Source organism: Carcharodon carcharias (genome assembly GCF_017639515.1).
Source record: "Carcharodon carcharias isolate sCarCar2 chromosome 35 unlocalized genomic scaffold, sCarCar2.pri SUPER_35_unloc_9, whole genome shotgun sequence".
Lineage (NCBI taxonomy): Eukaryota > Metazoa > Chordata > Chondrichthyes > Lamniformes > Lamnidae > Carcharodon > Carcharodon carcharias.
The window spans coordinates 75206-145772 of NW_024470725.1; the positions used below are offsets into that span (position 1 = coordinate 75206).

At 49.2% G+C, this 70567-nt stretch overlaps 3 protein-coding genes and 1 non-coding gene across 4 annotated transcripts; 2 read left to right on the top strand and 2 right to left on the bottom strand.

The window, feature by feature from the left end:
- Positions 1 to 9484: 9484 nt before the first annotated feature.
- LOC121274284 (tubulin alpha-3 chain-like) lies at positions 9485 to 12288 on the bottom strand. The gene is made up of 4 exons (XM_041181512.1): positions 12153 to 12288; positions 11892 to 12040; positions 10276 to 10956; positions 9485 to 9781 (listed from the first exon to the last, which is right to left on the bottom strand). The coding sequence occupies exons 1-4, from the start codon at positions 12271 to 12273 to the stop codon at positions 9485 to 9487; spliced, it is 1248 nt and encodes a 415-aa protein (XP_041037446.1). The 5' UTR covers positions 12274 to 12288.
- Positions 12289 to 24082: 11794 nt separating this feature from the next.
- Positions 24083 to 47885, bottom strand: LOC121274286 (tubulin alpha-1A chain-like). The gene is made up of 4 exons (XM_041181514.1): positions 47750 to 47885; positions 42449 to 42597; positions 40931 to 41611; positions 24083 to 24379 (listed from the first exon to the last, which is right to left on the bottom strand). Exons 1-4 carry the CDS (start codon positions 47868 to 47870, stop codon positions 24083 to 24085), a joined length of 1248 nt encoding a protein of 415 aa, XP_041037448.1. The 5' UTR covers positions 47871 to 47885.
- LOC121274291 lies at positions 39463 to 39619 on the top strand. The gene has a single exon (XR_005942245.1). It is a non-coding gene; the product is annotated as a U1 spliceosomal RNA (small nuclear RNA).
- A 15249-nt stretch (positions 47886 to 63134) lies between the features above and the next one.
- Positions 63135 to 65957, top strand: LOC121274285 (tubulin alpha-3 chain-like). Its single transcript, XM_041181513.1, has 4 exons — positions 63135 to 63270; positions 63382 to 63530; positions 64466 to 65146; positions 65661 to 65957. Exons 1-4 carry the CDS (start codon positions 63150 to 63152, stop codon positions 65955 to 65957), a joined length of 1248 nt encoding a protein of 415 aa, XP_041037447.1. The 5' UTR covers positions 63135 to 63149.
- Positions 65958 to 70567: the final 4610 nt, after the last annotated feature.

A 70567-nucleotide genomic window follows, 5' to 3' on the forward strand; every position in this document is an offset into this window, starting at 1 on the left:
GGGGAGGAGAGAGTGTTGATTATTGTGTGTATGGGCAGGGTGGGTGGGTGAAGAGGGGCTGATTACACTGTCTGTAGGGGAGGAGAGAGTGTTGATTATTGTGTGTATGGGGCAGGGTGGGGGTGGGTGAAGAGGGGCTGATTACAGTGTCTGTAGGGGAGGAGAGAGTGTTGATTATTGTGTGTATGGGGCAGGGTGGGGGTGGGTGAAGAGGGGCTGATTACAGTGTCTGTAGGGGAGGAGAGAGTGTTGATTATTGTGTGTATGGGGCAGGGTGGGGTGGGTGAAGAGGGGCTGATTACAGTGTCTGTAGGGGAGGAGAGAGTGTTGATTATTGTGTGTATGGGGCAGGGTGGGTGGGTGAAGAGGGGCTGATTACAGTGTCTGTAGGGGAGGAGAGAGTGTTGATTATTGTGTGTTGGGGCAGGGTGGGTGGGTGAAGAGGGGCTGATTACAGTGTCTGTAGGGGAGGAGAGAGTGTTGATTATTGTGTGTGTGGTGGCAGGGTGGGGTGGGTGAAGAGGGGCTGATTACAGTGTCTGTAGGGGAGGAGAGAGTGTTGATTATTGTGTGTGTGGTGGCAGGTGGGGGTGGGTGAAGAGGGGCTGATTACAGTGTCTGTAGGGGAGGAGAGAGTGTTGATTATTTGTGTATGTGGAGGTGGGGGGTGGGTGAAGAGGGGCTGATTACAGTGTCTGTAGGGGAGGAGAGAGTGTTGATTATTGTGTGTAGTGGGGCAGGGTGGGGTGGGTGAAGAGGGGCTGATTACCAGTGTCTGTAGGGGAGGAGAGAGTGTTGATTATTGTGTGTATGGGGCAGGGTGGGTGGGTGAAGAGGGGCTGATTACAGTGTCTGTAGGGGAGGAGAGAGTGTTGATTATTGTGTGTATGGGCAGGGTGGGTGGGTGAAGAGGGGCTGATTACAGTGTCTGTAGGGGAGGAGAGAGTGTTGATTATTGTGTGTATGGGGCAGGGTGGGGTGGGTGAAGAGGGGCTGATTACAGTGTCTGTAGGGGAGGAGAGAGTGTTGATTATTGTGTGTATGGGGCAGGGTGGGGGTGGGTGAAGAGGGGCTGATTACAGTGTCTGTAGGGGAGGAGAGAGTGTTGATTATTGTGTGTATGGGGCAGGGTGGGTGGGTGTGAAGAGGGGCTGATTTACAGTGTCTGTAGGGGAGGAGAGAGTGTTGATTATTGTGTGTATGGGGCAGGGTGGGTGGGTGAAGAGGGGCTGATTACAGTGTCTGTAGGGGAGGAGAGAGTGTTGATTATTGTGTGTATGGGGCAGGGTGGGTGGGTGAAGAGGGGCTGATTACAGTGTCTGTAGGGGAGGAGAGAGTGTTGATTATTGTGTGTATGGGGCAGGGTGGGTGGGTGAAGAGGGGCTGATTACAGTGTCTGTAGGGAGGAGAGAGTGTTGATTATATGTGTGATTGGGCAGGGTGGAGGTGGGTGAAGAGGGGCTGATTACAGTGTCCTGTAGGGGAGGAGAGAGTGTTGATTATTGTGTGTGATGGGGCAGGGGGGTGGGTGAAGAGGGGCTGATTACAGTGTCTGTAGGGGAGGAGAGAGTGTTGATTATTGTGTGTGTGGTGGAGGTGGGGGGTGGGTTGAAGAGGGGCTGATTACAGTGTCTGTAGGGGAGGAGAGAGTGTTGATTATTGTGTGTATGGGGCAGGGTGGGGTGGGTGAAGAGGGGCTGATTACAGTGTCTGTAGGGGAGGAGAGAGTGTTGATTATTGTGTGTATGGGGCAGGGTGGGGGTGGGTGAAGAGGGGCTGATTCAAGTGTCTGTAGGGGAGGAGAGAGTGTTGATTATTGTGTGTATGGGGCAGGGTGGGGTGGGTGAAGAGGGGCTGATTACAGTGTCTGTAGGGGAGGAGAGAGTGTTGATTATTGTGTGTATGGGGCAGGGTGGGGTGGGTGAAGAGGGGCTGATTACAGTGTCTGTAGGGGAGGAGAGAGTGTTGATTATTGTGTGTGTGGTGGGGGTGGGGGTGGGTGAAGAGGGGCTGATTACAGTGTCTGTAGGGGAGGAGAGACTCTTGATTATTGTGTGTGTGGGGCAGGGTGGGTGGGGTGAAGAGTGATTACAGTGTGTGTAGGGGAGGAGAGAGTGTTGATTATTGTGTGTGTGGGGCAGGGTGGGTGGGTGAAGAGGGGCTGATTACAGTGTCTGTAGGGGAGGAGAGAGTGTTGATTATTGTGTGTGTGGTGGGGGTGGGTTGGGTGAAGAGGGGCTGATTACAGTGTCTGTAGGGGAGGAGAGAGTGTTGATTATTGTGTGTATGGGGCAGGGTGGGGGTGGGTGAAGATGGGCTGATTACAGTGTCTGTAGGGGAGGAGAGAGTGTTGATTATTGTGTGTATGGGGCAGTGTGGGGGTGGGGGTGGGTGAAGAGGGGCTGATTACAGTGTCGGTAGGGGAGGAGAGAGTGTTGATTATTGTGTGTATGGTGGAGGTGGGGGTGGGTGAAGAGGGGCTGATTACAGTGTCTGTAGGGGAGGAGAGAGTGTTGATTATTGTGTGTATGGGGCAGGGTGGGGGTGGGGGTTGGTGAAGAGGTGCTGATTACAGTGTCTGTAGGGGAGGAGAGAGTGTTGATTATTGTGTGTATGGTGGGGGTGGGGGTGGGTGAAGAGGGGCTGATTACAGTGTCCGTAGGGGAGGAGAGAGAGTTGATTATTGTGTGTATGGGGCAGGGTGGGTGGGTGAAGAGGGGCTGATTACAGTGTGTGTAGGGGAGGAGAGAGTGATGATTATTGTGTGTATGGGGCAGGGTGGGTGGGTGAAGAGGGGCTGATTACAGTGTGTGTAGGGGAGGAGAGAGTGTTGATTATTGTGTGTATGGGGCAGGGTGGGTGAAGAGGGGCTGATTACAGTGTCTGTAGGGGAGGAGAGAGTGTTGATTATTGTGTGTCTGGGGCAGGGTGGGGGTGGCGGTGGGTGAAGAGGGGCTGATTACAGTGTCTGTAGGGGAGGAGAGACTGTTGATTATTGTGTGTGTGGTGGAGGTAGGGGTGGGTGAAGAGGGGCTGATTACAGTGTCTGTAGGGGAGGAGAGAGTGTTGATTATTGTGTGTATGGGGCAGGGTGGGGGTGGGTGAAGAGGGGCTGATTACAGTGTCTGCAGGGGAGGAGAGAGTGTTGATTATTGTGTGTATGGGGCAGGGTGGGGGTGGGTGAAGAGGGGCTGATTACAGTGTCTGTAGGGGAGGAGAGAGTGTTGATTATTGTGTGTATGGGGCAGGGTGGGTAGGTGAAGAGGGGCTGATTACAGTGTCTGTAGGGGAGGTGAGAGTGTTGATTATTGTGTGTATGGGGCAGGGTGGGTAGGTGAAGAGGGGCTGATTACAGTGTCTGTAGTGGAGGAGAGAGTGTTGATTATTGTGTGTGTGGTGGGGGTGGGGGTGGGTGAAGAGGGGCTGATTACAGTGTCTGTAGGGGAGGAGAGAGTGTTGATTATTGTGTGTATGGTGGAGGTGGGGGTGGGTGAAGACGGGCTGATTACAGTGTCTGTACGGGAGGAGAGAGTGTTGATTATTCTGTGTATGGGGCAGGGTGGGTGGGTGAAGAGGGGCTGATTACAGTGTCTGTAGGGGAGGAGAGAGTGTTGATTATTGTGTGTATGGGGCAGGGTGGGTGGGTGAAGAGGGGCTGATTACAGTGTCTGTAGGGGAGGAGAGAGTGTTGATTATTGTGTGTATGGGGCAGGGTGGGTGGGTGAAGAGGGCTGATTACAGTGTCTGTAGGGGAGGAGAGAGTGTTGATTATTTTGTGTGTGGTGGGGGTGGGGGTGGGTGAAGAGGGGCTGATTACAGTGTCTGTAGGGGAGGAGAGAGTGTTGATTATTGTGTGTATGGTGTAGGTGGGGGTGGGTGAAGAGGGGCTGATTACAGTGTCTGTAGGGGAGGAGAGAGTGTTGATTATTATGTGTATGGGGCAGGGTGGGGGTGGGTGAAGAGGGGCTGATTACAGTGTCTGTAGGGGAGGAGAGAGTGTTGATTATTGTGTGTATGGGGCAGGGTGGGGGTGGGGGTGGGTGAAGCGGGGCTGATTACAGTGTCTGTAGGGGAGGAGAGAGTGTTGATTATTGTGTGTATGGGGCAGGGTGGGTGGGTGAAGAGGGGCTGATTACAGTGTCTGTAGGGGAGGAGAGAGTGTTGATTATTGTGTGTATGGGGCAGGGTGGGTTGGTGAAGAGGGGCTGATTACAGTGTCTGTTGGGGAGGAGAGAGTGTTGATTATTGTGTGTATGGGGCAGGGTGGGTGGGTGAAGAGGGGCTGATTACAGTGTCTGTAGGGGAGGAGAGAGTGTTGATTATTGTGTGTATGGGGCAGGGTGGAGGTGGGTGAAGAGGGGCTGATTACAGTGTCTGTAGGGGAGGAGAGAGTGTTGATTATTGTGTGTATGGGGCAGGGTGGGGTTGGGTGAAGAGGGGCTGATTACAGTGTCTGTAGGGGAGGAGAGAGTGTTGATTATTGTGTGTATGGGGCAGGGTGGGTGGGTGAAGAGGGCTGATTACAGTGTCTGTAGGGGAGGAGAGAGTGTTGATTATTGTGTGTATGGGGCAGGGTGGGTGGGTGAAGAGGGGCTGATTACAGTGTCTGTAGGGGAGGAGAGAGTGTTGATTATTGTGTCTGTGGGGCAGGGTGGGTGGGTGAAGAGGGGCTGATTACAGTGTCTAGGGGAGGAGAGAGTGTTGATTATTGTGTTTATGGTGGGGGTGGGGTTGGGTGAAGAGGGGCTGATTACAGTGTCTGTAGGGGAGGAGAGAGTGTTGATTATTGTGTGTGTGGTGGAGGTGGGGGTGGGTGAAGAGGGGCTGATTACAGTGTCTGTAGGGGAGGAGAGAGTGTTGATTATTGTGTGTGTGGTGGAGGTGGGGGTGGGTGTAGAGTGGCTGATTACAGTGTCTGTAGGGTAGGAGAGAGTGTTGATTATTGTGTGTATGGGGCAGGGTGGGGGTGGGGGTGGATGAAGACGGGCTGATTACAGTGTCTGTAGGGGAGGGGTGAGTGTTGATTATTGTGTCTGTGGGGCAGGGTGGGTGGGTGAAGAGGGGCTGATTACACTGTCTAGGGGAGGAGAGAGTGTTGATTATTGTGTGTGTGGTGGGGGTGGGGGTGGGTGAAGAGGGGCTGATTACAGTGTCTGTAGGGGAGGAGAGAGTGTTGATTATTGTGTGTATGGGGCAGTTGGGGGTCGGTGAAGAGGGGCTGATTACAGTGTCTGTAGGGGAGGAGAGAGTGTTGATTATTGTGTGTATGGGGCAGGGTGGGTGGGTGAAGAGGGGCTGATTACAGTGTCTGTAGGGGAGGAGAGAGTGTTGATTATTGTGTGTGTGGTGGGGGTGGGGGTGGGTGAAGAGGGGCTGATTACAGTGTCTGTAGGGGAGGAGAGACTGTTGATTATTGTGTGTATGGGGCAGGGTGGGTGGGTGAAGAGTGATTACAGTGTGTGTAGGGGAGGAGAGAGTGTTGATTATTGTGTGTGTGGGGCAGGGTGGGTGGGGTGAAGAGGGGCTGATTACAGTGTCTGTAGGGGAGGAGAGAGTGTTGATTATTGTGTGTGTGGTGGGGGTGGGGTTGGGTGAAGAGGGGCTGATTACAGTGTCTGTAGGGGATGAGAGAGTGTTGATTATTGTGTGTATGGGGCAGGGTGGGGGTGGGTGAAGATGGGCTGATTACAGTGTCTGTAGGGGAGGAGAGAGTGTTGATTATTGTGTGTATGGGGCAGGGTGGGTGGGTGAAGAGGGGCTGATTACATTGTCTGTAGGGGAGGAGCGAGTGTTGATTATTGTGTGTATGGGGCAGGGTGGGTTGGTGAAGAGGGGCTGATTACAGTGTCTGTAGGGGAGGAGAGAGTGTTGATTATTGTGTGTATGGGGCAGGGTGGGTGGGTGAAGAGGGGCTGATTACAGTGTCTGTAGGGGAGGAGAGAGTGTTGATTATTGTGTGTATGGGGCAGGGTGGAGGTGGGTGAAGAGGGGCTGATTACAGTGTCTGTAGGGGAGGAGAGAGTGTTGATTATTGTGTGTATGGGGCAGGGTGGGGGTGGGTGAAGAGGGGCTGATTACAGTGTCTGTAGGGGAGGAGAGAGTGTTGATTATTGTGTGTATGGGGCAGGGTGGGTGGGTGAAGAGGGGCTGATTACAGTGTCTGTAGGGGAGGAGAGAGTGTTGATTATTGTGTGTATGGGGCAGGGTGGGTGGGTGAAGAGGGGCTGATTACAGTGTCTGTAGGGGAGGAGAGAGTGTTGATTATTGTGTCTGTGGGGCAGGGTGGGTGGGTGAAGAGGGGCTGATTACAGTGTCTAGGGGAGGAGAGAGTGTTGATTTTTGTGTTTATGGTGGGGGTGGGGTTGGGTGAAGAGGGGCTGATTACAGTGTCTGTAGGGGAGGAGAGAGTGTTGATTATTGTGTGTGTGGTGGAGGTGGGGGTGGGTGAAGAGGGGCTGATTACAGTGTCTGTAGGGGTGGAGAGAGTGTTGATTATTGTGTGTGTGGTGGAGGTGGGGGTGGGTGTAGAGTGGCTGATTACAGTGTCTGTAGGGTAGGAGAGAGTGTTGATTATTGTGTGTATGGGGCAGGGTGGGGGTGGGGGTGGATGAAGACGGGCTGATTACAGTGTCTGTAGGGGAGGGGTGAGTGTTGATTATTGTGTCTGTGGGGCAGGGTGGGTGGGTGAAGAGGGGCTGATTACACTGTCTAGGGGAGGAGAGAGTGTTGATTATTGTGTGTGTGGTGGGGGTGGGGGTGGGTGAAGAGGGGCTGATTACAGTGTCTGTAGGGGAGGAGAGAGTGTTGATTATTGTGTGTATGGGGCAGTTGGGGGTCGGTGAAGAGGGGCTGATTACAGTGTCTGTAGGGGAGGAGAGAGTGTTGATTATTGTGTGTATGGGGCAGGGTGGGTGGGTGAAGAGGGGCTGATTACAGTGTCTGTAGGGGAGGAGAGAGTGTTGATTATTGTGTGTGTGGTGGGGGTGGGGGTGGGTGAAGAGGGGCTGATTACAGTGTCTGTAGGGGAGGAGAGACTGTTGATTATTGTGTGTATGGGGCAGGGTGGGTGGGTGAAGAGTGATTACAGTGTGTGTAGGGGAGGAGAGAGTGTTGATTATTGTGTGTGTGGGGCAGGGTGGGTGGGTGAAGAGGGGCTGATTACAGTGTCTGTAGGGGAGGAGAGAGTGTTGATTATTGTGTGTGTGGTGGGGGTGGGGTTGGGTGAAGAGGGGCTGATTACAGTGTCTGTAGGGGATGAGAGAGTGTTGATTATTGTGTGTATGGGGCAGGGTGGGGGTGGGTGAAGATGGGCTGATTACAGTGTCTGTAGGGGAGGAGAGAGTGTTGATTATTGTGTGTATGGGGCAGGGTGGGTGGGTGAAGAGGGGCTGATTACATTGTCTGTAGGGGAGGAGCGAGTGTTGATTATTGTATGTATGGGGCAGGGTGGGTGGGTGAAGAGGGGCTGATTACAGTGTCCGTAGGGGAGGAGAGAGTGTTGATTATTGTGTGTATGGGGCAGGGTGGGGGTGGGTGAAGATGGGCTGATTACAGTGTCTGTAGGGGAGGAGAGAGTGTTGATTATTGTGTGTGTGGTGGGGGTGGGGGTGGGTGAAGAGGGGCTGATTACAGTGTCTGTAGGGGAGGAGAGAGTGTTGATTATTGTGTGTGTGGGGCAGGGTGGGTGGGTGAAGAGGGGCTGATTACAGTGTCTGTAGGGGAGGAGAGAGTGTTGATTATTGTGTGTATGGGGCAGGTTGGGGGTGGGCGTCGTTGACGAGGGGCTGATTACAGTGTCTGTTGGGGAGGAGAGAGTGTTGATTATTGTGTGTGTGGTGGAGGTGGGGGTGGGTGAAGCGGGGCTGATTACAGTGTCTGTCGGGGAGGAGAGAGTGTTGATTATTGTGTGTGTGGTGGAGGTGGGGGTGGGTGAAGAGGGGCTGATTACAGTGTCTGTAGGGGAGGAGAGAGTGTTGATTATTGTGTGTGTGGTGGAGTTGGGGGTGGGTGAAGAGGGGCTGATTACAGTGTCTGTCTGGGAGGAGAGAGTGTTGATTATTGTGTGTGTGGTGGAGGTGGGGGTGGGTGAAGAGGGGCTGATTACAGTGTCTGTAGGGGAGGAGAGAGTGTTGATTATTGTGTGTGTTTGGTGGGGGTGGGGGTGGGTGAAGAGGGGCTGATTACAGTGTCTGTAGGGGAGGAGAGAGTGTTGATTATTGTGTGTATGGTGGGGGTGTGGGGTGGGTGAAGAGGGGCTGATTACAGTGTATGTGTGCGATTACAGTGGGAAGAGAGGAGCTGATTACAGTGTGTGTAGACGGTAGCGGAGCTTCACTGAGTCTTCTGCCACCCAGCAACATGGAGAGCTTGGCTGTAACCTGAGTGGCCAGTAGCCGTCGCACAGCATGATGTCCGCCTGTTCAGAGGAACTCCACCTTCCTCATTAAACTGGGCCCCAGATTGGGAGGATCATGATGCAGGTAGGTTGCTAACATTGTGATTTAACTCCGTTTTGTTTTAAAGCTACAATGTGTGTAGCCGAATTCAAAGTGAAACTGCAACCCCTGGGACCATTTATCATATTTTGGGCCATTTGAAATCCTCAGTAGCTAATTAAACGTTCATTTCATGTTAAAATCAATAACGCCAAGATGGCCTATAGGGAAAGTGGGTGTGATGATGCCATAAATCAGTAATGCTGAAAGCAAACGTCGAATGTCAATTGTATCTGTTGCTGGCGTGGCTCAGTTGTCGTCATGGATGGGTGAGTACATAAAATAATATTTTTACAAAGTACTCTAAAATACAGATTTTCATAATTATATGATGTGTGTTATACACATTGAGTGTCACTCAGCTTCTTTAGATCTGTTTTGTTTCTGTTGATATCTGGGGTCACGATCATATAACCTATTTAAAATGGGTTCACATTGGAAAATATAAAATATTGGAAGTATAGCACCAGAGTGAAAGAGCCGGAAGGATATGTTGGAAATATATGAAGATCCAGTTGCACTGTGGCCACAGTACTACGCGGGGTTCCAGTCACCACATGTTAGGAATGAGAAGATCACACTGGAAAGGGTAACAATGAATTTACAAGATTTTTTCAAGGAATGCAGCGTTTTAACCATGAGAAATGATTGAAATATTGGGTATGAACTTGAGATGTCATAAACTGCAGAGTTACCGACCAAGAGCTGCAAGGTGGGTTTAGACTTAGCTCTTGGTTCGGTTTCTAGATTCTCAACTCCTATTCTGCTCCCCGAATTTCAGCCTTCTTACGTCGCGTTTCCAAATCTCTTGCGTATTCTGAGCTTTCAAAAAGGACAATTCCCAAATGATTTTCCAATACATTTAGTCTTAAACATTAACACAAGAAATATGAAATTAAGTCAAAGCATTTGACTTTTGAATTAATAAGACGCTTTGTGACATATTTGAAATTTAGCTAAATATTTAAACATTGGAAATGAATCAATCTTTATTCCTCCTCAGCCGCCTTTCTGTCCAGATAGGAAGAATCGATGCCCACCTCTTCATAATCCTTCTCGAGTGAGGCCAGGTCTTCCCGTGCATCCTGGAACTCCCCTTCCTCCAGCCCCTCCCCCACGTACCAGTGGACAAAGGCCCGCTTGGCGTACATCTTATCGAATTTGATGTTGAGGCGGGTCCAAGCGAAAGCAATGGCGGTGGTGTTGCTCAGCATACAGAGGGCCCTCTGCACCTTGGCCAGGTCACCCCCTGGGACCACCGTCGGGGGCTGGTAGTTGATGCCAACCTGTTGGGGAGAAGGGTTTCCGTTAATTAAACAATAACTTCACTATCAGGGCGCCCATTCTTTCACAGCAGGTGACACTTTTGAGCGAACGAAAAAAAAACTGGGCTCCAGTCATTCACTGAGATCTTCACCCAGGTTGAAAACCTCAGTTTCTGACAGAAGGCGACTTTGGATAGAGACTGAATTCAGGAACCAGTTCAGTCGCTGTTTTCCTGGACACCAGCGTCTGGAATCCTTTTCCTTATTTGGAGACAGGAAGTCACCTGGGACATTCAAGGCTGCAACTGACAAGTTGACGTGAGGGGATTTCACCTGAAGCATCAGGGGAGCTCCTCATTGGACCAGTAATGGGGAGGGTCTGTTCCACTCCTGTGCCTGATTGGAGGAACACAGTTTGACCCGGATTGAACAGAATGTTCTTCACATGGGAGCCCAGATTGTCACAATCCAGGTTTCCCCAGGGCCCTTGGATTGAGCACAAACCCCACACTTACCTTGAAACCAGTCGGGCACCAGTCAACAAACTGGATCGAGCGCTTGCTCTTGATGGTGGCGATGGCAGCGTTCACATCCTTGGGCACCACATCTCCTCGGTACAACATGCAGCAAGCCATGTACTTGCCCTGGCGAGGGTCACACTTCACCATCTGGTTGGCCGGTTCAAAGCAGGCGTTGGTGATCTCCGGCACCGAGAGTTGTTCGTGGTAAGCCTTCTCGGCTGAAATAAGGGGCGCGAAGGTTGCCAGAGGGAAGTGGATGCGGGGATATGGGACCAGGTTGGTTTGGAACTCAGTCAGGTCCACATTGAGGGCACCGTCGAACCGGAGCGAGGCCGTGATGGACGACACTACCTGTCCAATAAGACGGTTGAGGTTGGTGTAGGTTGGTCTCTCAATGTCCAGGTTACGCCGACAGACGTCGTAAATGGCCTCATTGTCCACCATGAAGGCGCAGTCAGAGTGCTCGAGGGTGCAGTGGGTGACCAGCACAGAATTGTATGGCTCGACCACCGCAGTGGAGATCTGGGGAGCAGGGTAAACGGAAAACTCCAGCTTGGATTTCTTGCCATAGTCGACGGAGAGTCTTTCCATCAGGAGGGAAGTAAAGCCGGAGCCGGTCCCACCCCCAAAACTGTGGAAGACGAGGAACCCCTGCAGTCCTGTGCACAGATCAGCCTGTGGGGAAAAGCACACCCAACGCATCAAACAGGCAACAGGGTGTGGAATCTCTCCGCGAGTCTTTGGATAGAAAGACTGGGCAGGAGGAAACTGGCTGAAGTGTCGGTGCTGGGATGCTGCAGTGAGCCCCGAGATTGGTCACTTTGGTGCTGAGGCGAGGAGGGACATTTGGAGAGGAGACCTGCACAAAGGCCGGGGTCCCGAGGAACAGCAAATTCACAGAGTGTTCCCGCGCCTCTGAACCGTGTCCCCTGGTGAGAATGGGAATCAGTGCCAGATAATGGGGCAGAGGAGCAGGATAGAAGGTCAGATCCGAGACTTCACATGACATAAGAGGGGAGGTGGTGGCGTCGCGGTCATGTCACTGGACTGGTCACCCAGAAGGCCAGGCTAACGTTCTGGGGACACGGCTTCAAATCCCACCAGGGAAATTTCAATTCAGTCAATACCTCTGGAATTGGGAATGTAGCCTCGCTAGTGGTGACCAGGACAACGATCACGGGTTGTTATTGAAATCCCATCTGGGTCACCAATGCCATTTAGGGGAGGAAATTGCCGTCTTTACCCAGTCTGACCTACGCGTGACTCCAGACCCACAGCAATGGGGTTGACGCTTAACTGTTCTCAAGGGGCAATGAGGGATGGCTAATAAATGCTGGTCTTGGTCGCGACTCCCACATCCCACTGAAATAATAACCAAAAGGACGGGGTGGGGGGTGGGGGTGGAGAATGTAAAAGCCGACAATGGGAGCCGCTGGGTGGGGACATTGGGGAGCAGCGAGTGAAACATCAGCGACTCTTTGATGCGCGATTCCTGAGGGTGTGACTCCTCCTGATGCTCAGGATGACGGAATCACTGTCACTTCCTCTACCAGGAATTGTGAGCGGGAACATGGGACAGGAATGCAGCACAGCGAACCCAGAGGACCTACCACCTTGCGGACGCGGTCCAAGACCAGATCCACGATCTCCTTGCCCACAGAGCAGTGACCCCGGGCGTAGTTATTAGCCGCATCCTCCTTGCCAGTGATGAGCTGCTCGGGGTGAAAGAGCTGTCGGTAGGTGCCTGTGCGGACCTCATCTGGAGACAGGGAACAGAGATTTAACAACAGGAACAGAGAACTCAGGCCACATTTCACTGAGTCTAGTGAGAACACGGACTGAGCAACCCCATCAACAATCTCTCCTCTTACCAATCACAGTGGGCTCCAGGTCTATAAACACGGCTCGGGGAACGTGTTTCCCTGCCCCCGTCTCACTGAAGAAGGTGTTGAAGGAGTCGTCACCACCTCCGATGGTCTTGTCACTGGGCATCTGCCCATCCGGCTGGATCCCATGCTCCAGGCAATACAGCTCCCAGCAAGCGTTCCCGATCTGTACACCGGCCTGGCCAACATGAACTGAAATACACTCACGCTGAAGAGGGTACAAGAGGTGGTTATTGACACAGGATGGAGAGGGATACTTTATACATTCAGTCTGGTGATGGATGGAGAAGGGTCTGGGGAAGCAGCAAACATTCCGCTCCTGTATCCTGTGGATCCCATCCAATCCCCATTGATTCTCCTTTCCCCAGGATATTATCCCAGGTCTGGGAAATTCCCGGTCTCTCTGACCCTCAGCGCTGTGTGGACCTCCCTTTCCTTTTATCCCCCCTGTGGGTGTCACCCACCCCAGCTCCAACCCCCTTCAATCAGACCCCATCAATCAGCGTCCACCAATCAGAGCCCACTAACCAGAGCCCACCAATCGGAGCCCTGGTCATCGCTCTGTCTCTGTGGAACCCCGCCTCTCTCCACATTCTCCCGCGTGTTCTTACCATAATGTCCTTCTATTCTCGCAGCTCCTGCCCATGTGCTGCGCCTCTGGCCGCCCGCGCTATTTATACCGCACCATATTTTGTCAGTTCGAGGTCTGATTGGTCTGCGAGAACAATGGACTCTGGTTGCTTGGAGAAACATCAACAAAGAGGACAAGAGTGTGCAGAGCCCTGATTGGTTGCTTTGTGAAAAAGGCGGGGCTGAGTCTCCGCCACAATGGGGATTATGGGAGGAGCACAAGGCAATAAGGGAGGGGAGATTTGTCTGTCAGTCTCCAGTCTCAAGCGAGCATCAGTCAGACTCTCAGCTCCAAGCGACATTGTCAGGGCCCCATCTGAGGAACCCAGGAGTCAGGCCCCATTAATCAGACCTCCATCAATTAGACCTCTATCGATTCGAGCCAGATATTTTGGAACCATGGTTCAGACCCCATCCAACAGACCAACATCATCCAATCCATCAGGCCAACACCTATCAGATCTCAGGCCTTTGCAATCACACAGTCACTTTTCTTGTAGACCCATCTTGCCATCAGAACCCAATCTTTAGACCAAATTTGCCGGTCTCCTATCTCTCAGGCGCCCACACACTGTTCCATCATTAAACAAAGCTATCATCTGTCAGATCCCCATCTGTCTGCGCCCTCTCAAGGACCCTCACATCTGTCCTAAGCAGCGCATGGCACAATATTCTAGCTCCGCATAATCATTTTTATAGTGGTTTTGCATAACATCCCTGCGTTTTTCCTCAATGTCTCTATCTATGAATGCCCCAATGCCATTTTTTAAAAAAATATTCTTTCACAGTATGTGGGTTTCGCTGCCCACACCAACATGTTTATTGCTCCCCTCCCCCACAATTGCCCTTGGGAAGCTGCTGGTGAGCTGCCTTCTTGAACCGCTGCAGTCCATGTGGTGTCAGTACACCCACAGTGCTGTTAGGGAGGGAGTTCCAGGATTTTGACCCAGCGACAGTGAAGGAATGGTGATATATTTCCAAGTCAGGATGGTGAGCGACTTGGAGGGGAACGTCCAGGTGGTGGTGTTCCCATGTGTCTGCTGCGCTTGTCCATGTAGGCAGTGGAGGTCTGAGGTTTGGAAGGTGCTGTCCAAGGAGGCTTGGTGAATTCCTGCAGTGCATCTTGTAGATGGTACACACACTGCTGTTACTGTGCGTAGGGAGTGAATGTTTGTGGATGTGGTGCCAATCAAACCGGCTGCTTTGTCCTGGATGGTGTCAAGCTTCTTGTTGGAGCTGCACTCATCCAGGCAAGGGAAGAGTATTCCATCACACTCCTGACTTGTGCCTTGTGGATGGTGGATAAGCTTTGGGGAGTAAAGAGGTGAGTTAATCTCCTCCAAGGTCCCTGCCTCTGACCTGCGCTTGTAGCCACAGTATTTATATAGCTGGTCCAGTTCAGTTTCTTCTCAATGGTAACCCTTAGGATGTTGATAGTGGGGGATTCAATAACAACTGCAGCTTGTGACTGAGTGGGTACCCGGGATATTAGAAAGTCAGGGAGTTTAAAGTGTTAATCTGGTTCCTGAAAACACCTAGTCTTTTCTGTAGTTTGTAGTAATTGGAAAGTACTAAGTAAGTACAGTAAGTCTTTTCCAGCCTGAGGCAGGATAATGACTCTCCACTCAGAGTAGCTGAGTAGTTATTAACTAACTGGTTTAATCTGGTTCCTGTAGCTATAGTTCAGTTAGCATATTTACAAAGCTCTTCAGCGCAGTTTGCAAAAGGAGCAATCTGTGACTGAGTGGCCCACTGAGTTTGGTGAGTGGGGGAGTTAGGTGTGGAGAAGGAGGTGCTCCTTTGCTTTTGCTTTTCTAAATAGGAATTGGCTCTAACTCTACTCCAGGGAAAGAAGCTAGCTGCTGGTGAGTATCTTGTAAGTGGTTAAGGTCTCTTATATTCCTAAGGTTTAAAATAGTACAGGAACTGTTGGTCAGGTCAAAATACATAAAAGGCAATAAATAAGTGAATAAAATAATTATGTAGTTAATTAAAACACATTCTGAATGGCAGGGCAGGTGAAGTGTCATGGCTGCATCACTTGGGGAGCTCCTGGATAACACTGATCCAGGGCAAACACGTCTGCAGTAAGTGTTTGTGGCTCGAGGAGCTTTGGCTCAGAGTCATTGAGCTGGAGGCCAAGCTGCAGACACTGTGACACATCAGGGAAGGGGAAGTTAACTGCAAGCTTTGTACCAGGAGGCAGTCACATCTGTTAGGATGAGGTCTTTTGAGTTGGTCAGAGGTTAGGGACTGGGGAGTGTGACTTTAAGTGAGGCAGGTAAGGGGACCCAAGGGCAGGAGTGCAGGAGCAGTAGCCTTCACAATTGTCCAACAGGTTTGAGGCTCTCTCAGCTTGTCTGGATGGGAGTGGTGGTTGCAGAGTGGATGAGCTGACTGACCATGGTGCCATGGATGGCATTCAAGTAGGGGGAGCAAAAAGGAATGTAGTCATCAGCACGCAGAGCTAGGCACCAAATTAAGAAGCAGAACCCCAAAGGTAATAATCTCATGAGCCACGTGCAATTGGCATAGGGAAAATAAGATTAGTGGGATTTGTGCCACTGGGATGGTCCACGCCTGAACTGTGCTGGGACTGGGGTTCTAGCGAGTCACATGCCTAGGGAAGTAAAGGGGACTTTAAACTAAATAGTGGGGCAAAGGGGGTCACATTTTGGAAGATATGGTAAATCAAAGAGTAGAAACAAGGCAAGAGAGAAAGGCACTAATATGGGAAATGATAAACAGACTGTGACAGGAAGGGAGAGTGATTAAAATTCTCAGGGTAAATCAGTAGGTAAGGCTGGCAGTTAGAAAAAATAATAAAAAGGACAAATCTTAAAGGCTCTCTATCTGAATGCTCAGATGGACTGATAGTGTATATAGAAATAAATAAGTGGAATCTGACAGCCATTACAGAGACATGGCTGTAGGATGACATAGATTGAAATCTGAATATTGATGGGTACATGACATTTAGGAAGGACAGGAAGCGAGGAAAAGGTGGGGGTCGGGGGAGGGGTGGGTGGCTCTGGAAATTACTGATGTTATTAGCACAACAGCACAATTTCAACTTTCCCAGCATTAATTGGGATGGACATAGTGTTAAGGGATTGGATGGAGTGGATTTCTTGAAATGTGTACAGGAGAACCTTTTAGGTCAATATGTAGAGGGTCCAACAAGGGACGGCGCATTGCTGGACCCAATTCTGGGGAATGAAGTCAGACAGGTGGTGGTGGGGGAGCATTTTAGCAATAGCGATCACAACATAGTACAATCTAAGTTTGTTATGGACAAATAAATCAACAAGTTGCAAAAAAATGTTTTAGCTTGGGGGAGAGTGGATTTTAGTAAAATAAGGCAGGATCTGGCCAAGGTAGACTGGGAACAGTTATTTGTGGGGAAATCAACAGAGGAACTGTGGGGGTGTTCAAAAAGGAAATGGGGAGGGTACAGGCTCAACATGTTCTCTCTAGGGTGATTGGAAGGAGTAACAAGCCCAGAGAACCATGGATGACCAGAGATAGTCAGGTTACGATGAGAATGAAAAGAGAGGCTTTTAGCAGGTACAAGGGAAACAAATCAGTGGAGGCATTAGTGGAGTACAGAAAGTACAGGGTGGACCTTAAGAAAGCAATTAGGAGAGCAAAGAAGGGATATGAGAAAGCTCTGGCTGGTCAAAGTAGGAAAAATCCCAAGATATTCTAAAAGTATATCAATGTGAAGAGGATAACCAGGGAAAGAGCAGGGCCCATAAGGGACCAAGGGGAAAATCTATGGGTGGAGCCAGAGGATATCGCTAGAGTGTTGAATGACTACTTCACATCCGTCTTCACCCAAGAGAATGGGGATGAAGGTATCGAACTCGGGGAGAGAGACAGCAAGGTTCTTAAACAAATTGCTATAGGAGTTGACAAGGTATTGAAGGTGTTGGCTTAAAAGTGGACAAACCTCCAAATGATTTGTGTCCCAGGCTGCTGAGGGAAGCAAGGGAAGATATCGCAGGGGCTCTGACCCAAATTTTTAATTCCTCTATGGCCATGGCGGAGTTGCCAGAGGACTGGAGAACAGCTAATCTGGTTCTGTTATTTAAGAAGGGTTGTAGAGATAAGCCAGGGAACTACAGGCCAGTGAGTCTCAGGTAAGTGGTAGGGAAACTATTAGAGAAATTTCTGAAGGAGAGAATCTACCTCCACTTGGAGATGCAAGGTTTGATCAACGATAGTCAGCATGGCTTTGTCAGAGGGAGGTCATGCCTAACACATTTGATTGAATTTGTGAGGAGGCCAGATATGTAGATGAGGTAGTGCAGTTGATGTAGTTTATATGGATTTCAGCAAAGCCTTTGACAAGGTCCCACATGGGAGACTTATAAAGAAGGTAAATGCACATGGGATAGAGGGAAATTTGATAAGGTGGATTCAAAATTGGTTTAGTTGTAGGAGACAGAGGTTGATGACAGAAGGATGCTTTAGTGACTGGAAGCCAGTGTCCAGTGGCATATCACAGGGATCTGTGCTGGGTCCCCTATTATTCGTCATTTATATAAACAACATAGATGACTATGTAGGGGGTAGGATTAGTAAGTTTGTGGATGACACAAAGATTGGCCGAGTGGTTAACAGTGAGCTTGAGTGTTTTGGGCTACAGGAAGATATAGACGGGATGGTCAAATGGGCAGATAAGTGGCAGATGGAATTTAACCCTGAAAAGTGTGAGGTGATACACTTTGGAAGGAGTAATTTGACAAGGAAGTATTCAATGAACAGCATGGCACTAGGAAGTCCTGAGGAACAAAGGGACCTTGGCGTGTGTGTCCATAGATCTCTGAAGGCAGAGGGGCATGTTAGTGGGGTGGTGAAAAAGACATATGGGACACTTGCCTTTATCAATCGAGGCATAGATTACAAAAGTAGGGAGATCATGTTGGAGTTGTATAGAACCTTGGTGAGGCCACAGCTGGAGTACTGTGTGCACTTCTGGTCGCCACATTATAGGAAGGATGTGATTGCACGTGAGGGGGTGCAGAGGAGATTCACCAGGATGTTGCCTGGGATGAAACATTTGAGTTATGAAGAGAGGTTGGATAGACTTGGGTTGTTTTCGTTGGAGCAGAGAAGACTGAGGGACGACCTGATCGAGGTGTACAAGATTATGAGAGGCATGGACAGGGTGGATAGGGAGCAGCTGTTCCCCTTAGTTGAAGGGTCAGTCACGAGGGGGCATAAGTTCAAGGTGAGTGACAGGAAGTTTAGGGGGGATGTGAGGAAAAACCTGTTTACCCAGAGGGTGGTGAGGGTCTGGAATGTACTGCCTGGGAGGGTGGTGGAGGCGGGTTGCCTCACATCCTTTAAAAAGTACCTGGATGAGCACTTGGCATTTCATAACATTCAAGGCTATGGGCCAAGAGCTGGTAAATGGGATTAGGTAGGTAGGTCAGGTGTTTCTCACGTGTCAGTGCAGACTCGATGGGCCAAAGGGCCTCTTCTGCATCGTGTGATTCTGTGATTCTGAAGAAGGTGTTGAAGAAGTCGTCACCACCTCCGATGGTCTTGTCACTGGGCATCTGCCCATCCGGCTGGATCCCATGCTCCAGGCAATACAGCTCCCAGCAAGCGTTCCCGATCTGTAACAAAACAGAATTACCTGGAAAAGCTTAGCAGGTCTGGCAGCATCGGTGGAGAAGAAAAGAGTTGACGTTTCGAGTCCTCATGACCCTTTCACAGAACTTGAGTGAGTCCAAGAAAGAGTTGAAATATAAGCTGGATTAAGGTGTGTGGGGGGGGCGGAGAGAGAGAGAGAGAGAAGTGGAGGGGGTTGGTGTGGTTGTAGGGACAAACAAGCAGTGATAGAAGCAGATCATCAAAAGATGTCACAAACAAGAGAACAAAAGAACACATAGGTGTTAAAGTTGGTGATATTATCTAAACGAATGTGCTAATTAAGAATGGATGGCAGGGCACTCAAGGTATAGCTCTAGTGGGGGTGGGGGGAGCATAAAAGATTTAAAAATATTTAAAAATAATGGAAATAGGTGGGAAAAGAAAAATCTATATAATTTATTGGAAAAAAAACAAAAGGAAGGGGGAAACAGAAAGGGGGAGGGGATGGGGGAGGGAGCTCAAGATCTAAAGTTGTTGAATTCAGTATTCAGTCCGGAAGGCTGTAAAGTGCCTAGTCGGAAGATGAGGTGCTGTTCCTCCAGTTTGCGTTGGGCTTCACTGGAACAATGCAGCAAGCCAAGGACAGACATGTGGGCAAGAGAGCAGGGTGGAGTGTTAAAATGGCAAGCGATAGGGAGGTTTGGGTCATTCTTGCGGACAGACCGCAGGTATTCTGCAAAGCGGTCGCCCAGTTTACGTTTGGTCTCTCCAATGTAGAGGAGACCGCATTGGGAGCAACGAATGCAGTAGACTAAGTTGGGGGAAATGCAAGTGAAATGCTGCTTCACTTGAAAGGAGTGTTTGGGCCCTTGGACAGTGAGGAGAGAGGAAGTAAAGGGGCAGGTGTTGCATCTCTTGCGTGGGCATGGGGAGGTGCCATAGGAGGGGGTTGAGGAGTAGAGGGTGATGGAGGAGTGGACCAGGGTGTCCTGGAGGGAATGATCACGACGGAATGCCGACAGGGGGGGCGTGAAGGGAAGATGTGTTTGGTGGTGGCATCATGCTGGAGTTGGCGGAAATGGCGGAGGATGATCCTTTGAATGCGGAGGCTGGTGGGGTGATAAGTGAGGACAAGGGCGACCCTATCATGTTTCTGGGAGGGAGGAGAAGGCGTGAGGGCTTCATGCTCTTGTCGGGACTTGGAAAAATTTATTAATTTTGCTTCCAATCTCCACCCCTCCATCATTTTCACGTGGTCCATCTCTGACACTTCCCTTCCCTTCCTTGACCTCTCTGTCTCAATCTCTGGTGATAGACTGTCCACCAATATCCATTACAAGCATACCGAGTCCCACAGCTACCTCGACTACAGCTCGTCACACCCCGCTTCCTGTAAGGGCTCCATCCCATTCTCTCAGTTCCTTCGCCTCCGTCGCATCTGTTCCGATGATGTCACCTTCAAAAACAGTTCCTCTGACATGTCCTCCTTCTTCCTTAACCGAGGTTTTCCACCCACAGTCGTTGACAGGGCCCTCAACCGTGTCCAGCCCATCTCCCATGCATCCACCCTCACGCCTTCTCCTCCCTCCCAGAAACATGATAGGGTCCCCCTTGTCCTCACTTATCACACCACCAGTCTCCACATTCAAAGGTTCATCCTCCACTATTTCTGCCAACTCCAGCATGATGCCACCACCAAACACATCTTCCCTTCACCCCCCCGGCGGCATTCCGTAGGGATCATTCCCTCTGGGACACCCTGGTCCACTCCTCCATCATCCCCTACTCCTCAACCCCCTCCTATGGCACCTCCCCATGCCTATGCAAAAGATGCAACACCTGCCCCTTCACTTCCTCTCTCCTCACCATCCAAGGGCCCAAACACTCCTTTCAAGTGAAGCAGCATTTCACTTGCACTTCCCCCAACTTAGTCTACTGCATTCGTTGCTCCCAATGTTGTCTCCTCTACGTTGGAGAGACCAAACGTAAACTGGGCGATCGCTTTGCAGACCACCTGCGGTCTGTCCGCAAGAATGACCCAAACCTCCCTGTCGCTTGCCATTTTAACACTCCATCCTGCTCTCTTGCCCACATGTCTGTCCTTGGCCTGCTGCATTGTTCCAGTGAAGCCCAACGCAGACTGGAGGAACAGCACCTCATCTTCCGACTAGGCACTTTACAGCCTTCCAGACTGAATATTGAATTCAACAACTTTAGGTCTTGAGCTCCCTCCTCCATCCCCACCCCCTTTCTGTTTCCCCCTTCTTTTGTTTTTTTTCCAATAAATTATATAGATTTTTCTTTTCCCACCTATTTCCATTATTTTTAAATATTTTTAAATCTTTTATGCTCCCCCCACCCCCACTAGAGCTATACCTTGAGTGCCCTGCCATCCATTCTTAATTAGCACATTCGTTTAGATAATATCACCACCTTCAACACCTCTGTGTTCTTTTGTTCTCTTGTTTGTGACATCTTTTGATGATCTGCTTCTATCACTGCTTGTTTGTCCCTACAACCACACCAACCCCCTCCACTTCTCTCTCTCTCTCTCTCCACCACCGCACCCCGCTCCCCCCCCCCCCCCCCCCCCCCCCCCCACCCCACACACACACCTTAAACCAGCTTATATTTCAACTCTTTCTTGGACTCACTCAAGTTCTGTCGAAGGTTCATGAGGACTCGAAACGTCAACTCTTTTCTTCTCCACCGATGCTGCCAGACCTGCTGAGTTTTTCCGGGTAATTCTGCTTTTGTTTTGGATTTCCAGCATCTGCAGTTTTTTTGTTTTTATTTTTGTTCCTGATCTGTACACCGGCCTGGCCAATGTGGATTGACAGACACTCACGCTAAAGAACGGAGAACACAGGATTGTCCACACACAGCGGGGCAATGCTTCACTGTTAGTGCATATGGTTACATACACTGTCCTGCAAGATGGAAACTATAGCGAAATAATATTGAAGTCACACTACCGATGTAGTTTCATAGACCAGCTCCCCATTTATAAATCTCTCCACTGCCCTAAATTGCAGCACTGAAACTCTGCAACCACCTTCCTATTGACCCGATTTCTATGAATTAGACCTGATCTGTCAAAGACCCATCCATCAGAACAACTTTGAGTGGACTCACTTCAAAGAGACCCTCATCATTTAGAACCACTCAATCAAATCTTCAGCAATCAAACCCCAGCCACCAGTCTCCACAAATCAGTAGCCATGAGTTCCCTCCAATCAGATCCTCATTGGTCAGGCAGTCCTTCAATGAGATTTCTAATTATCAGATGCCCATCAAATAAAGCCCCATCTATCAATGCTTCTTATCAGGTTCATCAATCCGGCCCACTGCAGCCAGAGAGCCAGCTATCAGAGACCTCACCAATCAGGAAACACATGAACAGGCACTTGTAAGACTTCAGTTCATTGAGGAGAGGCAGCATGGAGCTATAAAAGGCAGATGGAATTGGGCTGAGCTTTTTGATGAAGTAGCAGAGAGGGTTGATGAAGGGAATGCAGTGGGTGTTGTGTATAAGAAAAAATACAATGTAAAAGGTTGATTAACAAAACTGAGGTTCGAAGAATAGGAAATAACAAAGTGGCTTAAGTAGGGCACAGACAGAGGACTTGCAGCAGGTTGAGAACCTCAGCAAGATGGCTGCGATCAACGTGGAATCTGATAGGCTGAAAATTGACATCACTTGATAATTATAGAATGTTTACAGCACAGAAAGAGGCCACTTAGACCATTGTGCCTGCACCAACCTAAAATTGATCAAGCCACCTGGCCTGACCCCACTTTCCAGCATTTGTTCTGCAGATTATGGCACTTGAGGTGAATATCCAGGCACCGTTTAAATCAGTTGAGGATTTCTGCCTCTACCACCCTTTCAGGCCGTGAGGTCCAGACCCCTACAACCCTCTGGGTGAAAACATTTCTCGTCATCTCCCCTCTAATCTTTCTACCAGCCACTTTAAATCTATGCCCCCTAGTCTGGCCTACATGTGACTCCAGACCCACAGCAATGTGGTTGACTCTTATTTGTTCTCAAGGTCAATTAGGGATGTGCAAAGGCATACCAACAATGCCCACATCCCAGGAATGAATAACAGACAAGAGCCGGATGCAATACTCCACTTGAGGCCAAACTAGTTTTATACAAGCTTGCCATAACTTCCTTGCCCTTGTGTTCTCTGCCTCTTTTTATAAAGCCTAGGATACTGTATGCTTGAGTAACCTCTCCCTCAACCTGTCCTGGAGCCTTCAATGATTTATGCACATATACAGCCAGGTCCCTCTACTTGTGCACCCCAGATAGAACTCTACCCTTTTTTGGATATTGTCTCTCCACGTTCTTCCTGCCAAAATGAATCACTTCATACTTCTCTGCATTGAATGTCATCCGCCACTTGTCCACCCGTTCCACAAGCCTGCCTATGAAGTTCTACCCTATCCTCCTCGGTTCATGTTTCCAAGTTTCAGACTGTCCCCAAAGTTTGAAATTGTGCCCTGTTCACCAAGGTCTGGGGTCATCAATGTACACCAGGGACTACAAGGGTCCTAACACTAACCCCTGGGGAGCTTCACTATAACCTTCCTCCAGTCCAAAAAACAACCATTAACTTCTACTCTGTTTTCCATCACTTGGACAATTTCATATCCATGTTGCCACTGTCCCTTTTATTCCATTAGAGCTAATTTTGCTCAGCACTTTACCAATGTATTTTGGAAGTTCATGTACACCACATGAACAGCATTAGCCTCGTCATATAACCATCAATCAAACTTCCAATCAGATCACCAGAATCCCATCATTTAGACCCATTTATTAAACCCCAATCTATTTGACCCACAGCTATTAGACCGCATCAAACAGACCTGCAGTCAAATCTCGCCTATTAAGATTTACATCAGATTGGTCTGATTGATCAGGGTTTAATCAGACAACCATCTATTAGATTTCCATTGAACTGACCCCATCAATTGGATGCCGTCCATCACATTCCCATGTGTAAGATTCTCATCCACCAAACCATCAATTAGACACCTATCAAACACAACCACCATCAAGTACACTACACCTGAATTAGGGGCTGTGCCTGATTTATCCCAATTTTGTTGATTTGGTTTTCATTTTAAAAGATTATCAAGTACACTACGAACAGACACCAGTCAATTAGTCCTCATCACACCCCAATAAATCAGATCCCCATGTATTAAACACCCATTTATCACAGTCCTGTTGAAAATACCCGTCAATCACACATATATCAGACCCCTAAATTGCTAGGTTTCTATCATGCAGGCTTCATTCATCAGACAGGCAGGAGAAGAGATGGTTTGTTGGCAAAGGGCAGAATAAGCCAAGAGCTGAACTAAAAGGCACCAGTCCAACTGTCTCCAAGGGTATAACTACTTGGATAATTTTATCATTTCTGATCCAATTGTATTTCCTTCAAGTTCAAAATGAATGCAGCCTGTGAGGGAGCTTACTTTCTTTACCTAGCATTTCCCAATCCCACTCAATTTGCAGCTTTTAATAAACACAATCCAAAAATCAAGAAAATATAAATTTATTATTTGAAACACATCTGGAATATACATATGAATTACAAACATGAATAACTTCTGGAATATAAACAGGAAAAGTTAACAAATAATTTTATAAAAATTAATAAATCTTATTCTTCCTCCTCTGCCCTTCTGTCCAGTGAGGAAGAATCGATCGCTACCTCTTCGTAATCCTTCTCGAGTGAGGCCATGTCTTCCCGTGCATCCTGGAACTCCCCTTCCTCCAGCCCCTCCCCCACGTACCAGTGGACAAAGGCCCGCTTGGCGTACATCTTATCGAATTTGAGGTTCAGGCGGGTCCAAGCCAAGGAAATGGCGGTGGTGTTGCTCAGCATACAGAGGGCCCGCTGCACCTTGGCCAGGTCACCCCCTGGTACCACCGTCGGGGGCTGGTAGTTGATGCCAACCTGTCAAAACAAGAAAGAAAATGTTATCCAGTTAGATTGGTTCAATTAATTTGAGAAATGGGCGTTGCTGCCAAAGATGGCATTTGTTGCTCATTCCCACTTTCTATCCAGTGGTGAACCTTCTTGAGTTGCCTCAGTCCTTGTGATGATGGAGCCACTCCCACATTGCTGCAAGGTAAGGGGGAGTTGCAGGGTTCTGAATGAATGATTATGAAAGAACAGTGACACACATTCAAGTCAGGCAATTAGGTGACTTGGGAGGTGGCCTGAGCGTCAGCGAAAGAAGCTGGACACTGCAGTCACCAATGTACATCCCCGGTCAGTCTCCAGGCATCAGTTCCATTAACCCCACTGCTTTAAATTTTCAAGCTGATGCAGCGATTTAGTACAAAAACAAAAATAGCTGGGAAAAACTCAGCAGGTCTGACAGCATCTGCGGAGAGGAACACAGTTAACATTTTGCGTCCGTATGACTCTTCATCAGAACTAAGGAAAAACAGAAATGTGGTGAAATATAAGCTGGTTGACGGGGGTGGGACAGGTAGAGCTGGATAGAGGGCCAGTGATAGGTGGAGGCAAAGAAGAGATTGCCAAAGATGTCATAGACGAAAGGATAAAGGGGTGTTGACGATGGTGATATTAGCTAATAAATGTGCTAATGGGGACATTAAGGGTAGAAAGCAGGACGAGCAAGGTACAGATAGCCCTAGTGGGGGTGGGGAGGGGGGAAGGGATCGAAATGGGCTAAAAGGTGGAGATAAAACAATGAATGGAAATACATTTAAAGATAATAGAAATAGATGGGAAAAGAAAAATATACATATATAAAAAATATATACATAAAAAATGTATAAATTATTGGAAAAAGGGGGATTGGAAAGGTGGTGGGGATGGAGGAGAGAGTTCATGATCTGAAGTTGTTGAACTCAGTGTTAAGTCTGGAAGGCTGCAAAGTCCCTAGTCGGAAGATGAGGTGCTGTTCCTCCAGTTTGCGTTGAGCTTCACTGGAACAATGCAGCAGGCCAAGGACAGACATGTGGGCATGAGATTTAGAAGATGTGTTGAACTGTTGCTCACATTCTACTCTCTAGCTGTGCTCATTTCAAAGGATAGGAATCTGACCTGATGGTTCAGGTCACCCGGGGGTTCAGTGCCTCAGTGACAGTTCCAGCTGTTAAAAAGCCGATGTTGAAAAGCACAGCTCATCAGGCAGCACATTGATTTCAGCTGGGTTGGCAGTAAGGACACAAGTTGAGCTATTCCAGGGTAGCGAGGGGAAAAGCACCTTGGTGTCGATCACCACTCCATGAAGGCTGCTTGCATGAGCAGTTGGGCAGAGAGAGGGACATGGAGGACCAGCTGGGTGGGATCTGAGGAAAGTTCTGATCCATCGTTTGCCAGGTGCTGATCAAATCAAAGCTACCAATACTGAGACATGCTTATATAATGGAGAGCAAATGGTGAACCTGATCAGGAAACTGGATGAACAGAAGGGGCTCTAGAGGAGGGATAACGGGCAGGTACTCTAATTGGCAGGGTGTGAACAATGGCGTCCCACAAGAATCGAAATGGGGGCCTCAACTACTTATTGTGTTTGTTAACAAGTTAGATGATGGGACAGAAAGACACATGCCCACACTTTCTGATGATACAAATGTTGATGGTGTGTTAATAATATTGTTAGCTTCCACGGGTGAAGGACATTGTCAAATTAAGTACTTGGAGCCTTTTATTTGTTCATTTTATCTTTGTTAATTTGTCCCCTTTAATTGATGTGCCCCATCAGCTCAACTGCCTGCCCCTCTACTGTGGCTACATTTACAGCCAGTTGGCCCTGGAGAGGGAGCACACAGTGTCCACTGGTACACGGCTGGCCCCGGAAATGATAACTCGGTTTAGTTAATTAAGTTTACTTCTGAAATTGATTTTTTGTTACAGTGCCCCACTCGGGGTTGTCACTCCCTCTCATTAGACTATTTTTTATGATTGGTTTTATTTAAAAGAGACTATAAGTTGGGGATTTGAGGCGGCTGCTCCTCATGTTTTGGTTGCACTTCAGCCCCACGCTCCTAATCTTTGGCCACCGAGTGCAGAGCAGGCTGGGCAGATTGGTGGACCTCCTCGTGGGTCTGCTCCCAGGTCCAGGCAGTGGGCTATGGAGTGGATAATTAATATGCGGTGTATGCAGGCACACTTCTGCAGCCAGGAACACTATTTTAATTCAATTTGATAAGTTTCCTTTAAAGTTTTGTCTTTTTTGTAAGAGTGCCCCTTTAATTAGTTAATTTTGTTATCTGGTTTACAAAAGAACACCTAAATAGGGGATAGCTGGGACACTGGGTATGGGAGGAAAGCTGTAAGACTGAACAAAGTCAATCAACTCTCTGGATTAAGAAAAACTATCTTAGTTTCTGATTCACCAACTGGCTTGGATCCTCTTAAAGATAAGTGGTATGGTAAGTCATGTAGATGGAAGCATAATCCTTGTAATTTTAAGTGAATAGAGAAAACTGGTAAATGCATTCCACTCGGGACCAACAAATGGTGGAAAGTGTGAAACATTAAAATGTCATGAACAGATATAGAAATAGTCAAGGCTAGTGGAATACTGATCTTTATGTCTTGAGCATTCGGATTCAAGGAAGGTAGATGTCATGCTTTACCTATACATTCAGAAGGTGAACGGCTAATTTAATTGAAGTTTTCAAGAGGACAAAGAGAGTAAATGGAAACAAACTATTTCTGCTGGATGGGGATTCTAGGACTAGCAGGCAAAAAAATTCGAGCTGCACCTCTCAGGAGGGTTAAGAAAGACTTCTACACACAACGGGTGGTAGAGGTTTGGAACTCTCTCCACAAACCGCAATTGACACTAAGTCAATTGTTAATTTTAACTTCGATAGACTATTGTTCACCAAAGTTATTAAGGAATATGGGGCAAAGGCAGGTATGTGGAGTTAGATCATCACAGATCATCTACCTTCTTACTTAATGGTTGCCCAGGATTGAGGGGCTGAATTGCACACTGAATGCAAAGATAAATCATGGGAAATCAGGGCCGCAATGTGCTCGTAGATTAACTCCATCCTCTGTACACAGCCTCAGCTACTCCAGTGAGGTCTAGCAGACATGACAAAGTTTGATCTGGCACAGAGTTCATTGATTTCAGCTGCATTGACAGGAAAGACACAGCAATCGGAGCTATCCCAGGGTGGGGAGGGGAAAACCGCCCTGGTGATGATCATTATTCAATAAAGACTGCTTGGATGGGTGGAGTTGAAATGGAGAGAGAGAAAATTCACGGACTAGCTTGCTGGTATCAGAGGCAGGTTCTGATCAGCTGTTGGCCAACTGGTCAAGCTGTCAGTGGTTAATGTGCAGGGAACTGCTGTTCTATATTACTAACCTACATGTCAAAAATATGCCAAAAAGCTTTCAACCTTCAGACACAGTTGTTGTCATTTTCCAAAGTTCTGCAGATTAGGAAATTCCATCTTGGATTGACACCACAGCTACCCATTCATATTTGAGGATAAAAGGGAGAAGCAAGGACAGGACAGAGTTGTTGGCTGTGGGGAAATTACTGGAACACGTTACTGGGGCAGAGTGACTTAGCACCTGGACAATTATAAGTTGATCAAAGAGAGTGAACATAGCTTTGTGCTGGATCATCCGCTGACTGACCCAGAAGTAAGTCAGTTCTGATGAAGGGTCATTCGGACCGGAAACGTTAACTGTGTTCCTCTCCGCAGAGGCTGTCAGAACTGCGGAGTTTTTCCAGCTATGTTTGTTTTTGCTGCAGCAGAAAGTCAACATGCTTTGCTGTGTCGATAGATGCTGTCTGTGTGGAACTCCAACTGAAATTCTGGCAAAACGTGGAACTGAAGATACACATGTGAAATATGCTGCCAGTTAGATGGGTGATAGAGAGATAAAGGGAATATCCTCTGATTGGTGAGATATGATTTGTGATGTTCCCCAGGAATCTGCACTGAATCATTGTTTTAACGATAGGTAACAACATGGAGAGATGATATATCCAACCTTATAGCTGAGGCTAAATTACTAAGCCATGGGAACAGGGAGTTACAATGGGACATAAACAGATTAAAATGAGTGGGAAAATGTATGAAGTTCTGGGTTTTAAGAATATTAATGGAATGTTGACCTTCATCTCAAAAAGGGACTGAAATGAAATGCAGGGAAGTTAAGGTTCAGCTGTACAGAGCCTTGGTCAGACTCTATCTGAAATAACTGTGTTCAGTTTTGGGGACAACATCTCAGGATATACTGGCTCTGAAGTGGGTACAGTGCAGATTCCCAGAATGATACAGAGCTTAAAGTGATACATTAGGAGGAAAATTTGCATGCACTTGGCTTGTATTCTCAATAGGAGAGGAGGCTGAGTCATCATCCAATTGAGGCATTCAAAATGGTAGGTTCAGAGAAACCTTCTCCTTTCAAACGGAGGATTCAGAAAAAGAGCATAATCCTACAATTAGAGATAAGCCATGCCAGGCAAAAATCAGGAAGTACTGATCCATACAATCGGCAGCGGAATTCTTTACCTCAACACCAGAAAAGCAGTGGGATGCTGGGTCAATTGAAATTTAAGACTGAAATTATCAAAGCTTCAGTAAAAGGAGATAAATAGAGTTTGGGTACAAGAGCTATGACCTCGTAGAAGAGACTCGATGGGCTGAATGGCCAAGCCCTCTGTTCCTGTGTTTTGGGATCAGTAGCGAGACAGACCCCGCTTCACGTTCAAAGCCTGTGGGGCTGGTGCTATGTATAGAGGCAGAACATTTTCAGACCTTGATAGGAACTCTGAGATTGAGACTTGCCAATGGCGATGGGCGTATATTCCTCTAAGTGGGAGCAGAAAATGGTTGCAGATCCTGCCTGGCTGATTGACACACAGGGATGTTGCCCAGTGGGCAGAACTAGCAGCATAAGAAATGACTGGCTCAAAAAGGTGCCACCTCATTTGAACGATGTATTTGAGGGTCTAGCTTTTGTGCCATTTCAACAACAACTGCATTTTTATAGTATCTTTAATGTTTAAAACATTCCACTAGGGGTGCAAGTAAACACAATTCCATACCACACCATATGAAGAAATCATAATAAAAAGGGAAGAGATGCAGCCAGAGACCAGCAGTGAGACGTGAGGGCCGAAGCCTGAAAGCATTAATTAGGTAAGCAGATTGGTGAGTTTTCATTTTTTTTCTCCAAATGGGGAGATACTAGCACCGCATTAAATTTATAACTTAACTGGTTAAACCACTTGATATTATCAAGAACAGATAATCATTGAGTTTAGAAATATCACTCAATCAGGTAAATAAAACACAATAGAGATGGGGAGGCAGGTGATGCATTGCAGCTGTAGCAGATGGGGTCTGGTATGATCCAGAGCAACTGAATCTGCAGTAACCGTGTGCAGCTTGAGGAACCTTAGCTCATCAACTCCAAACCGGATTCGAAGTGTGGGACACTGCAATGCATCAGGATGGGGGTGGTTACCCAGGCACTTTGGTCCAGCCTTTAGGCTAGGTACTATGAATTTGGTGTACAGTCAGGGACAGAAGGGTGTAATTGCGAGTGAGGCAGGTATGGGGATCCTCCGTATTGAACACCAACTGCAAGAAGCACTGAGGATGAAAAGGGCACAGAAAACACTCTGGGTGGGAGACTTCAATGTCTATCACCAAGAGTGACCAGTAGCACCACTACTGACTGGACCCTTCAAGGACATAGCGACTAGACTGGGTCTGCGGCAGGTGGTGAGGGGACCAAGAGGGAAGAAACATACTTGACCTCATCCTTACCAGTCGACCTGTCACAGAAGCGTCTGTCCATTACAATATTGGTCAGAACAACCACGACACAGACATTGTGGAGATGAGTTCTGCCTTCACATTGAGAATACCCTCCATCATGTGTGGCACCACCACCATGCTAACTGGTATAGATTTTGAACAGAAACAACAACTCAAAACTGGGCATTCACGAGGCACTGTGGGCCAGCAGCAGCAGAATTATACTCAACCATAATCCATAACCTCATGACCTGACATATCCCCCATTTTAACATTACCACCAAGCCAGGGGGTCAACCCTGGTTCAATGAAGAGTGCAGGTGGGCACCAGGCAGATCTAAAAATGAGATGTCAACCTGGTGAAGCTACATACAGGACTACTTGCATGCCAAACAGCAGAAGCAGCATGTGACAGAGCCAAGCGATCCCAGAACCAACAGGTTAGGTCTTAGCTCTGCAGTCCTGCCACATCCAGTCGTGAATGGTGGTGGACAATTAAACAACTCACTGGAGGAGGAGGTTCCACAAATATCCCCATCCTCAATAATGGGGGAACCCAGCTCATCAGTACAAAATGTAAGGCTGAAGCATTTGCAACCCTCTTCAGCAAGGAGTGTTGACCTCCTCTGGAGGTCCCCAGGATCACAGATGCCAGTCTTCAGCCAATTCAATTCACTCCCCATGATATCAGGAAATAGCTGTAGGCACTGGATACTGCAAAGGCGATGGGCCCTGACAACATTCTAACAATAGGAAAAAACTCAGCAGGTCTGGCAGCATCGGTGGAGAAGAAAAGAGGTGACATTTCGAGTCCTCATGACCCTTCAACAGAACTGATTGAATATTAGGAAAGGGGTGAAATATAAGCTGGTTTAAGCTGGGGGGGGGGGGGGGGGGTGGGGGTGGGGGGGGGGGCGAGGGGGAGAGAGAGAGAGAGAGAGAGAAGTGGAGGGAGGTAGTGGTTGTAGGGACAAGCAAACAGTGATAGGAGCAGATAATCAAAAGATGTCATAGACAAAACAAAGAAGTGTTGAAGGTGGTGATATTATCTAAACAAATGTGCTAATTAAGAATGGATGGCAGGGCACTCAAGGTATAGATCTAGTGGGGGTGGGGTAGAAAGACTAGCAGGGCGTACAAGATTTAAAAATAATGGAAATAGGTGGGAAAAGAAAAATCTATATTAATTATTGGAAAAAACAAAAGGAAGGGGGAAGAAACGGAAAGTGGGTGGGGATGGAGGAGGGAGTTCAAGATCTAAAGTTGTTGAATTCAATATTCAGTCCGGAAGGCTGTAAAGTGCCTAGTCGGAAGATGAGGTTTTGTTCCTCCAGTTTGCGTTGGGCTTCACTGGAACAATGCAGCAGGCCAAGGACAGACATGTGGGCAAGAGAGCAGGGTGGAGTGTTAAAATGGCAAGCGACAGGGAGGTTTGGGTCATTCTTGCAGACAGACCGCAGGTCTGCAAAGCGGTCGCCCAGTTTACGTTTGGTCTCTCCAATGTAGAGGAGACCGCATTGGGAACAACGAATGCAGTAGACTAAGTTGGGGGAAATGCAAGTGAAATGCTGCTTCACTTGAAAGGAGTGTTTGGGCCCTTGGACGGTGAGGAGAGAGGAAGTAAAGGGGCAGGTGCTGCATCTTTTGCGTGGGCATGGGGAGGTGCCATAGGTGGGGGTTGAGGAGTAGGGGGTGATGGAGGAGTGGACCAGGGTGTTCCGGAGGGAATGATCCCTACGGAATGCCGATAGGGGGGGTGGAGGGAAGATATGTTTGGTGGTGGCATCATGCTGGAGTTGGCGGAAATAGCGGAGGATGATCCTTTGAATGCGGAGGGTGGTGGGGTGATAAGTGAGGACAAGGGAGACCCTATCATATTTCTGGGAGGGAGAAGGCGTGAGGGCGGATGCATGGGAGATGGGCCGGACACGGTTGAGGGCCCTGTCAACGACCATGGGTGGAAAACCTCGGTTAAGGAAGAAGGAGGACATGTCAGAGGAACTGTTTTTGAAGGTAGCATCATCGGAACAGATGCGACGGAGGCGAAGGAACTGAGAGAATGGGATGGAGTCCTTACAGGAAGCGGGGTGTGAGGAGCTGTAGTCGAGGTAGCTCCATGAGGTAGAGGTCAGTGCGGCAGACGCTTGCGGAGGCTGAGCGTCAACTCGCAGACACTTCCTCCTACCTCTCCCTGGACCATGAACCCAGCACTGAACATCAAGCCATTGTTTCCAGGACTGTCACTGACCTCATCTCCTCTGGAGATCTTCCTCCCACAGCTTCCAACCTGATAGTTGCCCAACCTCGGACGGCCTGCTTCTACCTCCTATCCAAAATCCACAAACAGAACTGTCCTGGTAGACCGATCGTCTCAGCATGTTCCTGCCCCATGGAACTCATTTCTCGTAATCTTGACTCGCTTCTCTCTCTCCTTGTCCAGTCCCTTCCCACCTACATCAGTGATTCCTCTGACACCTTACGTCACATCAACAATTTCCAATTTCCTGGCCCCAACCGCTTCCTCTTCACCATGGACGTCCAATCCCTCTACACCTCCATCCCCCACCAGGATGGTCTGAGGGCCCTTAGCTTCTTCCTTGAACAGAGGCCCGAACAATCCCCATCCACCACTACTCTCCTCCGTCTGGCTGAACTTGTTTTCACACTGAACAATTTCTCCTTTAAATCCTCTCACTTCCTCCAAATAAAAGGTGTGGCTATGGGTACCCGCATGGGCCCCAGCTATGCCTGTCTCTTTATGGAGTATGTGGAACATTCCTTGTTCCAGTCCTACTCTGGCCGCCTCCCACAACTCTTTATCTGGTACATCGATGATTACTTCGGTGCTGCTTCATGCTCTTGTCGGGACTTGGTAAGATTTATTAATTTTGCTTCCAATCTCCACCCCTCCATCATTTTCACATGGTCCATCTCTGACACTTCCCTTCCCTTCCTTGACCTCTCTGTCTCAATTTCTGGTGATAGACTGTCCACCAATATCCATTACAAGCCTACCGACTCCCACAGCTACCTCAACTACAGCTCCTCATACCCCACTTCCTGTAAGGACTCCATCCCATTCTCTCAGTTCCTTCGCCTCCGTTGCATCTGTTCTGATGATGCTACCTTCAAAAACAGTTCCTCTGACATGTCCTCCTTCTTCCTTAACCGAGGTTTTCCACCCACGGTCGTTGACAGGGCTCTCAGCCGTGTCCAGCCCATCTCCTGCGCATCCGCCCTCACGCCTTCTCCTCCCTCCCAGAAACATGATAGGGTCCCCCTTGTCCTCTCTTATCACCCCACCACCCTCCGCTTTCAAAGGATCATCCTCCGCCATTTCCGCCAACTCCAGCATGATGCGACCACCAAACACATCTTCCCTTCACCCCCCCGGCGGCATTCCATAGGGATCATTGCCTCCGGGACACCCTGGTCCACTCCTCCAGCACCCCCTACTCCTCAACCCCTACCAATGGCACCTCCCCATGCTCACGCAAAAGATGCAACACCTGCCCCTTCACTTCCTCTCTCCTCACTGTCCAAGGGCCCAAACACTCCTTTCAAGTGAAGCAGCATTTCACTTGCATTTCCCCCAACTTATCTACTGCATTCGTTGCTCCCAATGCGGTCTCCTCTACACTGGAGAGACCAAACGTAAGCTTTGCAGAACACCTGCGGTCTGTCCGCAAGAAAGACCCAAACCTCCCTATCGCTTGCCATTTTAACACCCCATCCTGCTCTCTTGCCCACATGTCTGTCCTTGGCTTGCTGCATTGTTCCAGTGAAGCCCAACGCAAACTGGAGGAACAGCACCTCATCTTCCGACTAGGCACTTTACAGCCTTCCGGACTGAATATTGAATTCAACAACTTTAGATCTTGACCTCCCTCCTGCATCCCCACCCCCTTTCTGTTTCTTCCCCCTTCCTTTTGTTATTTCCAATAATTTATATAGATTTTTCTTTTCCCACCTATTTCCATTGTTTTTAAATCTTGCATGCCCTGCTAGCCTTTCCACCCCACCTTCACATCTGTACCTTGAGTGCCCTGCCATCCATTCTTAATTAGCACATTCGTTTAGATAATATCACCACCTTCAACACTTCTTTGTTCCTTTGTCTGTGACATCTTTTGATTATCTGCTCCTATCACTGCTTGTTTGTCCCTACAACCACACCACCCCCTCCACTTCTCTCCCCCCACTGCACCACCCCCCCCCACCCCCCACTTAAACCAGCTAATATTTCACCCCTTTCCTAATATTCAATCAGTTCTGTTGAAGAGTCATGAGGACTCGAAACGTCAACTCTTTTATTCTCTACCGATGCTGCCAGACCTGCTGAGTTTTTCCAGGTAATTCTGTTTTTGTTTTGGATTTCCAGCATCCGCAGTTTTTTGTTTTTAATTCTAACAATAGTACTGAAGACTTGTGCTCCAGAACTTGCCGTGCCCCTAGCCAAGCTGTTCCAGTACAGCTACAACACTGGCATCTACCCAGCAGTGTGATAAGTTGCCCAGATATGTCCTGTGCACAAGAAGTCGGACAAATCCAACCTGGCCAATTACTGTCCCATCAGTCTACTCTCCGTCATTGTAAAGTGCTGAAGGTGTCTTTAACAGTGCTTTAAGTAGCACTTACTCAACAATACGCTGTTCACCGACACATCGTTTGGGTTCTGTTGGGGCCATTCAGCTCCTGACCTCATTAAAGCCTTGGTCCAAACATGGACAAAAGAGCTGAACTCCAGAGGTGAGGTGAGAGTGACAGCCCTTGACATCAAGGCAGCATTTGACTGAGTGGGACATCAAAGAGCCTTAGCAAAGCTATCGACGGGAATCGGGAAAGCTCTCCAATGGTTGGAGTCATACCTAGCACAAAGGAAGATGGTTGTGGTTGTTGGAAATCAATCATCTCAGCTCCAGGAATCGTTGCAGGAGTTCCTCAGGGTAGTGTCAAGGCCCAACCATCTTCAGCTGCTTCATCAAACGATGGAAGAAGGTCAAAGTGGGGATGTTCGCTGATGATAGCACAATGTTCAGCACCATTCCTGACTCCTCAGATACTGAAGCAGTCATTGTCCATATGCAGCAAGGCCTGGACAATATTCAGTCTTGGGCTGATAAGTGGCGAGTAACATTCGTATCATACAAGTGCCAGGCAACAAGAGAGAATCTATTCATTTGCCCATGACATTCAAATGGCCTTACCATCACTGAATCCCATGATCAACATCCTGGATGTTACTATTGACCAGAAAGAAACTGGACCAGCCACATAAACACTGTGGCGACAAGAGCAGGGAGTTCTCAGAAAGGAACTCACCTCCTCACTCCCCAAAGCCTGTCCACCATCTACAAGGCACAAGTCAGGAGTGTGATGGAATACTCTCCATTTGCCTGGATGAGTACAGCTCCAACAACACTCAAGGAGCTTGACACCATCCATGACAAAGCAGCCCACTTCATTGGCAACCCATCCGCCACCTTAAAATTCACTCCCTCCACCAACACAGTGATGCACTGCAGCAACACAGAGGTTCCTCCGACAGCACCTTCCAAACCTGCACTCTCCATCACCTAGAAGGACAAGGGCAGCAGATGCATGGGAACACCACCACCTGGAAGTTCCCCTCCAAGTCACTCACCATCTTGTCTTGGAAATAGATCACTATTCCTTCACTTGTCGCTGGGTCAAAATCCTGGACTCCCTCCCTAATAGCACTGTGGGTGTACCACATGGACTGTAGCGGTTCAAGAAGCGGCTCACTACCACCTTCTCAAAGGCAATTAGGGATGGACAATAACTGCTGGCCAGCCATGAATGAATACATCCCATGAATGAATAAAAAAAAACAATAAAATAGCACTGGAAGAGCCTCAGCCTTTGCAGCTTTGAGGTTCTTGCATGGAAGTGAGTGGGGGCTGCAGGGTGAATGAGCAAACTAACTATGGTATCGTGGTGCAGGGAACCATTCAAGTGAGTGTGTGAGTAGGAATGTAGTGTAGTAAGGGCCAGTACAGTCAAAAGATAGACACAGTCCTCTGCAGCTGAAAGTGAGAGTCCAGACAGCTGTGCTGCCTCCCCAGTTCCAGGGTTCAGGATATCTGAAGAGGGACCTACAATGGGAGGGGGAGGATCGAGTTGTGGTGGTCCAAGTGGGTACCCAAGACATAGATAGGACTAGGAAAGAGGTTCTCCTTAGGGATTATAATCAGCTGGGGTCCATATTATAAAACAGAACCTCAAAAGGTCATATTTTCTGGATTACTGCCTGAGGCACAAGCAAGTTGGCTTGGGTAAGAAAGGTCAGAGATCTGAATGCGTGGTTCAAAGGTTAGTGTGGGCGAAATGAGTTTCCATTCGTGGGGCACTGGCACCAGTAGTGTGGAAAATGGGAGCTGTACTACCACTATAATGGTCTTCACCTGAACCATGTTGAGACCAGTGTTCTTGCGAACTGTATGCCTAGGGTAGTAGAGGCAGCTTGAAACTCAGCAGGGGGTTGGGGGGGGATCATGTGAGGGGAGATGTTAATTAAAGAGCAAGGTAGCAGCAAGGGTAATGATAACCCAAAAAAATGGGGCAGGAAGGGCCAAAGCAGACAAACTTAAGAATGCACCAGCAGATAAGGCCAGAGTTCGCAAGAATGGTAAAAAGATGGAATTAAAGGCTCTGTACATAAATGTGTGCAGTATTTGTAATTAAATAAATTCATGGATAGCACAAAGAGAAATAAACATGTATGACCTGATAGCCATTTGACAGATATGGTAACATTGAGACCTAACTATTTAAGGACATTGATACTTCAGGAGGATGGGAAGCTAGAAAAAGGTGGTGAAGTTGCTCTCTTAATTAAGGAAGACATACGTACAGTAGTGAGTGATGACCTTAGTTCTAAAGATCAAGATGTAGAATCAGTTTGGGTAAAGATAATAGCAGGGGTAAGAGTTCACTTGCGGGAATAATTTATTGGCCACCTAACAGTAGCTACATTGTAGGACAGAGCAAACAGCAAGAAATAACACAGGAGTGTAAGAAAGGTACTGCGATAATCATGGGCAACCTTAATCTTCACAAGACTGGACGAATCAGATTGGCAAAGGTAGCCTGGAAGATGAGTTCATAGGAGTGTATTCAAGACAATTTCTCAGAGCAGTATGTTCTGGTGCCAAGCGGGGAGCAGGCTATTTTAGACCTGGTAATGTACAATGAGACATTATATCTCTACACAACAGTGAACATAGAATGAGAACTTCACATTCAATTTGAGGATGAGAAGTTTGGGTCCAAGACTAGTGTCTTAAACTTAAATGAAGGCATTTGCAAAGGTAGGAAGACAGAGGTGGCTAAAGTGAACTGGCAAAATAGGTTAAAAGGTAGGACAGCAGTGATGTTGTGACAGACGTTTAAGAAGATTTTTCAGAACACTCAGCAAAAATACATTCCATTAAGAAATAAAGACTCTAGAAGGATGCACTGTTCATGGCTAAGGATATTATCAAATTGTAAGAAAAAACATACAGTACTACAGAGATTGGGGCAGGTCAGAAGTTTGGACAGGCTTTAGAAGCCAGCAAAGAGTACTTGAAAGTCAAGAAATAAAAAACAGGGAGGAACTTAAAACAATCACAGTCACTAGGGAAAAAGGTACAGGGAAAACTATTAGAACTAAAGGCTGACAAGTTCCCTGGATCTGGTGGCTTGTCTCCTAGGGTCTTAAAAGAAGTGGCTGCAAAGATAGCAAATACATTGGTTATGATCTCCCTAGATTCTGGAAAGGCCTCGGCAGAATGGAAAATTATAAATGTAACAGCTCGATTCAAGAAAGGAGGGAGACTGAGAGCAGGAAACTATAGGGCAGTTAGCCTAACATCTGTCACTGGGAAAATGCTACAATTTATTATTAAGGAGGTAATAGCAGGACATTTAGAATATCATATTACAATCAGGCATAGTCAACAAGGTTTGGTAAAAGGGAAATCGTGTTTGACTAATTATTAGAGTTCTTTGAGGAAGTAAAAAACAAGGTAGATAAAGGGGAACCTGTGGATGTGGCATACTTGGATTTCTAAAAGGCATTTGATAAGGTGCCACATCAAAGGTTACTACACAAAATAAGAGCTCACGGTGTAGAGGGTAACATATTAGCATGGATGGAGGATTGGCTAACTAACAGGAAACAGCGGGTATGGATAAATGGGTCATTTTCAGTTTGACAAGCTGTTACTAATTGAGTGCCACAAGGATCAATGCTGGGTATCCTGGTACATGAATCACAAAAGGTCAACATGCAAGTGATTGGGAAATGATGGCATTTATTGCAAAGGGAATGGACTATAAAAGTAGGAGAGTTTTGCTACAGTTGGGCATTGGTGAGTACTGGAGTACTGTGTACAGTTTTGGTCTCCTTATTAAGAAAGGATAGAAATTGCATTAGAAGCAGTTCAAAGAAGGTTCACTCGAATGATTCTTGGGATGAAGGGGGTTAGCTTCTGAGGAAAGGCTGAGCAGGTTGGGCCTATACCCACTGGAGTTTAGAAGAATGAGAGGTGATCTTATTGAAACATTAGATCCTAAAGTGACTTCTCATGGTTGATGCTGAAAGGATGTTTCCCTTCATGAGGGAGTTTAGAACAGTTTAAAAATTAGGTGTCTCGAATTCAAGACTGGGATGAGGAAAAATTTCTTCTCTCGGAGGATCACTAGTCAGTAGAATTCTCTTTCCAAGAGAGCAGCAGAGGCTGGGTAATTGAATACCTGAATCTGAGTTAGATTTGTGATCAACCAGGGAACTGAGGATTGTGGGTGTCAGACAGGAAAGTGGAGTTGAGGCCACAATCAGATTAGGCATGATCTTATCGAATGGCGGAGCAGGCTCGAGGGGCTGAATGGCCTACTCCTGCTCCTAAATATTGTGTTCTTGCATTAGGATAGGTGACCAAAAAAATTGGTCAATGAGATATATTTAGAGGAGTGTCTGATCGAGTGAGGGAGAGAGAGAGAGATGGAGCTGTTCAGGGAAGGAATTCCAAAGCTTAGGATGAAGGAACCTGGAGACACAGCTGCCAATGGTTGAACGATTAAAATGGGGGGGTGGGGGGAGGGAGGGATTCACAAGTCTAGGGTCGCAATTTTGCACCTTTCTAGAGTGTAGAATGGCAGAACTTAATCAGAAGCATGTGGCGTGTGGCATGAGCATTCAGGCAGTAACTATAGGGACAGATTAACTCAAAGGGAAGTAGAGTTTAGCCACCTCCCAAACATTGTTTAGAAACCTTGATCATGAAGGAGGTTCTCCCAGGACGAGGCTATCCCATTGCACTTCAGGTGTGCTGACGCCTGCGATGTCCCCAAATGCGGGATACTCGACTGCAAAATTTGTGATAGTGCGGGACTGCGTTCACGCTCTCCCCTGATTTACAGTTCCAAAAAATAGACTTCATGGTATTGGGGCCACTGCGATATCAAGTATATATACAAATCTCAGAAAACATATGCTAATAAAGATTTGTGATTTTGAAGGTCAGCAAAATTTCAAAATTTGCCCATGGTGCTACATTGGAGGTGTAACAGTGAGGATGATACTCATCACCTACAACACGACATAGATTGACTAGCAGAATGAGCAGACAGAATTGAATACAAAGTTGTCTGAGGTGATGCATTTTGGCAGAAGGGATAGGGAAAGGTAATATAGACCTAATTGCACAGTTTTGAAGAGCATACAGGGACAGAGTGACCTGGGGGCTGTAGGTGGCAGCTCATATTGAGGGACTGGTTAGCAAAGCAAAAACAGAAACAGAAATACCTGGAAAAACTCAGCAAGTCTGGCAGCATCGGCGGAGGAGAGCACAGTTGACGTTTCGAGTCCTCATGAGCCTTCAACAGAAAAGCATATGGGATCTTAGGCTTCACATATTTACTACAAAGGAAGGGAAGTCATGCTGAACCTTTACAAAGCACTGGTTAGGCCAGAACTAGAGTATTGTATCCAGTTCTGTTCACTAAGGTGTCGAGGATCCTTACGAGGATGCAGAGGGAGATTTACCAGAACAACTCCAGGATGAGGAGGATTTTAACAATAAGGTTAGGCTGAAAAAGCTGGGGTTGATCACCTTGCAGCAGAGGAGATTGAAGGCATATTTGACAGAGGTGAATAAAATTAGGAGAAGCTCAGATAAAAGGTGGACAAAGAAAAACGTTCCAATTAGTTGGATGTGACAAGGACTAGAGAGACACAGATTTAAGGTTTTGAACTTTTCCTTTATAAACCTCCTTATTCCTCACACTTGCACTGAAATTCATTTTCTATTTACACACCTATTGTGCAAGCTTATTAACATCTCATTTTGTCACAGCCCCTCTCAGTATTAACCACATCTCCAGTTGGGTGACATTTGCAAATTTTGAAATGTTTCTTCTGATTCCTGAATAAAAACTTTTGATACAAATGGTTAACAGCAGTGGTCCCAGCATTGATGCCTGTAGAACACCACTTCCCACACTCCACCAGTCTGCGTAAATCTTTAACACAGTTTTCTGTCTTCTAAACAGCCTGTTATTCATACTGCTCCTTGATTTTCAAATCCACACATTCTAGCCTTAGTAAGGAGTCTAGTGTGTGGTACCTTATCGAAGGCCTTTGAAAATTAGATTATAATACATCTAGCTGGAGGCTGCAAGAGTGAGATAAAACAGGAATCTTGCTTTTGAAAGCCACACTTACCTTGAACCCAGTCGGGCACCAGTCAACAAACTGGATCGAGCGCTTGGTCTTGATGGTGGCGATGGCGGCGTTCACATCCTTGGGCACCACATCTCCTCGGTACAACATGCAGCAAGCCATGTACTTGCCCTGGCGAGGGTCACACTTCACCATCTGGTTGGCTGGTTCAAAGCAGGAGTTGGTGATCTCTGCCACCGAGAGTTGTTCGTGGTAAGCCTTCTCGGCTGAAATAAGGGGTGCGTAGGTTAACAATGGAAAGTGGATGCGGGGATAGGGGACCAGGTTGGTTTGGAACTCAGTCAGGTCCACATTGAGGGCACCGTCGAACCGGAGCGAGGCCGTGATGGACGACACCATCTGTCCAAGAAGTCTGTTGAGGTTGGTGTAGGTGGGTCTCTCAATGTCCAGGTTACGCCGACATACATCATAAATGGCCTCATTGTCAAACGTGAAGGCGCAGTCAGAGTGCTCGAGGGTGCAGTGGGTGACCAGCACAGAATTGTATGGCTCGACCACCGCAGTGGAGATCTGGGGAGCAGGGTAAACGGAAAACTCCAGCTTGGACTTCTTGCCGTAGTCAACAGAGAGTCTCTCCATCAGGAGGGAAGTAAAGCCGGAGCCGGTCCCACCCCCAAAACTGTGGAAGATGAGGAACCCCTGCAGTCCTGTGCACAGATCAGCCTGTGGGGAAAAGGAAGTACAAAGTATTAAACTGAAAGATGAAAAACACAGCAAAAAGCAGATGCCACCCCCAGCTGCATGACAGGGTAGTTAACTTGGCTTATTTCCCTGCAACGTTTGGTGCATATTTCTTTTCAAATGACAATCCTAAGTCTATCAAATGATTGACGAAGGAAGGAGTTGACTTAGATGACCTGATTACAGATAGGCACAAATTGCTCACTGAATTATAACATGCACTTTTGTACCATCCACTTCGCACTCTGCACCCCTCCTTCAGCGGCCACATGTAACAGTTCTCCAACTATTTATAAGAATTACAAGTCCTTAACAGAGATCTGAGAAATAGTTGGCTTAGACAGGATTATGTAGTATATACAACACAGAAACAGGCCATTCTGGGGATGGTGAGCTCAATTCTCACCCAACTGTCTAATGTTCATAACACTGAGTAAAAGAGTCATGTGTTACTTCCCCACTCTGGCTCCTCATGCACATCTCGTGCCTGCTGGGTTCAGAGTGTGGTTGGCAAGACGAGATTACCCACCTGCGGTAGACTGAGAAAGGGGACGGAGGAAGTAAAAATATCAAAATGTCCAAACTTTGCTTTTGAATACACTACTTCAACATGGAAGCCTAAGCCAATGGGGGCAACTCAACATCTTCCTATCTGCAGTGGACTAGAGGAAGCCTGGGGCTTGGGATTGGCCCACACAATTTCACCACTGCCGCTGTTTTGCTTTGTGGGAAGCGGGTGTGTGGCCAGATTAAAATAGGGCAGTTGAGAACTCTGGGCCAACGCAGCGAATCCAGAGTGAATAACGTGCGACAACCTACCACCTTCCGAATGCGATCCAAAACCAGGTCCACAATCTCCTTGCCGATGGAGCAGTGGCCCCGGGCGTAGTTATTAGCCGCATCCTCCTTGCCGGTGATGAGCTGCTCGGGGTGAAACAGCTGTCGGTAGGTGCCCGTGCGGACCTCATCTGGAGACAGGGAATGGGGGAGGTTAAAAATCACAGGAGCACAGAACATGCCAGCTAATTTAATGCAAGTCTAGTTTTTTGCTGAAGAATGTCCCCTCCGTAACCCGTTATGCCACCTGTACAAGATGGTTCCTCGATGAATGAAAAAGTCGAGGCTTTGCGGCAGTCAGATCCTGACACATTCCCAAGCCAAACTAATGCAACGGGCTGATTAATGAGCAGGAATCTAAGAAGGCTGGCTCCTGTTGGTGTCTGAACAGTTACCGACGTGCAATTGAGCTGGCAAGTTCACACTCTGGATCTGCAACTGCCAAATGCCTCAGAATAGCTGATTTTAAAGTTGAAGACCAGTTGGCACAATGGGCTGTTCGGAAGATAGCTCATCTGAACTAAAGGGATTTGCAGACAGCTGTTAAACGGCCATAGTCTGACTCCTAATAGGCAGATCCTACAAACACCCTCAGGGAGATTTTTGTCCCTAACAGTGAAATTGTTCCCCCTTTATCAGACCTGCCCAATTGTCACTCCATTGAAAAAAATCTGGCCAATCAGATCACCCATTATATCCCAGGCCAGGGAACATGCAATGCTAAGTTAAAAATAAAAAAACTGCAGATGCTGGAAATCCAAAACAAAAACAGAATTACCTGGAAAAACTCAGCAGGTCTGGCAGCATCGGCGGAGAAGAAAAGAGTTGACGTTTCGAGTCCTCATGACCCTTCAACAAGAACTGAATGAATATTAGGTGAGGGGTGAAATATAAGCTGGTTTAAGGTGGGGTGGGGGTGTGGTTGTAGGGACAAGCAAGCAGTGATAGGAGCAGATAATCAAAAGATGTCACAGTCAAAGGAACAAAGAGGTGTTGAAGGTGGTGATATTATCTAAACGAATGTGCTAATTAAGAATGGATGGTAGGGCACTCAAGGTACAGCTCTAGTGGGGGTGGGGTGGAAAGACTAGCAGGGCATACAAGATTTAAAAATAATGGATGTAGGTGGGAAAAGAAAAATCTATTTAAATTATTGGAAAAAACAAAAGGAAGGGGGAAGAAACGGAAAGCGGGTGGGGATGCAGGAGGGAGTTCAAGATCTAAAGTTGTTGAATCAATATTCAGTCCGGAAGGCTGTAAAGTCCCTAGTCGGAAGATGAGGTGCTGTTCCTCCAGTTTGCGCTGGGCTTCACTGGAACAATGCGGCAAGCCAAGGACAGACATGTGGGCAAGAGAGCAGGGTGGAGTGTTAAAATGGCAAGCGACAGGGAGGTTTGGGTCTTTCTTGCAGACCGAACACAGGTGGTCTGCAAAGCGGTCGCCCAATTTGCGTTTGGTCTTTCCAATGTAGAGAAGACTGCATTGGGAGCAATGAATGCAGTAGACTAAGTTGGGGGAAATGCAAGTGAAATGCTGCTTCACTAGAAAGGAGTGTTTAGGCCTTTGGACGGTAAGGAGAGAGGAAGTGAAGGGGCAGGTGTTGCATCTTTTGCGTGGGCATGGGGAGGTGCCAATAGGTATGGGTTGGAGAGTTGGGAGTGATGGAGAAGTAGACCAGGGTGTCCCAGAGGGAACGATCCCTACGGAATGCCAGCAGGGGGTGAAGGGAAGATGTGTTTGGTGGTGGCATCATGCTGGAGTTGGCGGAAATGGCGGAGGATGATCCTTTGAATGCGGAGGCTGGTGGGGTGATAAGTGAGGACAAGGGGGACCCTATCATGTTTCTGGGAGGGAGGAGAAGGCGTGAGGGCGGATGCACGGGAGATGGTCCGGACACGGTTGAGAGCCCTGTCAACGACCATGGGTGGAAAACCTCGGTTAAGGAAGAAGGAGGACATGTCAGAGGAACTGTTTTTGAAGGTAACATCATCGGAACAGATGCGACGGAGGCGAAGGAACTGAGAGAATGGGATGGAGTCCTTACAGGAAGCGGGGTGTGAAGAGCTGTAGTCGAGGTAGCTGGGGAGTCGGTAGGCTTGTAATGGATATTGGTGGACAGTCTATCACCAGAAATTGAGAGAGAGGTCAAGGAAGGGAAGTGTCAGAGATGGACCATGTGAAAATGATGGAGGGGTGGAGATTGGAAGCAAAATTAATAAATTTTCCCAAGTCCCGACGAGAGCATGAAGCAGCACCGAAATAATCATCGATGTACCGGAGAAAGAGTTGTGGGAGGGGGCCGGATTAGGACTGGAACAAGGAATGTTCCACATACCCCATAGCTGGGTCCCATGCGGGTACCCATAGCCACACCTTTTATTTGGAGGAAGTGAGAGGAGTTACAGGAGAAATTGTTCAGTGTGAGAACAAGTTCAGCCAGACGGAGGAGAGTAGTGGTGGATGGGGATTGTTCGGGCCTCTGTTCGAGGAAGAAGCTAAGGGCCCTCAGACCGCCCTGGTGGGGGATGGAGATGTAGAAGGATTGGACGTCCATGGTGAAGAGGAAGCTGTTGAGGCCAGGGAATTGGAAATTGTTGATGTGACGTAAGGTGTCAGAGGAATCACGGATGTAGGTGGGAAGGGACTGGACAAGGGGAGATAGAAGGCAGTCAAGATAACGAGAAATGAGTTCAGTGAGGCAGGAACAGGCTGACACGGTCGGTCTACTGGGACAGTTCTGTTTGTGGATTTTAGGTAGGAAGTAGAAGCGGGCCGTCCGAGGTTGGGCGACTATCAGGTTGGAAGCTGTGGGGCTTCCACAGCTTCCAACCTGATAGTCGCCCAACCTCGGCCCCAGCTATGCCTGTCTCTTTATGAGATATGTGGAACATTCCTTGTTCCAGTCCTACTCCAGCCCCCTCCCACTACTCTTTCTCCGGTACATCGATGATTACTTCGGTGCTGCTTCATGCTCTCAACGGGACTTCGAAAAATTTATTAATTTTGCTTCCAATCTCCACCCCTCCATCATTGTCATATGGTCCAAGTCTGACACTTCCCTTCCATTCCTTGACCTCTCTGTCTCAATTTCTGGTGATAGACTGGCCACCAATATCCATAACAAGCCTACCGACTCTCACCGCTACCTCGACTACAGCTCCTCACACCCCACTTCCTGTAAGGACTCCATCCCATTCTCTCAGTTCCTTCGCCTCCGTCGCATCTGTTCTGATGATGCTACCTTCAAAAACAATTCCTCTGACATGTCCTCCTTCTTCCTTAACCGAGGTTTTCCACCCACGGTCGTTTGACAGGGCCCTCAACCGTGTCCGGCCCATCTCCCGTGCATCCGCCCTCACGCCTTCTCCTCCCTCCCAGAAACATGATAGGGTCCCTCTTGTACTCACTTATCACCCCACCAGCCTCCACATTCAAAGGATCATCCTCCACCATTTCCGCCTACTCCAGCATAATGCCACCACCAAACACATCTTCCCTTCACCTCTCCGGCGGCATTCTGTAGGGATCGTTCCCTCCAGGACACCCTGGTCCACTCCTCCATCACCCCCTACTCCTTCACCCGTACCTAGGGCACCTCCCCATGCCCACGCAAAAGATGCAACACCTGCCCCTTCACTTCCTCTCTCCTCACTGTCCAAGGGCCCAAACACTCCTTTCAAGTGAAGCAGCATTTCACTTGCATTTCCCCCAAATTAGTCTACTGCATTCGTTGTTCCCAATGCGGTCTCCTCTACATTGGAGAGACCTAACGTAAACTGGGCGACCGCTTTGCAGAACACCTGCGGTCTGTCCGCAAGAAAGACCCAAACCTCCCTGTCGCTTGCCATTTTAACACTCCACCCTGCTCTCTTGCCCACTTGTCTGTCCTTGGCTTGCTGCATTGTTCCAGTGAAGCCCAACGCAAACTGGAGGTCCAGCACCTCATCTTCCGACTAGGCACTTTACAGCCTTCCGGACTGAATATTGAATTCAACAACTTTAGATCTTGCCCTCCCTCCTCCATTCCCACCCCCTTTCCATTTCTTCCCCCTTCCTTTTGTTTTTTCCAATAATTAATATAGATTTTTCTTTTCCCACCTATTTCCATTATTTTTAAATCTTGTATGCCCTGCTAGTCTTTCCACCCCACCCCCACTAGAGATATACTTTGAGTGCCCTGCCATCCATTCTTAATTAGCACATTCGTTTAGATAATATCACCACCTTCAACATCTCTTTGTTCCTTTGTCTGTGACATCTTTTGATTATCTGCTCCTATCACTGCTTGCTTGTCCCTACAACCACACCACCCCACCCCCCACCTTAAACCAGCTTATATTTCACCCCTCTCCTAATATTCACTCAGTTCTATTGAAGGGTCATGAGGACTCGAAATGTCAACTCTTTTCTTCTCCACCGATGCTGCCAGACCTGCTGAGTTTTTCCAGGTAATTCTGTTTTTAACATGCAATGCTAATTCTGCTTCTGAGAGTGCTTCTGCAGCCTTGTTGGCTGCAGACCTCTGACTTCCTTTGATCTGAGTTAATCGTCAATGGTATCCCCCCCAGGGAAAATACTCCCAATTCTAAAACCATTGAGGGACACTAAAAGGTCCGGCAAGCCCTCAGCCACAGACATTAAATTCCAATAGTCACTAAAGCCCCTCGAGTTACCTTCCTTCCATGAAGTAATCGAACTAAAAGCTCTGTATAACTCATGCAGATGGCTCCTGCTGGACTTTAAAACCAAAACTGCCAAGTTTTCCTTTCCTTTTTATTGGTCTGCAGTGACTGTGTCAATGGAGGATTATTTTGTCGCTTTTTTTCTGATTATTTCAGGAGATGTGGGCATCGCTGGCAATGCCAGGATTTGCTGGAAATCCCCAATTGCCCTTGAAAATAAATGGCTTGCTCAGCCATTAGAGGCGGCACTTAAGGGTCAGGCACATTGCTGTGGACTTGACGTCACTTGTAGGCCAGACCAGGTAAGGATGGCAGATTTCCTTCCCAAAAGGACATCAGTGAACCAGATGAGTCTTTACAGCAATCGATGATGATGTCATGCCCACCATTACTGAGACTGACTTTATATCCCACATTTATTAATTGAATTTAAATTTGAAAAGCTGGCCAATGCCCATATTTTAAAGAAGGAGAAAGAAAGAAGTTTACTACGGCCTATGGGGAGAAACATACATCATAAGGTCGGTATGTAAGTGTGCACCTAACCACCGGTTAGTGAGACCACTGACTGAGCAACCCCATCAACAATCGCTCCTCTTACCAATCACAGTGGGCTCCAGGTCTATAAACACGGCTCGTGGGATGTGTTTCCCTGCCCCCGTCTCACTGAAGAAGGTGTTGAAGGAGTCGTCACCACCTCCAATGGTCTTGTCACTCGGCATCTGCCCATCCGGCTGGATCCCATGCTCCAGGCAGTACAGCTCCCAGCAAGCGTTCCCGATCTGTACACCGGCCTGGCCAATGTGGATTGACAGACACTCACGCTAATGGAAGGAGAACACATGATTATCCACAACAGCAAGGCAATGCTCAACATGATTAGTTTCCACCCCATCATTCTATCAATACCCCCCTCACTCCATCCACCCCCTCCACTCCACTCATCCCCCTCCACACCGCCCAACCCCATCCACCCATCCCCCTCCACACCGCCCAACCCCATCCACCTCCACACCGGCCAACCCCACCCGTCCCCTCCACTCCACCCATCACCCTCCACACCGCCCAAACCCATCCACCCCCCCACTCCACCCATCCCTCTCCACACCGCCCAACCCCATCCACCCATCCCCCCCCGACTCCACCCATCCCCCTCCACACCGGCCAACCCCATCCACCCATCCCCCTCCACACCGCCCAACCCCACCCGTCCCCTCCACTCCACCCATCCCCCTCCACACCGCCCAACCCCATCCACCCCCCCCTCCACCCATCCCCCTCCACACCGCCCAACCCCATCCACCCATCCCCCTCCACACCGCCCAACCCCATCCACCCATCCCCCTCCACACCGCCCAACCCCATCCACCCATCCCCCCCCGACTCCACCCATCCCCCTCCACACCGGCCAACCCCACCCGTCCCCTCCACTCCACCCATCCCCCTCCACACCGCCCAACCCCATCCACCCATCCCCCCCCGACTCCACCCATCCCCCTCCACACTGCCCAACCCCATCCACCCCCCCCTCCACCCATCCCCCTCCACACCGCCCAACCCCATCCACCCCCCCCCTCCACCCATCCCCCTCCACACGGGCCAACCCCACCCGTCCCCTCCACTCCACCCATCCCCCTCCACACTGCCCAACCCCATCCACCCATCCCCCCCCGACTCCACCCATCCCCCTCCACACCGGCCAGCCCCACCCGTCCCCTCCACTCCACCCATCCCCCTCCACACCGCCCAACCCCATCCACCCATCCCCCCCCGACTCCACCCATCCCCCTCCACACCGACCAACCCCACCCTTCCCCTCCACTCCACCCATCCCCCTCCACACCGCCCAACCCCATCCACCCCCCCTCCACCCATCCCCCTCCACACCGGCCAACCCCACCCGTCCCCTCCACTCCACCCATCCCCCTCCACACCGCCCAACCCCATCCACCCATCCCCCTCCACACTGCCCAACCCCATCCACCCATCCCCCTCCACACCGGCCAACTCCACCCGTCCCCTCCACTCATCACCCTCCACACCGCCCAACCCCATCCACCCCCCCACTCCACCCATCCCTCTCCACACCGCCCAACCCCATCCACCCCCCCACTCCACCCATCCCCCTCCACACCGCCCAACCCCATCCACCCCCCCACTCCACCCATCCCCCTCCACACTGCCCAACCCCATCCACCCATCCCCCTCCACACCGCCCAACCCCATCCACCCATCCCCCTCCACACCGCCCAACCCCATCCACCCATCCCCCTCCACACCGCCCAACCCCATCCACCCATCCCCCTCCACACCGCCCAACCCCATCCACCCATCCCCCTCCACACCGCCCAACCCCATCCACCCATCCCCCTCCACACCGCCCAACCCCACCCGTCCCCTCCACTCCACCCATCCCCCTCCACACCGCCCAACCCCATCCACCCCCCCCTCCACCCATCCCCCTCCACACCGGCCAACCCCACCCGTCCCCTCCACTCCACCCATCCCCCTCCACACCGCCCAACCCCATCCACCCATCCCCCTCCACACCGGCCAACTCCACCCGTCCCCTCCACTCATCACCCTCCACACCGCCCAACCCCATCCACCCCCCCACTCCACCCATCCCCCTCCACACCGCCCAACCCCATCCACCCATCCCCCCCCCCCGACTCCACCCATCCCCCTCCACACCGGCCAACCCCATCCACCCATCCCCCTCCACACCGGCCAACCCCATCCACCCATCCCCCTCCACACCGCCCAACCCCATCCACCCATCCCCCTCCACACCGCCCAACCCCATCCACCCATCCCCCTCCACACCGCCCAACCCCACCCGTCCCCTCCACTCCACCCATCCCCCTCCACACCGCCCAACCCCATCCACCCCCCCCTCCACCCATCCCCCTCCACACCGGCCAACCCCACCCGTCCCCTCCACTCCACCCATCCCCCTCCACACCACCCAACCCCATCCACCCATCCCCCTCCACACCGGCCAACTCCACCCGTCCCCTCCACTCATCACCCTCCACACCGCCCAACCCCATCCACCCCCCCACTCCACCCATCCCCCTCCACACCGCCCAACCCCATCCACCCATTCCCCCCCCCCCGACTCCACCCATCCCCCTCCACACCGGCCAACCCCATCCACCCATCCCCCTCCACACCGCCCAACCCCATCCACCCATCCCCCTCCACACCGCCCAACCCCATCCACCCATCCCCCTCCACACCGCCCAACCCCATCCACCCATCCCCCTCCACACCGCCCAACCCCATCCACCCATCCCCCTCCACACCGCCCAACCCCATCCACCCATCCCCCTCCACACCGGCCAACCCCACGCGTCCCCTCCACTCCACCCATCCCCCTCCACACCGCCCAACCCCATCCACCCACCCTCCCCCACGATGCCCAACCCCATCCACACCCCACCATCCATTAACACCCACTCCACCCAACCCCTCCACTCCACCCTTCCACCCCCACTCCGCCCAACCGCATCCACCACCCACACTCCACCCAGCTGCAAATCAATCCCCTTCCCTCCAGGCCATCATCCAGTCCCCATCTGCGCATCAGACCCTCCCCACGCCCCCATCATCCCCTCCCCCACATCATCCCCTCCCCTCCATCACCCCTCCCCATCCCCTCATCGTCCCCTCCCCACGCCCCCATCATCCCCTCCCCCACATCATCCCCTCCCCTCCATCACCCCTCCCCATCCCCTCATCGTCCCCTCCCCACGCCCCCATCATCCCCTCCCCTCCATCACCCCTCCCCATCCCCTCACCGTCCCCTCCCCACGCCCCCATCATTCCCTCCCCCTCATCATCCCCTCCCCTCCATCACCCCTCCCCATCCCCTCATCGTCCCCTCCCCACGCCCCCATCATTCCCTCCCCCTCATCATCCCCTCCCCTCCATCACCCCTCCCCATCCCCTCATCATCCCCTCCCCACCCCCACATCATCCCCTCCCCCTCATTGTCCCCTCTCCACCCCCTCATCATCCCCTCCCCACCCCCTCCCGGCCCCCTCATCGTCCCCTCCCCACCCCCTCATCGTCCCCTCCCCCACATGATTCCCTGCTCCTCCCCACCCCCTCATCATCCCCTCCCGTCCCCCTCATCATCTCCTCTGCACCCCCTCATCGTCCCCTCCCCTCCCGCTCATCATCCCCTCATCGTCCCCTCCCCTCCCCCTCATCGTCCTCTCTCCACCCCCTCATCGTCCCCTCCCATCCCCCTCATCGTCCCCTCCCCTCCCGCTCATCCTCCCCTCCCCCTCATCGTCCCTTCCCCTCCCCCTCATCGTCCCCTCCCCTCCCCCTGAACATCCCCTCCCCTCCCCTTCATCCTCCCCTCCCGCTCATCATCCCCTCCCCTCCCCCTCATCATCCCCTCCCCCTCATCATCCCCTCCCGTCCTTCTCATCGTCCCCTCCCCACCCCCTCATCGTCCCCTCCCCCACATGATTACCTGCTCCTCCCCACCCCCACCCCCTCATCATCCCCTCATCGTCCCCTCCTCTCCCCCTCATCGTCCCCTCCCCTCATCGTCCCCTCCCCCACATGATTACCTGCTCCTCCCCACCCCCACCCCCTCATCATCCCCTCCTCTCCCCCTCATCGTCCCCTCCCCTCATCGTCCCCTCCCCCTCATCATCCCCTCCCCCCATCCTCCCCTCCCCTACTCATCGTCCCCTCTCCTCCCCCTCATCATTCCCTCCCCTCCCCCTCAACTTCCCCTCATCACCCCCTCCCCTCTTCCTCATCGTTCCCTCCCCTCCCCCTCATCACCCCCTCAACTTCCCTTCATCATCCCCTCCCCTCTTCCTCATCGTTCCCTCCCCTCCCCCTCATCACCCCCTCATCATCCCCTCCCCTCTTCCTCATCGTTCCCTCCCCTCCCCCTCATCACCCCCTCAACTTCCCCTCATCATCCCCTCCCCTCCTCCTCATCGTTCCCTCCCCTCCCCCTCATCACCCCCTCAACTTCCCCTCATCATCCCCTCCCCTCCCCCTCATCGTTCCCTCCCCTCCCCCTCATCATCCCCTCCCCTCCTCCTCATCGTTCCCTCCCCTCCTCCTCATCACCCCCTCCCCTCCCCCTCATCGTTCCCTCCCCTCCCCCTCATCATCCCCTCCCCTCCTCCTCATCGTTCCCTCCCCTCCTCATCGTTCCCTCCCCTCCCCCTCATCATCCCCTCCCCTCCCCCTCATCATCCCCTCCCCTCCTCCTCATCGTTCCCTCCCCTCCTCCTCATCGTTCCTTCCCCTCCCCCTCATCGTTCCCTCCCCCTCATCATCCCCTCCCCCTCATCATCCCCTCCCACTCATCCTCCCCTCTCCACCCCCTCATCGTCCCCTCCCCCTCATCCTCCCCTCCCCCTCATCATCCCCTCCCCCTCATCCTCCCCTCCCCCTCATCCTCCCCTCCCCCTCATCCTCCCCTCCCCCTCATCCTCCCCTCCCCCTCCCCCTCATCATCCCCTCCCCCTCATCCTCCCCTCCCCCTCCCCCTCATCATCCCCTCCCCCTCATCCTCCCCTCCCCCTCATCCTCCCCTCCCCCTCATCATCCCCTCCCCCTCATCCTCCCCTCCCCCTCCCCCTCATCCTCCCCTCCCCCTCATCCTCCCCTCCCCCTCATCCTCCCCTCCCCCTCCCCCTCATCAACCCCTCCCCCTCATCCTCCCCTCCCCCTCCCCCTCATCATCCCCTCCCCCTCCCCCTCATCATCCCCTCCCCCTCATCCTCCCCTCCCCCTCCCCCTCATCATCCCCTCCCCCTCATCCTCCCCTCCCCCTCCCCCTCATCAACCCCTCCCCCTCATCCTCCCCTCCCCCTCCCCCTCATCAACCCCTCCCCCTCATCATCCCCTCCCCCTCATCCTCCCCTCCCCCTCCCCCTCATCAACCCCTCCCCCTCATCCTCCCCTCCCCCTCATCCTCCCCTCCCCCTCATCCTCCCCTCCCCCTCCCCCTCATCCTCCCCTCCCCCTCATCCTCCCCTCCCCCTCCCCCTCATCAACCCCTCCCCCTCATCCTCCCCTCCCCCTCCCCCTCATCCTCCCCTCCCCCTCCCCCTCATCAACCCCTCCCCCTCATCCTCCCCTCCCCCTCCCCCTCATCCTCCCCTCCCCCTCCCCCTCATCAACCCCTCCCCCTCATCCTCCCCTCCCCCTCCCCCTCATCCTCCCCTCCCCCTCCCCCTCATCAACCCCTCCCCCTCATCCTCCCCTCCCCCTCCCCCTCATCCTCCCCTCCCCCTCCCCCTCATCCTCCCCTCCCCCTCCCCCTCATCAACCCCTCCCCCTCATCCTCCCCTCCCCCTCCCCCTCATCCTCCCCTCCCCCTCCCCCTCATCAACCCCTCCCCCTCATCCTCCCCTCCCCCTCCCCCTCATCAACCCCTCCCCCTCATCCTCCCCTCCCCCTCCCCCTCATCAACCCCTCATCGTCGTTTTCTTCAACCGACTGAGCACGAGCGAGACACCACCCTCTGCAGTGACGTCATACGCGCGCACGCAGACACTTGGTGGCGCGAGTGCGCACTCAAGGTTGGCGCGGCGTTTGAACATAAACAGAAAAAATGGCGGCATTGCCACCACCACGTGCCGGAGCCATCACCCTGGGCGGGGAACATCAAAGCCACCCCACCCTGCTCGGCCTCACTCCCCGACTCTCTCCCTTTATCCCGTCAGCTCACTGCGACTGGCTGAGCTCCAGGTCCCCGCGCAGCCCGCCTCCCTTCCGGCTCACCATGCTGCCCCCACCCCCTCACTGCCGGGCTCCACGACGCGGGAGGATGCGATGGCTCCGCATCCCCCCCCCCCACCCCCCAACCACCAACCACCCACCACCCCATTATATAGAGCCGCCCTCTGGACACGCCCCCTTTACACCTTCCCGGCTTCTGATTGGTCCACTGGAACGCCGGCCATTGTTGCTGGGAAACACCGGCCACGCTCGTCGCTGATTGGCTGCTTTCGTAAAAGGCGGAAGCACGGGCTGTTTCAAAACCAGACGATGCTGGAAATGCTCAGCAAGTCAGGCAGCGTTCCCTAGAAAGAGAAAGAGTTCATGCTTCCAGTAGAATATGACTCCTGGTCAGAATTGAGTATTGCGGCACTTTCTCTTATCATTTCAGATTCCCAGCATTCGCCTTACTTTGCTCTTACCATAGATTGTAAAACTGTTGCCACACAGCGTCCTCCCTACCATCCAATTCAATCCTAGCAAATCCCAATATTAACCCAAGAGATCCCAACACTCCCACGGATCCCAGCACAAGTCTTATAATTCCCTAAAAAACTCCCACAGATCCTAACACAACCCCCACCCCTCCCAGATCCCAAAACACTCCCACAACCCCAGCACAAGCCCAATTTAATGCCATCGGATCACATCACAATCTCAACAGATCCCAAGATAACCACCACAGATCTAAACTCAATGCCAACAGGCAATAACCAAAACTGAAAACTAAAAAATTTCACTGGCTGCCTAACGCAAACACATACCAACTCAACCCCAACAGACCTAGCAACTCAATCCCACAGTCCCCAACAGGTCACAACACAAGCACCACAGACCCAAACAGGTCCCAACACAAACCCAGCAGATTCCAACACAACCCTGACAGAATCTCAGAATTATTACAGCACTGAAAGAGCCCATTCAGCCCCAGCTCTCCTAGTTAGCAATTGACCTAATGCCTTCTCCCTGCATATCCTGAATATTCTTCCATTCCTTCTTCCTTTCAGGCAGCTACCTAATTCTCCTTTGAATGCCTCAATTGAACCTGCTTGCACCACACTCTCAGGCAGTGCATTCCAGATCCTAACCAGTCACTGTGTGAAACAAGTATTGCCTCTTGTTGTGATTGCTTCTTTTGACAATTACCTTTGTTACAGTCCTTGGACATACTCAAGTTGTTTCTGAGATCCAGTCAGGGACCAGTAACATTTTGTTTAAAGCAAACAAAATTTGAGATTCAAGAGTACATTGTTTTTCTTATACTCTAACATTCAAGCCAAGTATGATGTACATGTGAATTAACAAGCAAATTGTGGCTAGACACACTACAATACAAATTTGCTGGCTGACTGACTCCAACTGACTGCATCAGATCTGCTGTTCACTGACACTTGAATTGATCTGGTGGCCTATCAAAACACTCAAAGAGGGCCCCACCCTTGTTACTATGCAGGAACAAATGTAACAAGTAGTGGAACATCCTGCACCTTAAATCCTGTACCTTGAATCTCCATAGACTGTTAACTTAGCACACAAGGACATAGAAGAAAAAAATAGATTTCATAACACCTTAAATCTCTGCCCTCGCATTCTTGATCCTTTTGCGAGTAGGAACAGTTTTCCCTATTTATGCTTTCCAGATACCTTACGATTTTGAGTTGCTCTATAAAATCTCCACTCAGCCTTCTATTCTCCAAGGAAAACAATCCCAACTTCTCCAATCTATCTTTGTTACTGAAGTTCTTCAACCCTGGAACCATTCTCGGTAATCTTATCTTTTTTTTCTTGATTCTCTCATGGGATGTGGGCGTCACTGGCCAACACATAATTTGTTGCCGATCCCCAATTGCCCTTGAACTGAACATTTCAAAAACAGTTAAGAGTCAACCACATTGCTGTGGGTCTGAGGTCACATTTATGGCCAGACCAGGTAAGAATGGCAGATTTCCTCACCTAAAGGACATTAGTGAACCAGATGTTTTTCTTTTACAATTGTTGATAGTTTCATGGTCAGCATTACTGAGACCACATTTATATTCCAGGTTTATTAAATGAATTTAAATTCCACCAGCTGCCACAGTGGGATTTGAACCCAAACCTCAAGTGCTCATTAAGATAAAAATTAAAAACTGTGGATGCTGGAAATCCAAAACAAAAATAAAAATACTTGGAAAAACTCAGCAGGTCTGACAGCATCTGCGGAGAGGAACACAGTTAACGTTTCAAGTCCATATGACTCTTCAACAGAAGAGTCCTTCCTAAAGTGGGGTACCCAAAACCAGATGTAGTACTTCAGTTGAGGCTGAACAAGTGTTTTATACAAGTTTATAATAACGTCCATGCTTTTGTACTCTAGGCCCCTTGTGAGGGACTAAGACGTCATTGTATATTTTTATAAAATATATATTGAAATGCTTATTGCTTTTTCTAAAATTTTAAAACAGAACGTTTAAAATGGCTGAGCCTATGTCTGTCTGTGACCCCTGAACAAAATAAGCTATTTGGCAGTTCCAGGAAAACTCACCCTCATTATCTCTTTGGAGCCACTAACAGCTACCTATGGAACGTACAGTCCAACTTCAAAGGGAACTAGACAAATGCTATTGCATTTAAATACCTCAGGTTGGCCAGGAGATGGATTGTCTGCTAAGACAATTCCCAAAGGCTGAGATATTTAACAGTCTTTGGGATCCAGATGTTGGATACACATCCTTTGTCAAAGATCTAGTGGAGATGTGGGAGTCATGTGACATGGGCCGCTGGCTTGTGGAACACGTAATATTGCCTTGCTGAATTGCATAGCTCAGTCTGCTGTTTATCATCTAATGAGCAGCCTCACAGGCTGTCCCCAAGTGGAATACCTGGTCCCCATCTACAATGCTTTTGTACCATCATCTACAAAACTGTTTAATCTCTGCATGCCTATTTCATCATGTGATGTCAACACCATCAGAAAATTGAATTATCCAGCATCAGCTTTCAACCCACCGACCTTCATGAAGGAATATCTCATTGGACTTTGATTCTGGACTCTGGACCTCATGCGAACCGATATGTATTTTCTCTGTGGTCTCTTTTCTCTATCCCTATCTTTACTGTCTGAGTTTGGTGATATTGTGAACTATTAAATCTTGTCCTGAAATTGTTTCTAGAATTTTCCTCAACACCAGAGTTAAACCGACTGGCCTGTAGTTGTTGGGCTTACCTCTATACCCTTTTTTGAACAAGGGTGTAACATTTGCAATTCTCCAGTCCTCTGGGAACACCCTTGGGTCTCAGTAAGATTGGAAAATTATGGCCAGTGCCTTGGCAATTTTCACTCTCATTTACCTCAGTGTCCTAGGAAGCATCTCAACCAGTCCTGGTGCCTCATCAGCTTTACGTACTGGACCTAACTTATGCCTCTTCATAAACTTTAAATCCTTCTGGCATATTAATTACCTCATCTTTCACCGTAACCTGGGCAGCATCTTCTACCTTGGTAAAGACAGTTTCAAGGTATTCATCTAATACTTCAGCCATGCCCTCTGCCTCCATGCATAACTTTCGGTCTCTAATTGGCCCCACTCCTCATTTTATCACCCTTTTACTATTTATATGCTCATAGAAGAATTTTGGATTCTTTTTTATGTTAGCTGCCAGTCTCTTTTCACACTCTCTCCTTGATTCTCTTATTTGCTTTTGCCTCTTTTCTTGTAATCTTTTATGTTCAGCCTGGTTCATGGCTGTATTATCCACCTGACATCTATCATAAACACACTTTTTCTTTTTCATTTTAATCCCTATCTATCTCTTATGTCATCCACTGCCGAGGTGAACCATCACATTCAACAGTGCCCAGATCTCAACTCAACCTTAAAAGTTCCCAACTCAAAATAAACAGATCCCAACTGAACCCCGACAGATTACAACTTAACCCAGTCAGATCTCAAATCATCCCAACAGATCCCATCTCAAGCTCTCAGATCCCATCTCAACCCTAACTGATCCAAAATCAACCCCAGCGGATCCCAACTCAGCTCATTCAGATCGCAATCAATGCCAAAAGATCCCAATTTCAAATTCTAACTCAATCCCATCAGAGCCCTTCAGATCGCAATTCAACCTCATTAAATCCCAAAGCAACCCTAGAGGAACTCAACTCAACACCATTAGATACCATCTCAACCCAATCAGAGCCCAACTCAATCCCTCTGATTCTGACTCATCTCTGTCAGATCCCAAATCAAACCCTCAACCAAAGCCCATTCGATCCCAACACACAATCCTTTTAGACCTTAAACCTAATCCCTCACACCCAACATCAACCTCTCAGTCCAGCGCTCTGACCTTCAATGTAAATGGTCTGTCCCCAACCTAAACCAACCCAGCAACTCGGACACTTACCTCAACCCCCTTCAAAACTTCAACTTAACCCTGAGATCTCAGCAGAAGCCCCTCAGACCCCAACTCAATCGCATCAGTCACAACTCAACCACATCACGTTACAACTCAATCCTTCCTCATCCAAAATCAACCATATAAGACCATAAACCCAGCAGATTCCAAATCAACCCGATTAGGACCCAACTCAACCATATCAGATCCCAACTCACACCCGTTAGATCACAACACAACCCATCAGACCCCAACTAAACTGTCATACCAAATTGAACTCCATCATGACACCTCAATGCAACACGTCAAGCTCTTATCTTGCCTCCTCAGGCCCTTACACCATTGTTAGTTCCACCCTATTCCACTCACCTCAAACCCTTAGACACCAACTCGATGCCCGAGCTTCAACATAACCACTCAGGCAATAACTCAAGCCCATCAAACCCCAACATAAGAAATAGGAGCAGGAATAGACCATGAGGTCCACTGAACCTGCTCTGTCATTCAATGTGATCATTGTTCAGCTCTGTCTCACCCGGTCCCCATATCCCTTGATTTCCAAAGAAACCAAAAAGTGTCTATCCCAGCCTTAAACATATATACTTTTATTATTTGTTCATGGGATGTGGGCCAGCATTTATTGCCCATCCCTAACTGCTCTTGTTCAGAAGGCATTTTTAAGAGTCAACCAGTGCTGTGGGCCTGGAGTCACATGTAGGCCAGTTAAGGACAGCAGATTTCCTTCTGTAAAAGATATTAATGAACCAGATGGGCTTTTTATGACAATCAGCAATGGCTATCATCAGACTTTTAATTCCAGATTTTTATTGAATTCAAATGTCACCATCTGCAGAGCATTAGATCAGATCTACCCCAGAGTAGTGAGGGAGGCAAGGGAGGAGATTGCTGGGGCCTTGACAGAAATCTTTGTATCCTCACTGGCTATGGGTGAGGTCCCAGAGGACTGAAGAATGGCCAATGTTGTTCCATTGTTTAAGAAGGGTAGCGGGGATAATCCAGGAAATTACAGGCCGGTGAGCCTTACGCCTGTGGTAGGGAAATTATTGAAGAAGATTCTTCGTGACAGGATTTACTACCATTTGGAAGCAAATGGGTGTACTGGTGAGAGGCAGCATGGTTTTGTGAAAGGGAGGTCGTGTCTCACTAACTTGATCGAGTTTTTCGAGGAAGTGACAAAGATGATTGACGATGGAAGGGCAGTGGATGTTATATACATGGATTTCAGTAAGGCCTTTGACAAGGTCCCTCATGGCAGACTGATACAGAAGGTAAAGTCGCACGGGATCAGAGGTAAGCTGGCAAGATGGATACAGAATTGGCTTGGTCATAGAAGACAGAGGGTAGCAGTGGAAGGGTGCTTTTCTGAATGGAGAGCTGTGACTAGTGGAGTTCCGTAGGGATCAGTGCTGGGACCTTTGCTGTTTGTAGTATACATAAATGATTTGGAGGAAAATGTAACTGGGCTAATTAGTAAGTTTGCAGATGACAATAAGGTTGGAGGAGTTGCAGATAGTGAAGAAGATTGTCAAAGGATACAACAGGATATAGATTGGTTGGAGACATGGGCGGAGAAATGGCAGATGGAGTTTAATCTGGACAAATGCGAGGTAATGCATTTTGGAAGTTCTAATACAGGTAGGAATTATACAGTAAATGGCAGAAACCTTAAGGGCATCAATGGACAGAGGGATCTGGGTGTACAGGTCCACAGGTCACTGAAAATGGCAACGCAGGTGGATAAGGTAGTCAGGAAGGCATATGACATGCTTGCCTTCATTGGCAGGGGTATTGAGTATAAAAGCTGGGAAGTCATGCTGCAGCTGTATAGAACCTTGGTTAGGCCACACTTGGAATATTGCGTGCAATTCTGGTCACCACATTACCAGAAGGATATGGAGGCATTGGAGAGGGTGCAGAGGAGGTTTACCAGGATGCTGCCTGGTCTGGAGGTTATTAGCTATGAGGAGAGGTTGGAGAAATTCGGATTGTTCTCACTAGAGTGACGGAGATAGAGGGGCGACTTGTTAGAAGTTTACAAAATTATGAGTGGCATGGACAGAGTAGATAGTCAGAAGCTTTTTCCCAGGGTGGAAGAGTCAATTACTAGGGGACATAGATTTAAGGTGAGAGGAGAAGGTGATGTGTGGGGCAAGTTTTTTTACACAGAGGGTAGTGAGTGTCTGGAATTCGATGCCAGAGGAGGTGGTGGAAGCAGGTACGATAGTGGTGTTTAAGAGGCAGCTTGACAAATACATGAATAGGATGGGAATGGAGGGATACCAACCCCGGAAGTGCAAAATGTTTTAGTTGATGGGCAATATGATTGGCGCAAGCTTGGAGGGTCGAAGGGCCTGTTCCTGTGCTGTACTTTTCTTTGTTCTTTGTATTACCTTGGGTCTCTGCAATACTAGTCCAGTAACAATACCACTGTGCCACCGCCTCCCCTTGAAGTATCCATGTTCCTCTGGGTTTGTTTGAACCAAATAGATGATGAGTTGGGTGTCTGATTGACGTGCCTGTGATCAATGACATCCTGATTAATGCAACATGATTTAGAGGTTTGAATATTGCAGATCCAATTAAGGGTGACAATGGTAATTCATGGTAATTCCAAAGATGTGGATCATACTGAGTCATGTTTGATGGGACTCTGGCATGTCGACCTGATGAGAGCAATATGACTGATAATGGTTCTGATTGATGAGGTCCTGGTAAGTTCCAGTGTTACTGGTGGGGATTTGATAGTTGAGATCCTGATAGGTGTGGATTGGTAGATGTGGGACTGACGAAAGCGGGACTGGTGAACGTGGGTATGATGAATTGCTGGTCTAACAGATATGGGTCGGTTGGATGGATCTTACTGATGTGATTTTGATTGATGGGCTTCTACGATTTAGGAGTCTCTCAGATGATGTTGTATTTAAAGTCCTGTCAGATCATAGAATGACAGATGTAGGTCCATAAGATGGGGCTATAACGTTTTGTATGTATGGGGGCCTTCTAGATGGGATGCACTGATGTACGTTGGGGATACAATTAATGCTGATCTGGTATCAGAGCCAGCATGGATTTGTAGCAGGCAGATCATGCTTGACCAATCTGATTTAATTTTTAAGGAGATAACAGAGAAGGATGGTGAGGGGGGAGCAATCAATGTTCTCGATGTGGGTTTCATGAAAGCCTTTAACAAAACACCACACAAAAGGCTGGTTAACAAACCTGAGGCTCCTAGAACTGGGTGTCAGGTCAGATTAGCAAAAAAAAACGTGGATTAAAGATAGAAAAACAGCAAGCCGGTGGCAAATGATTGTTTTTTCAGACTGGAGGGGGGCAGAGAGTGCCAGGACCACTCTCAGTTGAAACTGGGATATGGAGAAACACTTCAAAATTTGCTGAGGGTGCAAAACTTGAAGGTGTGGCAGACAGGGAGAGTGCTCACAATTGACTGCAATATGCATAGATAGGCCCGCAAAAAGGGCCAATGTGACAGATGGAATCTAACACAGAACTGAGAGGTGACGCAGTTTGGTAGAAGCGATGGGGAAAGGTAATGTAGACTTAACGCCAAAGTTCCAGAGTATGCAGGAATAGAAGTACTTGGCACTTCATGTGCATAAGATATTTGAAATGGCAGCACATAATGGGCAGCAATTAACAATGCATACGGCATCTGGGGTTTCCGAGAGGGCGCAGACAGATGGGGATCTGACAGATGATAGCTTTGTTTAATGATGGAACAGTGTGTGGGCGCCTGAGAGATAGGAGACCGGCAAATTTGGTCTAAAGATTGGGTTCTGATGGCAAGATGGGTCTACAAGAAAAGTGACTGTGTGATTGCAAAGGCCTGAGATCTGATAGGTGTTGGCCTGATGGATTGGATGATGTTGGTCTGTTGGATGGGGTCTGAACCATGGTTCCAAAATATCTGGCTCGAATCGATAGAGGTCTAATTGATGGAGGTCTGATTAATGGGGCCTGACTCCTGGGTTCCTCAGATGGGGCCCTGACAATGTCGCTTGGAGCTGAGAGTCTGACTGATGCTCGCTTGAGACTGGAGACTGACAGACAAATCTCCCCTCCCTTATTGCCTTGTGCTCCTCCCATAATCCCCATTGTGGCGGAGACTCAGCCCCGCCTTTTTCACAAAGCAACCAATCAGGGCTCTGCACACTCTTGTCCTCTTTGTTGATGTTTCTCCAAGCAACCAGAGTCCATTGTTCTCGCAGACCAATCAGACCTCGAACTGACAAAATATGGTGCGGTATAAATAGCGCGGGCGGCCAGAGGCGCAGCACATGGGCAGGAGCTGCGAGAATAGAAGGACATTATGGTAAGAACACGCGGGAGAATGTGGAGAGAGGCGGGGTTCCACAGAGACAGAGCGATGACCAGGGCTCCGATTGGTGGGCTCTGGTTAGTGGGCTCTGATTGGTGGGCGCTGATTGATGGGGTCTGATTGAAGGGGGTTGGAGCTGGGGTGGGTGACACCCACAGGGGGGATAAAAGGAAAGGGAGGTCCACACAGCGCTGAGGGTCAGAGAGACCGGGAATTTCCCAGACCTGGGATAATATCCTGGGGAAAGGAGAATCAATGGGGATTGGATGGGATCCACAGGATACAGGAGCGGAATGTTTGCTGCTTCCCCAGACCCTTCTCCATCCATCACCAGACTGAATGTATAAAGTATCCCTCTCCATCCTGTGTCAATAACCACCTCTTGTACCCTCTTCAGCGTGAGTGTATTTCAGTTCATGTTGGCCAGGCCGGTGTACAGATCGGGAACGCTTGCTGGGAGCTGTATTGCCTGGAGCATGGGATCCAGCCGGATGGGCAGATGCCCAGTGACAAGACCATCGGAGGTGGTGACGACTCCTTCAACACCTTCTTCAGTGAGACGGGGGCAGGGAAACACGTTCCCCGAGCCGTGTTTATAGACCTGGAGCCCACTGTGATTGGTAAGAGGAGCGATTGTTGATGGGGTTGCTCAGTCAGTGTTCTCACTAGACTCAGTTAAATGTGGCCTGAGTTCTCTGTTCCTGTTGTTAAATCTCTGTTCCTGTCTCCAGATGAGGTCCGCACAGGCACCTACCGACAGCTCTTTCATCCCGAGCAGCTCATCACTGGCAAGGAGGATGCGGCTAATAACTACGCCCGGGGTCACTGCTCCATCGGCAAGGAGATCGTGGATCTGGTCTTGGACCGCGTCCGCAAGGTGGTAGGTCCTCTGGGTTCGCTGTGCTGCATTCCTGTCCCATGTTCCCGCTCACAATTCCTGGTAGAGGAAGTGACAGTGATTCCGTCATCCTGAGCATCAGGAGGAGTCACACCCTCAGGAATCGCGCATCAAAGAGTCGCTGATGTTTCACTCGCTGCTCCCCAATGTCCCCACCCAGCGGCTCCCATTGTCGGCTTTTACATTCTCCACCCCCACCCCCCACCCCGTCCTTTTGGTTATTATTTCAGTGAGATGTGGGAGTCGTGACCAAGACCAGCATTTATTAGCCATCCCTCATTGCCCCTTGAGAACAGTTAAGCGTCAACCCCATTGCTGTGGGTCTGGAGTCACGCGTAGGTCAGACTGGGTAAAGATGGCAATTTCCTCCCCTAAATGGCATTGGTGACCCAGATGGGATTTCAATAACAACCCTTGATCGTTGTCCTGGTCACCACTAGCGAGGCTACATTCCCAATTCCAGAGGTATTGACTGAATTGAAATTTCCCTGGTGGGATTTGAAGCCGTGTCCCCAGAACGTTAGCCTGGCCTTCTGGGTGACCAGTCCAGTGACATGACCGCGACGCCACCACCTCCCCTCTTATGTCATGTGAAGTCTCGGATCTGACCTTCTATCCTGCTCCTCTGCCCCATTATCTGGCACTGATTCCCATTCTCACCAGGGGACACGGTTCAGAGGCGCGGGAACACTCTGTGAATTTGCTGTTCCTCGGGACCCCGGCCTTTGTGCAGGTCTCCTCTCCAAATGTCCCTCCTCGCCTCAGCACCAAAGTGACCAATCTCGGGGCTCACTGCAGCATCCCAGCACCGACACTTCAGCCAGTTTCCTCCTGCCCAGTCTTTCTATCCAAAGACTCGCGGAGAGATTCCACACCCTGTTGCCTGTTTGATGCGTTGGGTGTGCTTTTCCCCACAGGCTGATCTGTGCACAGGACTGCAGGGGTTCCTCGTCTTCCACAGTTTTGGGGGTGGGACCGGCTCCGGCTTTACTTCCCTCCTGATGGAAAGACTCTCCGTCGACTATGGCAAGAAATCCAAGCTGGAGTTTTCCGTTTACCCTGCTCCCCAGATCTCCACTGCGGTGGTCGAGCCATACAATGCTGTGCTGGTCACCCACTGCACCCTCGAGCACTCTGACTGCGCCTTCATGGTGGACAATGAGGCCATTTACGATGTCTGTCGGCGTAACTTGGACATTGAGAGACCAACCTACACCAACCTCAACCGTCTTATTGGACAGGTAGTGTCGTCCATCACGGCCTCGCTCCGGTTCGACGGTGCCCTCAATGTGGACCTGACTGAGTTCCAAACCAACCTGGTCCCATATCCCCGCATCCACTTCCCTCTGGCAACCTTCGCGCCCCTTATTTCAGCCGAGAAGGCTTACCACGAGCAACTCTCGGTGCCGGAGATCACCAACGCCTGCTTTGAACCGGCCAACCAGATGGTGAAGTGTGACCCTCGCCAGGGCAAGTACATGGCTTGCTGCATGTTGTACCGGGGAGATGTGGTGCCCAAGGATGTGAACGCCGCCATCGCCACCATCAAGAGCAAGCGCTCGATCCAGTTTGTTGACTGGTGCCCGACTGGGTTCAAGGTAAGTGTGGGGTTTGTGCTCAATCCAAGGGCCCTGGGGAAACCTGGATTGTGACAATCTGGGCTCCCATGTGAAGAACACTCTGTTCAATCCGGGTCAAACTGTGTTCCTCCAATCAGGCACAGGAGTGGAACAGACCCTCCCCATTCCTGGTCCAATGAGGAGCTCCCCTGATGCTTCAGGTGAAATCCCCTCACGTCAACTTGTCAGTTGCAGCCTTGAATGTCCCAGGTGACTTCCTGTCTCCAAATAAGGAAAAGGATTCCAGACGCTGGTGTCCAGGAAAACAGCGACTGAACTGGTTCCTGAATTCAGTCTCTATCCAAAGTCGCCTTCTGTCAGAAACTGAGGTTTTCAACCTGGGTGAAGATCTCAGTGAATGACTGGAGCCCAGTTTTTTTTTTCGTTCAGTGAAAAGACAAAACCTCGCTCAAAAGTGTCACCTGCTGTGAAAGAATGGGCGCCCTGATAGTGAAGTTATTGTTTAATTAACGGAAACCCTTCTCCCCAACAGGTTGGCATCAACTACCAGCCCCCGACGGTGGTCCCAGGGGGTGACCTGGCCAAGGTGCAGAGGGCCCTCTGTATGCTGAGCAACACCACCGCCATTGCTTTCGCTTGGACCCGCCTCAACATCAAATTCGATAAGATGTACGCCAAGCGGGCCTTTGTCCACTGGTACGTGGGGGAGGGGCTGGAGGAAGGGGAGTTCCAGGATGCACGGGAAGACCTGGCCTCACTCGAGAAGGATTATGAAGAGGTGGGCATCGATTCTTCCTATCTGGACAGAAAGGCGGCTGAGGAGGAATAAAGATTGATTCATTTCCAATGTTTAAATATTTAGCTAAATTTCAAATATGTCACAAAGCGTCTTATTAATGCGAAAGCTTTGACTTAATTTCATATTTCTTGTGTTAATTATTAAGAGAATAAATGTATTGGAAAATCATTTTGGAATTGTCCTTTTTAAAGGCTCAGAATACGCAAATGGTTTGGAAACACGACGTAAAAAGGTCGAAATCCGGGAAGGTTCAATGGACCAGAACAAGGCTTGAAGCCAAGAGCTAAGTCTAAACCTATCTTGCAGCTCTTGGTTGGTAACTCTGTGGGTTATGGCATCTCAAGTTCATACCCAATATTTCAATCATTTCTCATGGTTAAAACCGTGTATTCCTTGAAAAAGTCTTGTAACTTTATTGTTACCATCTCCTGTGTGATCTTATCATTCCTGACATGTGGTGACTGTAGCCACAGTCTAACTGGAATTTTATACATTTACAATGTAACCTTCCGGCTCTTTTACTCTTGGATATTGGTGTTTATTTTTTTGTCGTTGGTCAGTGCTGCATATGGTATGTGAAATATGTCAGATGATTGGGAAGCCACAGCCTTCGGTCAGCCCGTCCCATGAATACCGATGCCTGCATTTGGTGACCAATTTCATCGGGTTCGTGTGGTTTGTGTTCGGCCCTTGACTGAGTCTAAGTCGGGGCAGCGGTGCCTCCTGACTATCAGGGGTTTGTCACTGTAAAAATACATCCTGGAATTCAAAAACTGCCTTTTCACTAAACGTGACCCCGCAGTTTGTTGAGTTATTGTAAAAAGCTACTCGATTGGCTCAGATCCTTCATGTTGTTCTTGTCTGGTTGGGCCTTTTGTGTGGCTCCAGTCCCACATCAAGGCATTAGCCTCTTCTGTGCCCCCTGGATTGACCGAGCCAGCCATTGCATCAAGCAAGAAGGTGCAAGGTGACTGGACGTAGACAAATGGCAGCTGTTGTACCAGGTTTGGCCTCACAATGGCCAAAGCTCAGCTGATGATTTGGGAAGGGATCTTGCAAATTATAATGTTCCTATAATGTTGCTCCTCTGGTTCTACCCCCCACCCCCCTCGGTAGGGTTACAGCCTTGCTTGCAATTCAGCATTTTACTTAAATTTACTTTTGTAAAAAAAAGTTTCTTCGAGGCTTGGGCAGGGCTAATCAAGCAAATCGCGCCCCCTGCTGGAGAGCAGGTCAGATCAGTAAATGAAGTAACTGTCCTAATCTGTTTCTTTCACTGGCAGGTTTAGCTGAATCCCAGTCATATAAATGAGAGCTTAAGTTCCATGTCATGGAGTGCACTGGGACAGAGTGGAATTACTGCGAGTTTGGTGAGAAGGGAGTTCAGTGAGGAGGGGAGGGAGGTGATCTTTCATTTTCCTTTCTCTACCTTTCTCAGGCTGCGGGAGGCCAGGAGTTGAAAGGCTGTACCAGAGGCCCGAGCAACAAACATCCAAGAGGCACATCACAGGAGAAAAATAAGCTCATCAGCTCGTGAGAAACTGCTGTTGGGGAGGATCTTCAAGTAGCTGAAAATTAGAAAAATGCATCCTTCTTAGAAGGAGCTATTTAGACTTCAATAAGAAACACAAGCAATAGGGAAGTAAAGTTAAGTTGAGGCCAGATAAAATAAAGTAGCCTAAGTAAACCAAAGTAAAATAACATTAACATAAGGGAAGTAACTTGAAGCCATGGCAGGACAGCTTGGTCATGTTGGATGCGTATCCTGTAACATGTGGGAAGTCCTGGATGCTACTGCTGTCCCAGATGACCACATGTGCTGGAAGTGTCACCAGCTGCAGAATCTACAGCTCTGGGTTTTGGAACTCGAATGGCAGCTGGAGTCACTGTGGCATGTCCAGGAGGCTGAGAGATACGTGGATAGCACATTCAGGGAGAGATGGTCACACTGCAGCTTAGAAATCTGGAGGCAGAAAGGGAATGGGTAGCCACCAGGCAGTCCAAGTGTAGGAGTCCCCTGGGGTCCTGCTCATCAATCAATTTTCCATTTTGGAAGCTGGTAAGGGGGGGTGGGGGGGGGGGGGTGGGGTGCTTATGATGGTCACAAATAGCTTCATACTGTAGACAGCCTAGGGGAGGAGAATGTACAGGGGTAAAGTAAAAAAGGAAATCAGGAAAGCAAAGAGAGGATATGAACAGATATTGGCAGGTATAATCAAAGAAAACCTAAAGATGTTTTACAAGTGCATTAAGAGCAACAGGATAACTAAGGAATGAGTAGAGCCTATCAGAGATGTACATGGTAACTTGTGTGTTGATGTTGAAGAGGTGGGCAGGGTTCTCAGTGCGTACTTTGACTCTGTCTTCAATATGGAGAGGGATAATGCAGACATTCTAGTTGAACAGGAGGAGTGTGAAATATTAGATACAATAAGCATAGTGAGAGGAAGCACTGGAGGGACGGGTAACCCTGAAGGTGGACAAATCACCAAGGCTGGATGGATTGTATCCCAGGTTGTTAAAGGAAGCATGGGAGGAAATAACAGATGCCCTGAGGATCATGTTCCATTCCTCACTAGATATGGGTGAGGTAACAGAGGATTGGAGGCCTGCAAATGTTGTACCATTATTTTAAAAAAGTGCAAGGGACAGGCCAGAAAATTATAGACTGGTCAGACTGATTTTGGTGGTGGGCAAATTATTGGAATCAATTCTGGGAGACAGAATAAACTGTTACTTAGGGAGGAATGGATTAGCCAGGGATAGTCAGCATGGTTTAGTTAAGAGAAGATCATGTCTTACTAACTTAATATAATTTCTTGAGGGAGTAACAAGGAAGATTGATGAGGGTGGTGCAGTGGATGTTATCTACATGTATTTCAGTAAGGCAGTTGACAATGTCCCAAATTGAAGACTGGTTAGAAAAGTGAGATCCCATAGGATACAGGGGAATGTGGCGATTTGGATCTAAAATTGGCTCAGCGACAGGGAACAAAGCGTAATAGTTGATGGTATATTTTTTGCAAATGGAAAGCAGTTTCCAATGGTGTTCCACAGGTCTCATTGTTGGGGTCCTTGCTGTTTGTTGTACATATGAATGACTTGGACTTAAATGTGGAAAGCATGACTGGTAAATTTGCAGATGATGCAAAATTGGCTGCATAGTTGATAGTGAAGAGGAGAGCTGTTGTCTCCAGAATGAGGTCAATAGTTTGGTTGAATGGGAAGAAAAATGGCAAATGAACTCCAATCTGGATAAGGGTGAGGTAATGCATTTGGGGAGGGCAATAAAGCAAGTGAATAAATGGGTGAATACTGAGGAAGTGAGAGTCCTTGTAGTGCATGTCCACAGATCCCTGAAGGTGGCAGGACAGGTGGACAGGGTGGTAAAGAAAGCATATGGAATGTTTTCCTTTATTGGATGAGGCATTGAATACAAAAGCAGGGATGTAATAATGGAACTTTATAGAACGCTGGTTAGGCCACAGCTAGAATTTTGTGTACAGTTCTGGTCGTCACATCAGTTCTGGTCGTCACATTACAGGATGGACAGAATTGCTCTGGAGAGAGTACTGAGGAGATTTGCAAGAATGTTACCAGGGCTGGAAAATTGAAGCTGTGAGGGAAGATTGGATAGGCAAGGGTTGTTTTTTCATAGAGCTCTAGACACTGACGTGTGACCTGATTGGCCTGCCGCTGGAAACCATTTCCCATTCACAAAAACATTCATCAACCATTACCCTTTGTTTCCTGTCACTGAGCCAATTTTGGATCCAACTCGCTCTCAAATTACGAGTGGCCTAGATAGAGTGGACAGGAAAGACCTGTATCCCCTTGCTGAGGGGTAAATTACAAAGGTTTAAGGTGATTTGCAGAAGGACTGGAGGGAACATGGGGAAAAACGTTACCACCCAGAGGATGGTGGGTGTCTGAATTCTCTGCCTAAATTGGTGATTGAGGCTGAAATTCATTTAAAAAGGACCTGGATCTGTATCTGAAGCGCTGTAACCTGCAAGGCTATGGACCAGGGGCTGGAAAGCAGGATTTGAAATCAGCGGCTAGTTTCATTTTTTGCTTTTTTGTGGTAGGCGCAGACACAATGGGCTGAATGGCCTCTTTCTGCACCATAACTTTTCTCTGGTTCTGTGGGGGCTTTGAGTGAAGAGCATTAAATAACAATGAGAGACACATTGGGTTATTGACATATTTGTTCAGATGCCTGTAATTAACAGCAGCAACCCTGGAGGATAATTATGTCATGGGAGGTCTTCCAAGTGGAATAAATAAGGCAGCACTGAATTGTGTCAAATACAACGTGGGCTTTCTGCACTTCACGTCAATTCTTACGGACAATGCATGGGCCGGTAACTGGCATTGTGTATGCGATCTACTATCCAACTCTGGCAGCCATTGGAATACTAAGTAAGAGCTTAAAATACTTTCTTGAAAAAAACGATTTATTTACTGTACCTATAGATACAAAATGATGGTAGGGACACTGAGACTATTTCCATTGGAAAAGAGAGTTTTTATAGGGAGGGTATTGGGAGCTTGGATAAGGAGAAGTTGTCCCTTGTTCCAAAGGTTAGTCAGTGACAAGGCATTCCCAATTTCAAACTAGGCCAAAGAGAATGAGGAGA

What these genes read in the sequence shown, in the direction of transcription:
- LOC121274284 (XM_041181512.1), bottom strand. Translation starts at nt 12,273, where the DNA reads ATGCCCAGTGACAAGACCATCGGAGGTGGTGACGACTCCTTCAACACC. An exon ending in CCTGGAGCCCACTGTGATTG is followed by an intron (nt 12,041 to 12,152) that starts GTAAGAGGAGAG and finishes CCCTGTCTCCAG; the next exon opens with ATGAGGTCCGCACAGGCACC. An exon ending in GGTGCCCGACTGGTTTCAAG is followed by an intron (nt 9,782 to 10,275) that starts GTAAGTGTGGGG and finishes TCTCCCCAACAG; the next exon opens with GTTGGCATCAACTACCAGCC.
- LOC121274286 (XM_041181514.1), bottom strand. Translation starts at nt 47,870, where the DNA reads ATGCCGAGTGACAAGACCATTGGAGGTGGTGACGACTCCTTCAACACC. An exon ending in CCTGGAGCCCACTGTGATTG is followed by an intron (nt 42,598 to 47,749) that starts GTAAGAGGAGCG and finishes CCCTGTCTCCAG; the next exon opens with ATGAGGTCCGCACGGGCACC. An exon ending in TGGATCGCATTCGGAAGGTG is followed by an intron (nt 41,612 to 42,448) that starts GTAGGTTGTCGC and finishes TTTTCCCCACAG; the next exon opens with GCTGATCTGTGCACAGGACT.
- LOC121274285 (XM_041181513.1), top strand. Translation starts at nt 63,150, where the DNA reads ATGCCCAGTGACAAGACCATCGGAGGTGGTGACGACTCCTTCAACACC. An exon ending in CCTGGAGCCCACTGTGATTG is followed by an intron (nt 63,271 to 63,381) that starts GTAAGAGGAGCG and finishes TCCTGTCTCCAG; the next exon opens with ATGAGGTCCGCACAGGCACC. An exon ending in TGGACCGCGTCCGCAAGGTG is followed by an intron (nt 63,531 to 64,465) that starts GTAGGTCCTCTG and finishes TTTTCCCCACAG; the next exon opens with GCTGATCTGTGCACAGGACT.